Raw genomic sequence first — 72,089 nt, 5'->3', positions numbered from 1 at the left:
ATAATTGTGTTCCTATAATGTATGTAATTTATCTGAGAAATAATAAAAATGTTAAAAAATTTTTTTTTAAAATTATTATTATTATTGATGTCTCTAACACACAGAGTCAAATGGCAAAGCTACCTCTGTAATAACAAACATAATCTAATTCATTTTCTTGCCTCTAGAAAACTGAACAACAATGTTAGTTCGAATAAAAAAAAAATCAGCTAACGCCTATGTTGTTCCCATATAGCTAACTTTTGGAGTTCAATCTCCATAGCCAATCATAGAGATAGCTGGGCCAGGGCTATCACTGATTCAGCGGTATGCAGTGAAGGAGGCAGCAAGCTAGTGCCGCCATCTCGTGGTCTCTAACCCTAACACAATATTTTTTTAATGTCTGAAAATAGTGTGGGTTCGACGGTCGATTTTTTTGAGTTTACGGGACGAAAAACCCGAGTTTCCGTGAGAAAAAACCCGCTAGCCCGTACCAGAGATCGACTAACTCGGGAGCCGGCCGGAAAAAGGCTTAGAAAAATTTCATCTAGTCGGCGACTAGATTTGAACCACCAAATCCTTTCTTAAAAAAATAGAAAAAAAAAATTATTTTTCCTGACACCTCCAAGGAGTACGAAGTCTCATCGCAGGAGGACACGATGAAGTCATTGTAGAATTTATTTATTTAGGATTTATTTAGAAACGCTTGAATTTTAATGATAATAATAATCCATTATACACACCTTGAAACCCACAACCCATACAGATTGGCTTTCAAACTATCATTTTGAAGATAACATCGTTAGCCTTATACTTAAATATATACTGTATATATTGCCTCCATCTCGTACCCTAACACTCGTATTATGGTCTATATTGTCTGTAATGGTCTATATTGAACATCATTACTGTACACCCACAGATACGAGACCCTTCGACACTGCTGCGCATGTCAAAAGAAGGTGAATCCATTCCGATAGTAGGGTAATCAATGCATTTCGTGGGATGAGTATTTATTATTGTAAGTCGGAAAATAGCTTTTCTTTTATCAAAATTCTAGTTCTTAAAGTGGTAACTATTTTGCTTGTACAACAGTTGGAAAAAGTACGTATGAAACACATGATTTCACGTGTTGGTGGCCAATTCATGCATCCTTCATTTCTTTCTCTCCTTCAGCATGAATTGAGTCTTCTTGGCACAAAGCCAAGTTCGGTTCTACGAAGTGTGGGCGACTGAGTAGGCAGAGATGCTGAGTTGTTTGATAGTCAATGATTTCTCACAAATTTATTTCATGCCTACCAAAATATCAAGTATTTCTGGCCTTTTTTAAACAAAATAATGGAAATAAATACCGAACATGGTTTAACGAAATAAATACAGTATATATAAACAATTAAACAATACGTTCAGTTACTCCAAGATTTATCTCAGTCACGGAGACATAGTCAGGGGAAACAATATTAAAATTGCAAAAAACACAGATTTGCACAAAACAATAAATGAAAAAGATTAGACTGAAAGCCTGAAGTTCTATGAGGGAGCGCCCTCTATGGGTGTTGTTGGCTAGCCTTAGCTGTTTGGCAGAAGGCCTAAGAATTAACCTTTCCCAAATTTTAGGAGCAACCATATTTATGAAGATTAGGTCGATTTTTTAAATCTCCTGGTGATTCAAAAGAAAAAATCATTCAAATTTAATTTTTTGTGATGAATCATAATAGTTTTTTTCTATTTGATTCTGTGCAAGGTATCCAAGCATATTCAGCAAGCCCTGACTGACCATACTTATGGAGACAGATGTATTATTATTATTATTATTATTATTATTATTATTATTATTATTATTATTATTATTATTATTAAATTTTAAGTTTAAAAAATACACAGAAAACCACTGCAATCACTCAGATTGAAACAATACGATTCCTTGAAATTTACTTCGATGCAGATATGAACTGGAATAGCCACATAAACCATCTACACAACAAACTCCAACAATAAGTGGCAAACTCTACAGCTTAAAAGACATAGTTCCCACACGCCTAAAAACCCTAGTATACAAAGCAGTATGCCAAAATATACTAAGATACGCTATAACAATGTATGTTTTCTGTGCACCCTACAAACTATATAGATTAATGTTGTTACAGTACAAAATCATAAAACTGATCTTTTGGGAACAAAGAAACAACACCGACTTTATATACACTGCATAATGTTAGAAAACAAAATACTGACAGCAAAACATTTATGTCACTATGCAGCTTTGCTAAAACATTATTTCGCTGCCAACTACAAGACAGTCAGAAATACATACCGTATAACAAGACCTCAGACAACTAATTATATCACATTTAAATATAATAATCACTACGGAAAGGCCACGCGAAACTTCTACATCTTAGACATGATAAATAAATTACCTTTTGAATACAGAAATCTTACAACAAGCTACAATAGCCTGAAAAGAGCTCTAAGGACATACTATGAACAAGAAACATGCACTCAAAATACCATACAAACTTTATTATTATTATTATTATTATTACGGGCGACTCCAAGGAGTCCTTGGACTCATCAAGGGAGGCCCTGAACATCATGTCCATCAAAACTATTCGACGTTAACACAGTATCTATCATACTTTGCCTTAAAATCATTCACTATCATAGCACCCATAACAGACTCTGGCAGCTTATTCCACTCATTCACCACTCTAAAAGTAAAAACCCAGCTCTAACACCTGTGCTAACCACACTCTTGCCCAGCTTCCATAGGTGTCCCCTAGTTCTCCAACCACCAGCCCTGTTCTCAAAAATATCATCTGAATTAATCCTAAGAAACCCTTCAGCAATTTGAATGTCTCAATCATATCTTCCTTTTTCCGCCTATCAACCAATTTCTGCAACCCACAAATCTTCAACCTGTTTTTATAAGGTTCATTCCATAGACCTTCTACCATTTTGGACATTCGCCTCTGGATCCTTTCAACTTCCTTCCCATCAAGAACAAAACTAGGTGACCAGATCTGGGCAGATTAATCAAGATGGGGTCTTATCACGGCTCGATAAAGAGGAACAATAACTTGCTTATATCTCCTCGTCAAAATATCCTGCAGCATCCAAGTGATTTGATGAGCTGATTTAGCCACTTTTGCGATGTACCCCCCTAAACTTCAACTCCTTATCCACCAACACTCCCAAATCCCTGGCCTCATCAATCTCCTGGAGTACAGTTCCACCAATGTGATATACTTCTGCTAACAACCTAAAATGCATAACCTTACATTTTGTCACATTAAATTGACATCCATTCTCCTTAGCCCATACCTCCAATCTATCCAAATAACCTGCGAAATTTTGATATCTTCTGCATTCGTTATTGCACTACCCAACTTAGCATCATCAGTGAACAAATGAACAGTTCCTCTCAGATCCTTCTTTATATCATTAATGAACAAATTATGCAGCAGTGGTCCAAGAACAGAACCCTGTGGCACACCACTAGTCACAGGCAGTCTTTTGGACCCTACTCCTGAATAAACCACTCTCTGATATCTCTCCATCAACCACCCTCCTATCCATCTCACCCATCCTATATCCTTTCCCATTTGTTGCAGTTTACGGATTAGAATTCCATGTGGTATTTTGTCAAAGGCCTTAGCAAGTTCCAGTAGAATCACTGTGTTATCAGCCGTCACTGTGTTATAAAATCTGAGCAAGTTACTGAGCCATGATCTACCCTTCACAAAAGCATGCTGTCCTCCGTACATGTAACTCATTTTCATCAATCCATTCCTATATTTTACCCTTGACTACTTTCTCCAAGACCTTGACAACGACTCCTGATATGCTGATCCAAGACTACTTTTGCAAATTACTGTTACAGTAATTTGCAACAGTAGTCTTGGATCATCCTTTATGCAGTGGAACTATTTTCCCCTCTTTCCACCCCTTCGCGACTAAACCAGACCCGAGACTCAGATTAAACAAAATGGTCAAGGGCTCTGACAATTCTTTAGCCGCTTCACGTAATACCCGTGCTGATATACCATCCAATCCCACAGATGTATTCACATTAAGGTTCTGTAATAGACTATTCACCTCCACTTCATTCACCACAATTCCCATATAAACTAATGGTTCCTTCATTCCTTCCACGTCACCACCTGGATGATATACTCTTGCAAAGTGCTCACTCAGTAACTCCACTATGTCAACTGATTCAGTGACCTCCCTGCCATCGGCGTTCCTTAAAATCATTCTGCCGTGTACAGTTTTTCTTTTACTTGCAGAATATCGAAAAAACTGTTTGGGATTCTCTTTAGCTGGCATGGCTAATTGACTTTCATAATCCGCTTTTTTGTTTCTCACCACACTCATTACCCTTCTGGCCTGTGCTTTATACCATTCATGTGCCTGCAGGTCAACTTTCTCCTTAAATTCCCTCCACAATTGTTTCTTTTTTTGCAACTCAAGTTTAGTGATGTTATTCATCCATTTAACCCCTACAGTCCGCCATAACCTCCTGAAAATGTTCCTTGACCACTTCCATGCCCTATCAGCATCCAACCCTTGCAGTTTTGCATGCCATGGCACTGAACCAAGCAATCTCCTAAGCTTGTCATACTTGCCAGCGCGGTAATTTCACATATACCCTATCTTAAATGAAAATTTCACACATTTAGCCACCTCCCAGGTCAAGACCCTATGATCACTCTCAGGATAGGTGGCAACACAATATATTCGTTCAGGCTTCCAGTTCAGCGACGCATCAAGACATTCCAAGTTGTCATGTGTGTGTGTGTGTGTGTGTGTGTGTGTGTGTGTGTGTGTGTGTGTGTGTGTGTGTGTGTGTGTGTGTGTGTGTGTGTGTGTGTGTGTGTGTGTGTGTGTGTGTGTGTGTGTGTGTGTGTGTGTGTGTGTGTGTGCGCGTTTCTCAATCATCAATTTCGTAGCTTCCCAACACAGCAAACAAACCAATAAATAATAACCAACTGGTGTCATCCTCAGATAAGCTTACAAATAAGCTTCGGGGATGAAAGCTGAGAAATTATATCTCATCCAAGACAAAACAAACAAATAAACAAACAAAAAAAATATGTATTATATGTAACCAAATTAATGTAAAGTACATATCACATGAAAACCAATGTATGTAATGTATGTATTATATGTAAAAAAATGTACGTAATGTAAGTATCATATGTAATCAAATGTATGTAATAACTGTAACAAATGTATTTTATATATGTAATATAATAAAAACAAAAATGTAAAAAAATTATCATTATTATTATTATTTGTTGTTAATTTTGAAATATAAATGTAATAGATAAAATGTAGAAAAAAAAAACTAGTTTATATATTTATACATATTTAATCCATAACCAATATTGTCAAAATGAAAGAGATTACTCTTAGCATATTATATTAATCATTGTACATATGTATGCGAGAAAAAAAACGTAAAATTCAGTGTTATTATTAATAAAATATATTATTAATATTATTTTCAATTTAAAAATAGCATTGTGAAAAAGTGAAATGAATCCATTCAGCATTCCCTGGTGACCAAAAAAGAAACTATGAATATAATTTGAGAATTAATTGAACTGCAGATAAAAATATAAATGTAAATGATAAATTGCTGAAAAAATTATGTATATTTATCTAAAAACAATTATTCCACAACCATTATCGTTAATATGAAAAATATCTCTCTCTCTTAACACATGAAATGAATAATTGTAAATATGTATGGAAAAATGCAAAATACATTGTTAGTTATTATTATTTATGCATTTAAATAAGATATTCACTTAACATTAAATGTTGAATATTTGTAGTGAACAAAAATGTAATAGTAATACTTCAATTGTATATTTATAAATGTTTTGTATATATGAAGAGGATAATAAACTTTGTCAAAAAAAAATTATTATTATTATTATTATTATTATTATTATTATTATTATTATTATTATTATTATTATTATTATTATTATTATTATTATTATTATTATTATTAAGTAAGCCGCTTCCTGATCCTAAAATTACAGATAACTTTGATTCATTTAAACTCGTGGTGAAAGACTTGCTAAATACACACATGGAACAAATCAACAAAAAATTTCAGGAGTATGAACGTTACATACAGTTCAATAACGAGACCTCTGAAGAAATGTTATGAACCGTGCGAGAAATAAAGACAAAATTAACGGTAGCGATAGAAACGCAAGAAACACTCCAGCGCGAAAATCAAGAATTGCGGAAAAAAGTAAACACACTAAGTGTCAAATGGAACACATGCTACAAAAAGAAAGAAAAAAAGAACTTCAAATTGAGGGAATAACAAAAGAAAATACAGAAGACTTGAGCAACATAATGAAACTGATCGGCAGCAAAAATTGGAATTCAAATTGCAACCACAGATATCACCTATATCAACCGAGGTCTACAAAAAAATAAAGTGAGACTGCCATCAATCATCGCTCGTTTTACCAACAGAAGTCTGAAAGACTCCATTCTTGCAGCAAGCAAGAAAACAAGGCAGACAACAACGATCCTAACTGATACGAAACTCCCAACACCAATCTATATAACAGAACACTGGACTCCATACTTCAAAAATCTTTTATATCAAGCAAGGAAGACAAAAACAGAGAAAAACTACAAGTTCCTGTGGATTAAGATTTCACAGATATTTATGAGAAAGAATGAAACACTCGAGTATACATAATTACAAGTGAATCCGACTTACACAGTCTACCAATATAAAACACTAACTTTTCACATCCTTAAGAATAAGATTAGAAATCACTTAAAAACTATATAATGGAGATCTCAAACATAGGCGGACATATCCAGTCAGACAACATAAACTTCAAGGTCGTTGACTCTTTGAAGAAATGGTCAGACAACATTTCCACCAATACCAACTTCACTATCACACACACAAAGATAAGAATTATAAAAAAAAAAAAAAAAAAAAAAAAACACTGACTTACATTGATAACACAGCCTCAATTATACCATGATAAACATAGATGTGCTAATACTGACCGAAGTTACAATAAATGACACAGACATTTACGCATACAACATAAATAATTACCAAACCTACAACTTATGTAGACCAAAGAAAAGAGGAAGTGGCATATTTACCAAAGAAAAATACAATGTGACTGAAAAACAAACTCATTTCGAACATGCGGAAACACTAATTTTGGAAATCACAAATAATCACAATTGTATCAAATACACAATAAACACAATATACAGACCCTCAGATAATAATCCACTCAGCTTTCTTCACGAGTTAGAAATATGGCTAAGCGGCATCGAACCCCGTACAACACACAGGCTCATCCTGATAGGAGACATTAACATAAATACTCTTGACCACGCTTCTTCAACCACTAACACATATCTTGATATACTAAGTCAGTACAACATAAACCCTACCATTAACTCCCCAACAAGAGAAGAAATACTCAATAACTCACTAACACAATCATGCATTGATCATATCAACATACGGGCTCCCATCCATACATATGCATCAATAGTAATTAACGTCAAAATTGCCGATCACTACTTTGTCCCAACTTCGTTTTATTACGTTACGTACCCCTCTCCCACAACCACAAAAAGTCGACAAAACTCCAGCATACTAAACAGCATTATCTATAACCATGTAAAAAATACAGACTGGAATTCCCTACTTAAAATAAACAATCCTGTAACATTATACGAGAATTTTCAACTAAAGTTCACAGAACTATACAAAAAAAGCAACAAAGCCTACACAAACTAGACGACAAACAGACAACAATCCATGGATAAATGGCGACATACTAAATAGTATTACTGTAAAAGAAAATCTATGCAAAAAACTTAAAAAGTCCCTCAGTAACACACATTTACAAACGTTATACAGAAACACAAGAAATCAACTAACAACAAAACTCCGTAGGGCAAAAAGACGCTGCTACTTCCAAAAATTCATGTAATATAACGACAACATTAAGCAAACATGGGCTACACTCAACGAATTAGTAACTCGAAAAAAGAAAACTTCAGCACAAGATTTTATTGCAAAAAGCTTCGGTCAGGACACAAACCAAGAGGAACTAGCAGACTCATTCAACTATGCTTTCACAAACAATATCAGACAACTCAAAAAAGACAAACTACCAACGATCAACAAAAAACTACCAACACAAAGTCAACAACAAACGATGTATTTTCCACCCGTAACAAAACAGGAACTGAAAGAAGCAATTCTACAACTAAAACCAAAAACCACTCCATGAATAGACAAAAGAAGACTCACAGACCTTATAACACACTTTGAACAAATAAATCCAATACTTTTGAAACTCGTGAACATAATATCCGACACAGGCATTATTCCACAACAACTAAAAACTGCAGTAATTACGCCAATATACAGACATGGCAAAAGAAAAGATACTCAGAACTACAGACCAATAGCTACTCTACCAGTCATCTCAAAAATTCTAGAAAAAATAACGCACACCAGACTATAGAACTATTCACAGAAGTACAACAACATCTCACAAAACCAATACGGCTTTGAGAAAATAAAAAGCACAATTACTTTATTAGAAGACATCGCCAACACAATAAACAAAGCTCTCGACAAAAACAAGTACGCCGTCCTTATACTGCTAGACCTAACCAAAGCATTTGATACACTTGAATATGATATACTACTCACCAAACTATAATCAATAGGTATAAGAGGAACACTACATACATGGTTCAAGAACTACCTCTCAAGCAGAACACAAGTAACAAAAATAGGTGCATGTCACAGTCGGAGTATACAAATAAAACACGGTGTACCTCAAGGTGCCATATTATCATCCACTCTATTCAACATATACATTAACGATGTTCATAACATATCCATAAGAAGTTAAATATTTCAGTACGCAGATGACAATGCACTACTAGCAATCCACACAGACATCAACACGGCTCTCTGCAAAGCACAACTAGAGCTAAACGAAATCACAACGTACTTCCACCAAAACGCAGTTCTAATCAACGGCACCAAAACACAGATGTTGATAATACACAACCCAAGAATACGCCCCGCACCACTATCGATACACTGCCACACATACCCCTGCATTAACAACAAAAATATCTGCCAATGTTCCGAAATCAAACGTGTAACACATGCGAAATATCTCGGTCTCTATATAGATTCCCACCTTAAATGGACAAAACATATAGAATAGCTACACACCAAACTCCAGATCATCTCAGCAAAACTCTTCCAAGTTAAAGACATTATTCCATCCAACATAAAAAAAAACTCCTATATCATGGTATCTGCGAATCTCTACTCAGATATGAAATAACAGTCTATGCAAACACATCTATGCTTACACGCAACAACCAATATCCAACAAGCACATGGCAATACACAGAATTCTGAACATTAAAAACCTGATACACTACATGATATTAACGAGGAATTACTTCAACATCACCTATCGAAACAACAGAGACACATATCGTATAACACGGCCAACAACAACTCTCTACATCCCTACACCCTTCAACAATTCATACGGTTCTTTTGTGAGATTACATCAGATACCCACGCAACTCAACAACCTACCAAGAAATTTAAAACACATAGATAACTAAAGAACATTAAAACACGAACTCTGGAAAATATACAACAAAGTAAATAAATACCATTAACACTAATAATACACATCACAAATCACCAGCATCCAGTGCCAACATCCCACGCATATACAGTAGCAACAACATAAATAATGAAGCCTGAATCCCACTCTCTTCACAAAAGCTAATCCAAGATTCGAAATAGGTGGGATTAACTCGCCTCATTCAACCACACGTAATCCTTATAACCAAAGAAGAAGATTATGTAATAAAACAGTTAGTAAAGTATAGAACAGTAAAGAAAATACTGAAGATACTGATTATTATGTGATAATATCATTAATATAATACTCATGTAACATGAAAAATAATGTAATAAATTATTCTTATAATTAAAAAATTATATAAAAAAAAAAATTATTATACAAAAAATTCTGAATAATCTTCATTGTTAACATTAGAAGAACATGTGTTGTAAATACATAATATAGAGGCAAAAAATACTATAAAAAAATTTAGTTGAAATCAATGTAGAAAATGCAGCACTTAGAGCTGAATTCTGTAAAATTATAAGTTGCGATGTCACTCAAGATATCTATTGTATGTGTAAATATTTTAGCAATCAATAAATTATTATTACTATTATTATTATTATACAAAAAAATTCTGTATAATCTTTATTGTTAATATTAGAAGAACATATGTTGTAAATACATGATATAGAGGCAAAAAAGTATTATTAAAAATTTTAATTGAAATCCAAAGTAGAAAATGCAGCACTTAGTGCTGAATTCTGTAAAATTATAAGTTGCAATGTCACTCAAGATGTTTAGCTCAACAAGTGCCGCCATCTCGTGGTCCCTGACCCTAACACTCATATTTAATGTCTGAAATTATGTGGGTTCTACGGTCGATTTCCTTGAGTTTACGGGAGAAAAAACCCGCTTGCCCGTGCCACAGATCGACTAACTCGAGAACCGGTCGAAAAAACGCTTAGAAAAATTTCTTCTAGTCGCTGACTAGATTCGAAACCAAAGTCTTCCTTCGTGCGGTCAAGCGCCATGGTGTGTAAACGCCACATCCACTGAGCTACACAGGCTCTGATGTTTATTGTATATGTAAATATTTTGGCAATCAATAAATTATTTTAAAAAATCACGGTCAACTCCAAGGAGTCCTTAGACTCATCGAGGGAGGTCCTAAACATCATATCAAGAAAAAAAAATATGTGACACCTCCAGGAAGTCCAAAGGGTCATCGAGGAAGACTGTGCCAACAGCATCAAACGATTGATCCCTTCCAACTACTAACTGCGCTCAAACTTGCTTAATAAAGTTAAGCAAGTTTGAGCGCGGCTAGTAGTTTAAAGGGAACCAATCGTTCGATGCTGTTGCACACTCTCCCTCGATGAGTCTTTGGACTCCCAGGAGGTGTTAAATAATAATAATAATAATATTTCCGCATTTCGATTCAATACCGTTCGTTGAAACTAGGGGGGGGGTCCAATGGGGACACCCGTATTTTGTATCATATAATCAGGGCTGACAAATAACCTCGACCACTCACACAAAGGAAATGTTCATCAAACAATGATACAGCAACACTAATCAGTTTATGGAACTTCTTATTGAGATATACAGTAGTCCCCACTTATCCACGGGTTCGTTTTCCAAGATCCATCTCGTATAGCGTTCTAAATAGCCGTTCTGAGCAGCGCTATGAATTCTCACTCTGTTCTGCCTGGGACGTGAATTTAAATTTGAAAGAAATTTAAATTGACTGATTTCTTGATGTGAAGACAGTTAGTCATCTTTTACAAAGATGACTAACTGTCTTCTTTGTAAAAAGTGTATTTATTATGTTTATTATTATTATTTTTTAATTTAGTTTGCATAAGTTTTTGTACTGGTGTATATAGTACAGGGTGGACACGCTGTACTATATACGCTACCCGCCCGTTTAATAGCTGTGTCGATTATCAATCAACTGTCGCGGTATCGCAGTGCTTGTGTTCAAGTAACCTTTAGTTTACTTAATAATGGTCACAAAGCGCAAGAGTAGTGATGCTAGCAATTCATATAGTGGAGTTACTGAGCGAGCACTTTGCAAAAGTATATCATCCAGGTGGTGACATTGAAAAAATGAAGGAACCATTAGTTTATACGGGAATTGTGATGAATGAATTGGAAGTGAATAGTCTATTACAGAATCTTAATGTGAATACATCTGTGGGATTGGATGGTATACCGGCACGGGTCTTGTGTGAAGGGGCTAAGGAATTATCAGTGCCCTTGACCATGTTGTTTCATCTGAGTCTCGGGTCTGGTTTAGTCCCGAAGGTGTGGAAAGAGGGGAAAATAGTTTCACTCATGATCTACCCTTCACTTTTTGTGAAGGGTAGATCATGCCTCAGTAACTTGCTCAAGTTTTATAACACGGTGACAGCTCAACTGGATAAGGGTAATGGGTTTACAGTGATACTGCTAGACCTGGCAAACGCATTTGACAGGATACTGCATGGAATTATAATCCGTAAACTACAACATATGGGAATGGATATAGGGCAGGTGAGATGGATAGGAGGGTGGTTGATTGAGAGATATCAGAGAGTGGTTTATTCTGGAGTAGAGTCCAAAAGACTGCCTGTGACTAGTGGTGTGCCACAGGGTTCTGTTATTGGACCACTGCTGCATAATTTGTTCATTAACGATATAAAGAAGGATCTGAGACGAACTATTCGTTTGTTCACTGATGATGCTAAGTTGGGTAGGGCAATTGCGAATGCAGAAGATATCAAAATTTCGCAGGTTATTTGGATAGATTGAAGTTCTGGGCTCGGGAGAATGGATGTCAATTTAATGTGATAAAATATAAGGTTATGTCACATTTTGGGGAGAAAAGATTAGCAGCAGTATACCACATTGGTGGAACTGTACTCCAGAAGATTGATGAGGCCAGGGACTTGGAAGTCTTGGTGGATAGGGAGATGAAGTTTTGGGGACACATCGCAAAAGTGGCTAAATCAGCTCATCAAATCACTTGGTTGCTGAAAAATACTTTAACAAGCAGAGACAAACAAGTTATTGTACCTCTATACCGAGCCTTAATAACACCTCATCTCGACTACTGTGCCCAGATTTGGTCACCTCGGTTCCTTCTTGATGGGGAGAAGGTGGAGAGGATCCAGAGGCGAGTGACTAAGATGATAGCGGGTCTATGGAATGAACTATATGAGAACAGGTTGAAGATTTGTGGGTTGCAGAAATTGGTTGATAGGCGGAAGAGGGGAGATATGGTCGAGACATTCAAATTGCTGAAGGGTTTCTATAGTATTAATTCAGAGGATATTTTGGAGAACAGGGTTGGTGGTTGGAGAACTAGGGGACACCTATGGAAGCTGGGCAAGAGTGTGGTTAGCACGGGTGTTAGAGCTGGGTTCTTTACTTTTAGAGTGGTAAATGAGCGGAATAAGTTGCCAGAGTCTGTTCTGGGTGCTAGGACAGTGAGCGAGTTCAAGACAAGGTATGATAGATACTGTGAGAATGTCGTATAGTTGTTAAAATTCTGTCCACTGTTTTGACATGTTTAGAGCCTTCCTCGATGAGTCTAAGGACTCCATGGAGTCGCCCGTAATAATAATAATAATAATAATAATAATAATAATAATAATAATAATAATAATAATAATAATAATTCGAATATGCAAAGAGAAGCCGTAAAGTGCTTCCTTTAAGTGAAACGTTCTCGACTTCATAGGGAAAGAAAAAAAATGGTATACTGAGTTGCTAAGATTCCATTCTTATTCACATAACTTTTATTACAGTATATTGCTATAATTGTTCTATTTTATTATTAGTTATTGTTGTTAATCTTTTACTGTGCCTAATTTATAAATTAAATTTTATCATAGGCATGCGTGATGTATGAATACGAAAAATCATAGTATATATATATATATATATATATATATATACCAGCGACGATCCAGCGCAATTATCCCATCCCTGTAATGGTTCTCGGTAAGATCTGCAAAATACCCCCTACAGCTGCAGTCACCTCTTGATTCGAGAAAAACACTGACCAGCGAGGAAGAGTTTTAGTTTTGGGAAGAGATAGCAGTCAGAGGGAGCCAAACCTGGGGAACAGGGTGGATGTTCGAACAGTTCATAATATAGATCTCTTAATTTCTACATTGCAAAAACACCTTTATGGGCAGGTGAATTGTTCTGATGAAAGATGATTTTTTCTTCTGCAAACCAGGTCTTTTCTTACGAATGTTTTTCGTCTAGTCTGGTAAAAAGATCGGAATAATATTTCCCCGTTATTATTTTACCCTTTTCAAGATAATTAATAAACAAAATGCGTTTAGCATCCCAAAACACCGATGCCATGACCTTACCTGCTGATGGAACCGACTGTCTCCTTTGGCGCTGAACAACCGGATTCTGTCCACCATTTTGACTGCTGTTTGGATTCTGATGTGTAATGGTGAATCCAAGTCTCATCCATAGTAATAAATCGACGCACAAAATCAATTTCATTCTTGTTAAAACTCTCCAAGCACTGTTCGAAGATTTTTCATGCGAGTGCGTTCTTGATCTGCTGTGAGCAAGCATGGCACCCATCTTGCGCAAAGCTTTTTCATTTACAAATCTTCATGCAAAATATACCCTACACGTTTTTTTGAAATGTCTATAGTCTTAGCAATTTCACGCGCTTTGACTTGCCGGTCATCCAATACCATATCGTGCACTTGATCAATGATTTCTGGTGTTGTTACACTTTTTGGACGTCCTTCACGTAAATCATCTTCAAGGCTGGCATGGCCACGTTAAACTCGGCAGCCCATTTCTTAATTGTCAAAAACGAAAGAGAAGAGTGCCCATAAACTTTTGTGAACTTCGAATGAATTTATTTTGGCGTTAAACCTTCTTTTTCAAAGAATTTTATAACTTCACGATACACAATTTTATCTATTTCAAGAGATTCAGACAACACGTTTGCCTTAGACAGCTGTATAAAACAAACTACTTGATAAAATGACTTGCAATTTCACATGGATGCTTATGACAGATGTACCAACGTAGAAAGAAATCTCTTACCGATAGTACTGCCATCTATGGTCGAGGCCGAGAACGTTTCAGACCACCCACGTATATATACGTGTGTGGTCTGAAACGTTAGCGTGTTAGCATTTGCAGTTTGACCACTTGGTCAGTGATATTTTACAGGTGGAGATGGAACTGAGAAGTGTTCATAAGGATAAAAGTCATGATCAAGATATCTTCTCCTAGAGAGTCAGTTATACTATGGTGTAGTGTTCTATCTGCAACAAAAGTTAGAAAAAGAACAAAATAATCCACACATGACATCTAGTATTCAGCACAGAAAGTCCAATTTAAACCAGTAAAACATGGAAAAAGCTTAGGAAAGGATAACCATAGCAAATAAATGCCCACATGACCAGAACATTTAAGTACCATTAATAGTAGATCCCTGAATCAGAAGCCTTGTGCAGAGCATATGTTGTATTATCATTAATAGAATGCTAAACAGAATAGTAAAATACCATGTTTAATTCATTTTTGTTTTCTAGAAAAGGAAATTGAATCACTAGCTTAAGCGAGACTGAAATTATAGATAACACAATTATTTGTTAATTCTATAGGGTTATGGACACGACTACAAAATTTTACTAAATGCAAACAAGGCTCTCCTATCGATGTGTCCACACGCATGCGTACAAACTGACAAATTGCTATTATTTCAAGATAACTGCTGTGGCAGTAGAGCTGAAGTACACAGTCATGTTTTAAATTAGAATTTGCAAAATACGTGAGTGTCTTTAAAGTGAATGTGCAATAGGAATCTAGTAAGTGAAAGTCCTATAAAACGATGAAAGATCAGTGAGGTTGCTAATGCCAATGCAAAAATAAAAAAAATTCGAATTAACATGTTATATTGAATATTATTGAGTATTAGTTAAGAATGTCAGTCATTCAAGACTATCACACTGATTAAATGTATTGATATATTAAACTCCAATGGACAGTCTCTCCCTATCAAGTCAACCCTACCTTCCTGTGGTAGGAAGGTAGGGTTGACTTGATAGGGAGATCTTATTGGCGGTCTGATTCCACATGGCATGTTTGGTCCCTTCTCCATGAAATGTTGATACTCTTCAAGGCCATGCCATAAATATTTAGTCCTCCATTTCAAGAGTTAATGCACTGGCCCAAACCTGTCAGTAATGACTGATGAGGCTTACTGATCAACTCTCATACACTGACAAATCGAGCCTGTAAAGGGAGTCCAGGGATGTACTGTCGAGGTCAGTTTATAGAAAGATGATTGGTCTCTCTCTATATATATAGATGTCATGTCTAAGTATTTATTTTCTCTCACTGCGCATACCCACTCTCTCTCCTTACATCTAACCATGAACAAACGAATGATGACCAAACAAATGACAGTGACACTTCAACAAAAAGGAATCTATTTATGAACTAATTCCAATAAAAAATACACAACGCAACCAATCATTACATAAAAACCATGCCAGAATCTCCTTATTAAAAATTTAGTTTCACGTCAGCTTCACTAATATTCGGGGCATTAATGCTAACATGAATGACATTCAGCATCACTTGCAGGCATCCAGATCTGATCTCCTACTCTTTACAGAATTACAAATAGCGCCTACATTCACTACTGTCCATCTCCAATGTCAAATTACATATTTCATAATTCCTTTCACCACAAGAATGCCAAGAATACCCGTCCTGTATCGTATTTACAATCTATTAGTACAGCTGGTACTTATTCCGACGTGTGGAAGCAATCATATATCCAGCCTATTCCCAAATGGGAGAAGTCTACCTTCAAACTACTGAAAAATTGGCATCAACTCTGTTCGCTTTAAAACTTTTTTCCCCACCTAGAGATCCACCAATTGAGCCGTGACCACCAGTATGGATTCTGCTATTCAAGATTCACAGCTGAACTCTTAGCTTACAACACCCACTACTGTACATGCGCAATGGTAAGGTTCAGAGAAAAGTGCTCTCGTTCTTGAGATTTCCAGAGCTTTTTATCTTGTCTGTCATTCGAAGCCTGTTAAACAAACTACCATCTTTTAATCTGCTTGCTACTTTCTGTAATTGGGTTGTTAACTCCCTTTCTTGTCGTTCACTGCTGTCATGAAGTCTTACACTCTCTTCAAGCTTCACAACCAATGCAAGAATACCTGAGGACTCTGTCGCATCACCTATCTGCTTTCTCATATGCATAAACGATCTACTCTAAACAAAACATGTCACATTAATGGTTTCCACCTCAGCATTCAAAAATCTAGGCATTATTTCGTTCATAATTTTATTTTGCACCCAACCAACTCTAAGCCAAACTATATACAAATCCCAAATCTGCCCATGCGTAAAACACTGCTCACATATTTGGGGTGTAGCACCTAAAATTTCTATAATTCTTGAGGCTGACCAGAGGAGAGCAATTCGGTTCACAGACCACATTCCCATACAGATTCACTTCAACCTCCATCATACAGACGCAATATTTAATCTTTATGTATATTCTACAGGTACTTCTATGTCCGTTTCTACACTGAACTCGCAACAATCATGCTTTTACTTTCTGTTGCAACTGTCAATACAAGATCAGAAGCAGCTTCCCAGCACCCCTTTATCATGCAAATGCCAGCTCTCGTAATTTGCTTTACTTCTTCCATTTTTATTTCATCTAACTCTCCTTAGGAACAGCCTACCGTAAGAAGTATTTCCAAACAATTACAACCTGCAAAAACAACAACAAAAGTCAATAAACTCCTGTCTCAATCTTTACCTGAACGCCAGTTATACCACTGATGTGCTTATAACTGATGGATTTACACTTTTTGGACGTTACAATTAAATCCTTTAATTGTAATGTCCAAATATTTAAAGAGACGGAGTAAACACGATAAGCACTATGATAAGCTCTACTGCTGGCGCAAATTGCATATAAACAACAGTGGAACTGCGCGACGGACAGTGCCGCATTACACTAATAGCTAGCATCTCACTATGACGTGCATATGCTTGCGCGCGTAGCAAATACTAGCAATATGACACTGTGGTAAACACAATGGTGCTAGCTTCCCTCGCCCTCCTAAGTGCTACAAGATGGAGTTTTATTATTTTTTATACAAAATAAGAGAATTGCATAGGATTGTTGATGATAAAATTACAAGCAAATATAAAAAAATTATTAAATATATTTATATTTATCGAGAAAAATTGGGGGTGCTGCAGTGCCTATGCACGAGCCGCCCCTGATTGTATGTATATCTATTTGGAAGGAGAAAAAGTTTACCTAAACATTAACAGATCTTGTTTAATCATTTCTCCTTATCCAAAATTCTATTGGGAACTTTGAAGTCTGTCAATCCTTTTCTTTGATTCTTTACTCTTTCTGTTGAACTTGGTTTAGCATACTTCGTCTATATTTCTGAAACTGCAAGTAGTGCATGTATTTTAAAATCCAGCCTTGTGATTTTAATTTCGGGACTGCATGGTATATTTTCCGATGATTTTTTGATGTATTTGCTTTAGTTATGTACTCATAATGGAAAGAAAGTTATTTCTGCCATTCTAAAAATATAACTGGATTTTTAAAAGGAATATGGCGGATTTTTTCGATTCCAATTGGTTGGGAATACAGTTTAAAAGATTAAGACTATAAGGTGAATATATCAATTTCATTATTATTGCAATGTTCTATACCTCTAGATTGTTGTTATTGTTTTTCTAGAGTAAAAACTCATATTTTCAGTAGAGAAACCCTCCCAACTCTACAGTGGGCCTCCGGACTCATCTTCAATCAAGAAGTCTTTATAAAACTTCCTTACATTTTTTGTAACCATGGAACCATGTCTTTCCAGTCGAATGTCGCTTAATTTGTTTACCCTTCTAATTTTGTATTTGGTGGAATATCATAAGGAATGGTAATAAGAGGTTGAGTTCGTGGAACTAGAGAATCAGTCAATGATTCAAATAGGACAGTAATTGGCTAATTAGCATCAAAGATAGTCTGTATAAAGAAACAAAGTCTGTATAAAGAAGCACTGCTTGGTTGAAACAGTAGCCGAATAAAATGAAGCTAAGAGGTCAGTGCAGTATATGTGTGTTTTGTGTTCTATAGCTTCTTTTACCAGATAATACAAAAATTTCGACTTTCGGGGATGGAAACTTTTAACTCGTCTAAACTTGAAAAACCACACATACAGTTCGCTTTCTAGACAAGATTCGAATCCCAAGCTTTTCATAGGGAAAATATCGGAACGTCCTTGAGGCCAGACTAACAGTTCTAGAGAAGTAAGATGATCATTAAATTCCAAGAGTTCATTCATCAGAAGAGCCATCAATTCTGAATCAATTGTTCAAGTTGTATCACTGACAGTGTTAGCAGTGTGAAAGAAGTTAATTAACGTTTCCAAATAGCGTAAATTTGTGAGCAAAGGATATTATGTGTTGAGTAGAACATATTGTAATATGGGATGCTCAACATACATTGCTTGAAACGAAGTCAATGAGCACACAGATGTAACACTTTGTGTTTATAGCCGATATAAATTGGAGGAATCTGATCTTCCCAAATCAGTGCAACTGTGTCTGAGTGAAATGGTTGTGAGAAGAGAACTGACAGAGTTTGAAAGTCTTTTTGATTAGGATCAATGCAATCAGGGCAGAATCTACCGACGGTTCAATGAATCAACACGGGCATTTGCACGGGACGAAATGGGTTTTTTTCCCTGCTGTCCACGTCCAAGACCGGCTAACTTGGCTATGGCTGAGGAAGATCCTTAAGCTCTTCGCGTCATCGACGGGAATCGAACCTGGGACACACCTTTCCTAGTGGTTGCGAAGCGCAAAGCCACTAGGTTAACCTTGCGGACATAGTCTTGGAGTAATCTTCAACGATATTTTAAATGCGGACGCTGTCTTTTCCCAAGCGGCGAGCATAGTCTTTAAAAATTAAAGCTTATTAAAACTTATTTACATTCTACAATGGTTGGAACTTGATTGGAAGATCTTGTTATGATTTCAGTTAATCATGAAATCGGTCACTGGCCTTATTTGTGTTTCGTTTTAAATAGCAGGTTTACATTTTAACAGTGAAAATATAAACGAACTTATGTTAAGACATGACATATGTTCTAAAATTCTAAAATATATATATATATATATATTTACCATAGTTACGTGTGTGATTTAACAGTTCTTCATTCTACATGACGTGATGAGCATTACTTACATGTAAGTTAATAGTAATACATTATTTTCTTTTAACTGTGTTCGACGAGTACAATCGTCATATGAAAAATAAATTACCGTTTATGACAAAAATTAAAATTTTAGTAAAAATTAAAAAAATATATTTCTCTTATTATTATAAAGGAATCTAATGATCAATGATTTTAACGTGTATGCGAAGCAAAAAAAAAAAAAAAACATTGCACGCAATACAAATAATTTCTTGTGCGAAATTATTTGAATTGAGTGCAATAAAATGCGAACAGCGCCTAATTTTCCCCAGAAAATAATGAAAACTCTACGAAAAACTTTTTAAAAAACATCGGAAAGCACTCGTAATTTTTAGTGTTCTTTTAGCAAGTGGAATCAGATTTTTTTATAAACCATAATCATACCGCAAATTGGTATACTTTTTTCTATGTTTGTGGATTTTTCATGGTTTATAAAAAATAGCATTTTTTACGTTGTGTTGTTAATGAATTTTGTAACAATAAAATTATTGATTTTTCAATAAATTAATATTTACAAAACTGGAACACGTGCATTCATCAACTGGAATGGAACACTTGCATTCATCAATGCTCCATCAGGAAACACTTGCATTTACTTTTCGTTTGACTAGTATACTCGTCTTCACTTGATTTTAATTACCTATGCAGATACATATTTTCAGAACAAAATTCCACAGTTAAAGGGTTAATTGTCTTTCTGTTTCTTTTAAAAAAAATTTAGTTTATGATCATTTTTCATTAACTCATGAATTTTCATTAGGTAATGGGCCTATTTAGAATTTACGATCAGACATGAAGGCTAGCTTAATATCATTGCTTTTAAGACGTCATTAAAACAGTTTTTTTTTTTGAGCAAAGGAGCAGTAAATTATGCTATTGCACAGGGCGTCAGAATTCCTAGGGTCAGCCCTGATTAGGATGGCTTATTGCAGGCCGATCTGTTCAGCAAATTGCTGACAAATTGGACCATCCCAGGTCTACAATCACTGATATCACACTTAGATGGAAGTGCAGGGATTCAGTTGCAAGTGCTACCTGCAGTGGCAACCTACCACACTCATCTGACGTGATTCTAGAGTGCTACTAAGGATAATATGTAAATCTATTATTAGTAGGCCGAGATGTTGAATGCGTAGTTCCGGGCATCAACTGGAAAACGAATCTGCAAAAATAAATAAATAATAATAATAAAATCCCCACTGAACTGAGGCTCACAACATGGGTTTCCATGTTAGGACAACGATATGCAAGCCCCCACATCAATCGAATCGCTATGCACCATCGTCTTCAGTGGTGCAGAGCATGTACAGTAGGACGTCGATGCTTGGCAAGCTGTGTAATGGAACAATGAATCACATCAAATCCTCTATCGAGCAGATGGACGGGTGTGGGTATGGTGGATGCCCGTCCAATGTCTCTTACTAGAGGGTGTAATCCCAGCCATGGAATTCAGAGATTGGGTTGTGATGGTATGATCCTGTTTTTCCTGGTTTGGACTCAGATCTCTCGGTGCAATGAACACTGCAATGTTTCTTACTTTGTGGCGTTTCTACGGAACTGACCATTGTCTCTTTCAGAAGACAATGGTCAGTTACAAACTACCTGTAACTTTTTAGTTTGTGGACATGAGTGGGACAATTGACTGGTCTTCACAGAGCTCTGATCTCAACGCTATTGAACATCTATGGGATGAACTGGAGCCTCGCGTGAAATCAAGTGATGTTCTCCTTGCAACAGTCCAGGACATTGTCACGTGCCTACAGGAAGAAGGGTCCAAAATTCCCATTGAACGTTATCGTACGCTTGTGGAAAGTAGGGCTCGTAGGATTGCTCGGAGCAGTCATTGCAATGAAAGGTCATTCATCTTATTAATGTGGGCGCCATTGCTGTCTGTTGTTCACACTATAGTGTCTGTTAACTTCTTTCAAAGCAATATATTTATTTGTTGAAATTTTCATTTCACATTACTTTTTCACATCATATACTATACTGGTAGAATTGCAACTACCAATAACTGCAACTGGAAGAAGGATTTAAAGTTCAGACGACAAACTGACAGGTTTATAATATATTGTATTCGAGAAGTGTTGTAATAATATGGGCAATGTAGTTAGGAGAAGGTATATACTATATTATTCGCTGTCAAAGGCTATGAGCATATCTATATGGGTTATTTTTGTGTAATTTTGGTCACATGAATTTCTCTGAGCTCAGATTGAAAGGAAAAGGGGTGAAGATGAATAATGAGGATAATAACTGAATTACAGAATTTTTTTAATTAGGAGAATAACTCGAGGGAAGTGTTTTATAGAGTATGGAAATATCAATAAAAAAGGTGGTAGGATTAATATAATAATTTAGCACTATCTAACTTTTGAAGACTGAGAGGGGAGTTCAATCTCCACTGGAGGCCAATTAGAGATAGCTGGCCAAGACTGTGACTAACACTAACATGGATCTGGTGAAGGGAGGCGGATGGCAAGTACCGCCATCTCGTGGTCCCTAATCCTGACACCATATATTTATTATATAAGATAGTGTGGTTTCTAAGACATGGGCAAGCAGATGTCAGAGATCGACTAACTCGGGTACTGTTCCAAGAAAGACTTAGAAAAAATGTTTCTGTACTCGGTGACTGTATTTGAACCTAGGTCTTCCTTTGGTCGATCAAGTGCTGTGGAGTGCAAACGCTACTTCTACTGAGCAACACAGGCTAATTATAAATAATTATAATTATAAATGTTATTCTCTGAGAACTTCCAGGAGTCAAGGAATCTTTAACGAGGCCATACGTATTCCAGACCAGCTAGTTTACTGCTCTTAAACTATGCTAGAACTCGCTATTTCAGAAGGCAAACTGTTCCACTCACTCGCCTCTATAATAGAGACAAATCTATTATAGAGGCTCTAACCACTTTCTTAACAGTACATAAATGTAATATCCCAGATGCCTCCTTATTTTCTGCACTTTTTCATATAATCAAAAACATTTATCAGTTGATAGCTGATAATGGTTTTGGAAGTTAATAGACCTCTATCATACTACTTCTCTTTCTTCTGTTTACCAGTGTTTGCAATTCACATACTCAATCTGTCTTCATAATTTACATTCCATAATCCAGATGTCATCTTTAATATTCTCCTTTACACCCTTTAGATAGCTTATTACTCCCCTTTAGAATCCAGGAGATCCAATCTCTGGGCTCAAAGGGGAAGTGAGGAGGCACAAACCCCATTATTTACAAAGAAAACTCTGGTTTGGCCATGGGTAATCCGTTATCGCTCACATTGGCAAATCTATATTTGGAATCTTTTGAATAAAAAGCTACCTCCTCGCCATACTGAAGATAGAAATAATGTAAAAGGCAACATATCCCTACCATATTTCAGTTCCGTTTTGCCAAAATTGGCCAAAATTCTTAAAAAATACAACAACCGGACTTCTTTCACTTCGTCTGTCTCCTGTCTTGGGCTGTAGTCACATCCAAGTTCTTCATCCTCAAGTCCTCCTCCACCATCTCCCTTTGGACGCCAGCACTTCCTCCTCCCCTGCACATCTATTTGCATGACCTTTCTTCCCACATACTCCTCCTCCCTCCTCATCACATGCCCAAACCATCTCAACCTTCCCTCCTGTATCTTTGCTCCTAAGTTCGTAACTTTCACGGTTCCCTTTACATAATCATTTCTCAGACGATCCTTTCCGGTCACACACCACATTCACCTAAGCATTGTCATCTCTGCTACCTCCATCCTGCTGATGTTATTTTTCCTCAAACAAGGAACCAGGCAAGAAGCCAAATTGCTCCTTTGCAATCTCCACCTCCTTCCTCAGTCTTCCATAAAGAACCCTCTCTAGGATTTTCATTGTGTGGGAAATTAATTTTATTCCATCTGTAATTCTTACAGTCTTGTGTATCCCCTTTACTCTTGTAGATGGGGACAAGAGTACTTTCCCTCCATTCCTCGGGTATATTTTCCTGTTGACAAACTTTTATTAACAGGTCCCACAGCAGGTTAATTTCCTCTTCCCCCAGCGCCTTCCGTGCCTCCACTGGAATCCTGTCAGGACCCATTGATTTTCCATCCTTCGTCCTCTTTATGGCCTCCTTCACTTTCATCTCTACTAATGTTCTGCACCATCCCTTCATAAGGCTCCCCATCTTTTCTGTGAGTCCTTGCATTTTCTTCATTCAAACGCCCTTCAAAGTATATTCTCCATCTGTTTCTTATATCCACATCCCTCCTTAATACCCTTCCTCCAGAGTCTTTGATCTGCCTCATATGAACGATTTCCTTTGATGCCTTATTTCTACATTTTGCTAATCGATAATTCTTTCTCTGTCCTTCCTTTGTTTCTAATTGATCATAAAGGTCTTGAAATTGCATGGCCTTCGCTTGTGCAACAATTGTCTTGGCTTCTCGCTTTTTCTCTCTGTGTACTCCTCTCTGTGTACTCCTCTCTGTCCTCTTCCACTCTTGACTCGCCCCATTTTTGCTTTGCCTTCCTCTTAGCCGTCACTGCTTCTTGTACATTATTCTTCCACCACCAACCCTTCTTCTCTCTAATGTTTCCGGATGTCTCACCAAGCACCTCAATTGAACAGCTTAGAATTGCTTTTGAATTATGTCTCTACCAATCTTGTACACTTTCTAGTACATCCGAAATCCTCTCTAACACTTCCCTAAAACGGTTACTCACACTCTCTTCTTTTAAGCAAAACCACTTAATTGTCTTCCTCCCATGGCTTTCAAAGGGTCTTATCTTCGACTTTATTTTAAAGTCTGCGCACAGCAGCCAGTGTTTCTGCACCACTTGATCTGTTTGGATTACCTTACAGTTTGTTAGTGTCTTAAGCTATTTTCTTCTAGTCAAAATATAGTCAATCTGTGAACTGTTGTTGACACTTCTAGATGTTATCAAATGCTCTTCCCTCTTACAGAAAAAGGAATCCCCAATTGCCAGATCAAACGCTACTGCGAAGTCCAAAATCCTCTCTCTCCCTCCTGGTTCATCATTTCCCCTCCATGGCTGCCATGCACCCCTTTCATAGTCCCTATTCTGTCTCCCTATGTGTCCGTTTAAGTCTCCTCCGAGAATCACCATCTCGTTTTCTTCCATATCCCTCATTTCTTCATCTAGCACGTTCCAGAATTCATCTTTCTCTTCTGTTGTACAGCCAACTTGTAGAGCATATACACATAAGATGACCAGCTGCTCTTTTCCAAAACCCAGTTTCATTTGAATGATCCTGTTGTTCCTCCTACCACTTCCAGTACTTGGTCCTTCATTCTGCTGCATACCACAATTCCACATCATTTCTTCCCTCGTTATTCGCAATGCATAATAGGAAAGGTCACAACCCAGACTGGTTTGGACCTTTATAATACACCCAAGGTAAAAAATTTCAACATTTTTTTCTTACCCAGAGATTTTTTTTTAATACGGTCAAGCATCTTTTGTCTACTTGTATATGATATATATATATATATATATATATATATATATATATATATATATATATATATATATATATATATATATATATATATATATATATATATATATATATATGATTTCTGCATCACTTCAACCTTGCTATCTCTCCCTGGTCTGCTGGCTCCCACTGATGAGACCAGAATAAAGGTCGAAACCGGTCTGGGTAATGACCTCTTCCTATTATGCATTGCATTATACACGCCAGAAAGGGGGTGTGCTTTTCATTATGGGATACACACTAAGGCAAGTTTTATTATTATTATTATTATTATTATTATTATTATTATTATTATTATTATTATTATTATTATTATTATTGTTGTTGTTCGTAACACCTCCAAGGAGTCTGTTGACTAACCGCAGGAGGACACCTACAACTCTCTGTCTTCACTACTACACCGAACCTCTATATCAACGCCATCTACTGCCCACCACAATCAGTTTTTTGTCTGTAAATTGCGTGTGTTCTGAAGGGTCAATTTTTCTGTGTGTGGGATGAAAAACCAGAGGTTCTGGTAGAAAAACCCTGCTATTTTTTATTCGTGTGGGGTTTCCCTGTTCCTCGACCGTCCCTTAGGACTGGTTGAGCACTCTTAATGAGGGATTAAGTACTATGGCTGTAGCCTGTGTGTTCATGGAGCCGGTTTGCCTGCTTGTTGGATGAAAACCCCCCAGATAAACTGGAGGGAAAAATCCTGCTGTCCACACCCAAGACAGGCTAATTAGGCTATGGCTGAGAAAGATTCTCAAGCTCCTCACGTCGAATCTATTCGCTTCCCATCGAATTCGATTCCCATTCGACACTAGGTTCGATTCCCATTGATCCTAGTACACTCCTTTCCCAGGCATATTGTTGCGAGGCGCATAGCCACTAGGCTAACCGCGCGGACACTAAGCCAAATGATATGAAGTCATTAGTCTCTATATATAAGTAGCTCAGATGTAAATATATTTCACATGCAAAACTTTGTTTTGCTTACTCGGAAAAAGGATTAAAACCAAGTATAAAATTTCTTGGTATCTTTAACGTATAATTTACCCAAGGTAAAAAACTTTCTACACACACATACACACACACACACACACACACACAATTTTTAATAAGCGCTCAAACTTTTACTTTCAGTTACAGCGACTGGAAATATTTAAGTTATTTAATTTATTTTGTTAATTAATTTTTTTTATTTTATTGTATTTATTAACTTTATTTATTTTTGTCCACGCTATCGATCAGTAATCAGTTAGTGTATTCATAGACTTAGAGGGCGTTTCAGCCCGTCTCTTTAGTTCGGTAACCCCGTTTGGAAAGAATAGAAAGTTGCGGTTGTATTCTAAGTAGGTTTGTATTATTATTAAGAAAAAAAATGTATTGATATTTTCTTAGTTATTTCAGGAATAAATGCTGTTTATAGAATTTGGTTTGGCGGTGAAGTCACTAAAAATAAACATAGGCTAGTAATATGTCATATATTAAATAGGCTTAGTATATACCACACGTGGACATCTTTCAGTTGGCTGAACAAGTGATTTGAGAAGTTTCTTTATGTGGTATTCTGTTAGCCCAACAATAATCGATTCGAGAGGAGTCTTAAGATAAATATCTTGATCGATATTTTTATTAATTTTGAATAAAAGTATTCTATATTAGAATACATTTGAGTGATAAGACTGGATACGCGTACTTTGAATTCAATATTCCACGGTGTGTGTATACATAGTTAAACTAATTTGGCATATTTAATATATAGCTTTATTAATTTTCCATATTTAATACCAGTCCTGTATTTTTGCCAACAGAGAAAAAAATTTATTGCTAATGAGAAGATTGTGCAAGAGGAAATGTGTGCAGTTTGTAGATGTATGGACAAAAGGACTTGTACATGCCTGATGGACTACATTTTAGTGTTTTTGGAATTAGTTGTTTGGAAAAAGTGTTACTGACAGTCTGGAAGTGCAGAATCAGGGATTTTGTGACTGGCCACTCCTGGAATAAAGAGTATGAATGCATGATGACTGAACAGCTGGATGCAGTTTCTAGGTTTTGAATCTGTATGGGCTAGTAATGATATTATGCAAGGGTAACTGTGGGTCCAAGGGTACTGAAATGTGTGTATACAAATGTTGAGGTATCAGAAATAAAGGGAGTTTTTGGCATTGGCTCGATTTGCTTAAAAATTATTGGCATTGACAAGAATAAGGCGGAGGTGGGGTATTATTTAATGACAGATGAAAAAATTCAACCACAAAAATAGAATTTGGAGGATTGTAGATCTGAGGGGGAAATGGTTCATGTAAGGTGTCTGGTGTGAGAAACAGCCAACAGGATAAAATATATTGTTGGTTGTTGCTATCTTGTGGGTCCACATGAAGATGCAGATGCCATGCAAATTTGCCCCTTGAGTGCAGGTTGAGCAGTTATTGTATGTTGTTATTGTAATTGACAAGGAAGCCTCGAAAGTTCTGATAAACACCTAGAGCAAAAATGATATTAAAGCAACTGATATAACCATAAGAAAGAACATATGAGGATATAAGAATGCAAGTTACCTTCATAATTCTGCCACTAATATGTGCTTTCTTGTGGTTATATCTGTTTTTTAATATTTTTGTTCTAGGTGTTGATCAGAACTTTCCATACCCCACCACCCTCATAGATTGGAAGGAGCATATGATAAGATAGAAATGGAATTTATATGGTTAGAAACAGTGAATCTGCAGAGGACCAGGTTTTGAGAGTGTTGAATCTTCTAATTGTATCAGATTGGTAACTATAGAGCAAGTCTACCTCTTATTGAGGGGGTGGGGTGGAGTGACCATGTAATCTTATTCTGGAAGGTTGCTCAGTATATGGGATTCTGTCAAGAAAGAGTTTATGTGGAACTACAAAGCTGGAATTATGACAAATTTTGGTGGCAGCTTGGAGCAGTGCCAGAATGAATGCCAGTAGTGTATAGGAAGAGGTCAGAGATTGTTTGAGAGGCAATATCAGACTGCATACCCAGGGTCAGGAGGATAAACTGAATAGGGATTAAGTTGAAAAGTAACAATATAAACCAGGATTTGCCAAAAAGAAAACATTGTGGAAAGATTATAAACAAAAAAGGTAAGAGTGATTATGGAATGTTAGCTTTACGTGGTGCAGATGGTAGAAAAATGACATGAAATAGTTCAGTTACTAAGCGATCACTTTCGAAGGGTATATCTATCATCCATTTGAGACTTGGCAGTTACTTATGTGGGAATTGAGGTAAATGAACTGAAGGTACTCAACATATTGAAAAATATCAATGTGAACACATCAGTGGAACTGGACGGTATGTAAGCTCGTGTGCTACAAGAAGGTGCAAGAGAACTGGCAGTACCTCTAAGTTTCAGGTCTGACAAGGTTAACAAGTAAAGAGGGTAATAGTTCTATTGCATAAAGGTGGTTCTGTTACTGAAGTAGCATATTACAACCCAATTAATACCTCAGTGGTGGTTAAAATATTGGAAAAGTTGGTAGGTAAAATTCAGGAATGGGTGGAGGGCAGCATGGCTTTGTAAAAAGATTTTTTAATCCTGTTGAGGTCACAGCTGATCTGACAGATACAAACAAATTGTTTAATATAAATATTCTTATATATATATCCATCATCATCAAATTCCTGCCATGTACCCTCAAGGGGTGTACAGGATATTATAGTACTACATGAAAAAATTACATCATTACTAACTTCCTATCTACAATTTTCCTCCAAATCAGTCTGTTACTTGTCAAGACTCCAACATTATCAGATCTTATATTTCTATTGTCTAAGGCACTTTGTACCGTATCAATCCACCTATATCTTGGTCTTCCTCTGGGTCGTTTTCCTGCCAACCTGGCAGAGAACACTTGTTTTGCTAATCTTTTCTCTCCCATTCTATTTAAATGATCATACCACCTGAGATTAGCTCTGCTAACGCATTCCTGGATGCTGACAATGCCAGGTTCTTTCCTAATATCCTCATTTTTAATATGATATTGCCATTGATGCCATCTGTTCACGCCTCTAATCTTTCTCAGGACTCATATCTGCAGTCTCTAGTCTTTGGTCAAGTGTTTTACTTCTGACCCAGCTCTCAGATCCATAAGTTAAAATGGTTTGAACACTGTCTTGGATACAGCTAATTTAGTGTTCCGACTAATTTCTCTCTTATTACATATGAATTTATTCAATTGACTTCCCACCATACCAGCTTTGCTGATTCCGTTGTCTATTTCTATATTTAATTTACCATCTTCAGTAAAAATCGTGCCTAAGTAGCTGAAATGTTTTACTTGTTCCACAGGTTCTCCATTCACAACACAGTTGACGTTTTCTGCCTATTTTCATTGTCTTTGTCTTTTTATTGCTGACCTTCATACCATATCTATTACAACAGTTATTCAATTTAGTCAGAGAATCTTGCAGACTTGTAGTGGATTTATTTAGAAGTATAATATCATCCGCATAAAGCAAAGAGCTGACATTAACATCTCCAATTTTGATATCAGGTTTAATACCACATTCCTTCATAATGTGATCCATATAGATAATGAATAACAGAGGGGATAATGTACATCCTTGTCTCACACCATATTTAACATTAAACCATCTTCCTGTACTTCCTTCAATTCTAACTGCTGACTTACAACTCAAATAAAGACTAAGTATTGCTTGATGTAATGCCCCATTGACACCATATAACTGCAGCGTATTGAATAGCTTCTTTCTTGGCACCTTGTCATATGCCTTTTCCAAATCGACAAAACTTAAATACAGATCTTTGTTATATTCCAATGCTTTCTTGACTATTTGTCGTAAAGTGAAGATCTGATCCTGACAGCCTATTTGGCCTGAATCCAGCTTGTTCTTCACCAAGCTTTTCTTCCACAATTCTTCTCAACCGTTTCTCAAGTATACTTGCATAGATCTTGCCAGGAACACTCAGTAGGGAAATACCTCTGTAATTCTCACATTCAGTTTTATTTCCCTTTTTATATATGGGTACTATGAGAGCTCTACTCCAATCATCGGGAATTCGTCCTTCTGTCCAGGCTTTCTGAACTATGCAGTGCAGCCACTAGGACTCTTATACCACCATACTTCAGCATTTCTGGTCGAATATCATCTACTCCTGCTGCCTTTCCACATTTCAAACATTTGATGGCTTTTTCTACTTCAAGTATGGATATGTATTCCTCACTGCATGCCTGGTTAGTGTTTTTTACCACTGTGCTGTCATCACTGCTTGTTTCATTTAGCAGTTTTTCAAAGTAATTACTCCATACTTCAAGGATATCTTTTTCTCCTGTTTTCATGTCACCTCATCTCTAACTCCTTTTACAGCACTCTTTCCTCCATTCCTAAGCCTCTTCAACAACCTCCAGAATATTTTGCCACCTTCTTGATATTTATTTTCTATATTCTTGCCAAAGTCCTCCCATGTCTTTTGTTTAGCTAGTTTTACACAGTGTTTAGCATTCTTGCATTTGTCTCTATATTCTCTAAGAGCACAAGCAGACTTATTTGACAGGAACTTTTGATATGCTTTCTTCTTTTCCTTCACTGCCTCTTTATATATTTGCATACACTGGATATATATATCACGTGTATGTAAATATCACACACCTTTACATGTTATGTAAAGGTGTGTGATATTTGATAGTAAATGATATCTGAGAGATACTGTGAACTCTGATGTCAGTATAGTATTGGTTTAATTTTTTTTCAGCTGGTACTGTACTTTTTATTTATTTTTTACGAGTTTCCTCATGTCTTCCACTATTCCACGAGATTAAAAATACAGTATCTATTCATTTGACAGTGCAATGATTTAGCAAGAGAATGCATCACCCAATAAGTGATCATATTTTCATTTCTTTTAAGGATCAGAATTTTCAGGTTGTCATATATAGCATGTATGGCATATACTCTCGAACACCATCTCGTACTTTATTTCATCTGGGGTTCGCCTCTTTCTCCTCCATCCCTTAGGATTGGTTGAGCCCTCCTAATGAGTGATTAAAGATCCGTTTGCTGTTCTGGGATGCTTTCTGTATGAGACTGGCTAACTCACCTTTAGTTGAAAGAGACCAGATAAAGGTTCCTCATGTCTTGGATGGAAATCGAACCTGGGTCTTTCCGACCAAAGGGTTTCACCTATACCAACTGAATTACAGAGGCTCTATGTATGTCTACCAAATAAAGATTGCATCATATGCAACATATTTAGCAAAAAGATTCACTTTTGTTTTTAAATATGGCTTTGAACCACTTTGCATTTTTCTGCCATATTGTCAATATTATTGTTTTGACTGTGCCTATATTATCTTGAATTACTTTTCCTAATGTAGGTCCCTCTTCCATATTTCTTGTATTCATGAAATCGATGAATTTCTTCAATTGCATATTTATCATCAAAAAATTTTACATATTGGATAATTTGTTTACTGATCTGAAGGCCAGATACAATCTTTTAAATTTCTGGCTATGAATAATTAATGTAGCATTTAATATGTAATTCAGGAGCATTTTTCATATCAAAATAGCTGTCATTTGATCAGGTTTTTATAAATATACTAGTCTTTTTCCTTAGTCACTGATCATGTTCATGAAATGCCAAATTATTTGCAGGCTAGAACAGTATACATTTAGTGTTTTCAATATATGGCACTTAAAATTTTACTTAAGTCATTCCAATTTTGGAAGATCCTTTTCTAATAATTTCCATTTCTTGAAATAATTTTTGTTGTAATGAATTCTCTTGAAATAAGAACTTGGATTTAAATGTTTCCAGCCCTTAAATCTTTGAGTTGCTAAACAGAACATGCCAGATACAAATAAGAGATACAGAAAACAATATATTGCATATTTGTTTTTGCAGTATAATAACCCATTTTTCTCTTTTCAACACCTTCATTCTTATTTTGATAATTTATTGAAATATTAGGCACTAGTGAGAGGATACATACTTAACAAACTTGTGTATGTATGGACTGTTGAATTCTAATCTTTTTTTTTTTTTTTTATATATACGTATATTAAAATTTCACTTAGTTGGATGCACCAACTGAAAATTCTCTTATGTTCCTTATCAGTAGTATTGTTGTAGAATTTTCTTCTAATTGTATTTTAAGACTGTAAGCTAGTATGATGTTTGTTTGCTTTTTATGCATTCTTTCTACACAATATTAATTTTTTTCTTCAGTGATATGTCAAAAATTAATTGAACTTTTGTTTTGTCTCAATTGTAAAAGTTACAGCAGAAATGTGGTGCATTTGAACATGTACTAAAGTGGTGGCCTAATTGTTTCCTTCAAGGTTATGTTGTCTGAATGGCATGTGCAGTGTGCATTAGTTTTAAGGATGGATGTACACTCCATTCACCCTCAAAAAAAATTCCATTTGGTGACTCCACCCCCCTCCCAACATTCATTCCAGTGCGTGTATAGACAGCCATTTCAGCAGCCGGCTGCCTTAGGTGGTGCCAGAATAGCATGGCATAGAATTGTCAGTCTATGACTTGATAATGTATAATGTTAAGCTGCAGCTCCCTTTCTCATTTTCCAGAACCACTCATATGAAACAAATGACATGCAACTCAAGAATATTAATGTTCTAATAAATTTTCAATGCTCAGTTGACAAAAAAGAAAAAAAAAATGCAAGAACATTTGAACAAAATTTGATTCTGGAAAGGTCATCTCATGAAGAAAACACAGCATATTTGAAAAATACATTTACTGGTAGTTTGATGTTTGGTATTTTTGAACCTATAGCTATACTTTTACTGTTTTATGCTGAAAATGTATAGGTACGAGCTTCTATGCAATAAAAATGCATTTCCCATAGAGAAATACATTTTTAATGCTTTTTTGAAACAGATTTGAAAATATCTGAAATATCTTTGGATTTTATTTTATTTTATTTTTTGTTTGAATAGGCAGTTTTAAGTTGTTGGTAAATGAATTTATTGAAAATGAAATTATGGTTGTTCATATTTTTAGTTGAATGGATAGATGTAACTTCTAAATTATATTTTTTTTAAAAAAATAATTTATGAACATATAAATGCAAAGTATGCTATGCACGTTTTTATTGAAAATTGTTGCCCCAGTCCAGGACTGCCCAGATCAATCCAATTTCTGCTCAGAAAATAAATGGCAGCACTTTGCCATTTTTCTCATTCACTTTAGTCCTCGTAGGAGATTAGTGTAATCTTCTGGTATCACAAAGGTGGAGACCGGTTGCTAACAGATTTTGAAATAGTTTGGAAGATTGTCTACTCCCTTTGAAATAAAAAGACAATTTTTAATAGGTTATATAATAGATGTGATATGTCAGCTTTGATAAGCATTAACACATTTAATACAGTATATTCAGATTATTTAATTTCAGCTGCCATAATGCATTTGTTTAACCAGTGCACTATCCAAATACAACAATCAGAAGTTTAATTAGTTATTACAACTGAATCAACTAAGGCTACAAGGCTATGTATTTTGAATGTGTTAATTGAGTGGACTTACCAGCCAGTTTGCCTGTTTTATGATGAAAAAAGTCAGTTTATCCTGCTGCCCTTGTATGAGAAGACCAGCTGACTTGCCTTCGATTTTTTTCTGAAGGGCAAATGCTCTGACATCTTTACATTATGCTGTATTGGTGCTCACTGTTAATTAGATGTAGGAATTCCATACTGGTTTGAGGACATTTTATATAGGGTTTAGTTAGTTGTAACAAATATTGCTTAACAGATTTCTTTTATCCAATGCATAGTGTTTTGTACCTTTTGAATTACCTACAAAAAGTGTTAGTTACATTTTTTGTAGGTAGCCTCTCATGGTCAAGTAACTTGAGCAATACAAGCACTATGTGGAGGTGTTTAGAAACCTGATAAGGTATTGGAAGTTTATTTTTCATTTGGTTAGACTATAATAAATTTAGTTTAATCCTTTATCCAAGTGTAAGCAAACAAAGTTTGCATCTGAAAATATCTTCAGGACTGAGGTAAGGTAGTGCAACACCAGACAACTCTGAGCAAAGGTGGACCAAGCTCTCATCACTCTGTCTCAGTATCTCCCATAATGCAAAACACATCTCCTTGCAGACATGTATATTGCTATGCATTAAGGGAAGGGCCACTGCCCAGACCAGTGTCAAGCTTTATTGAGGCCTTGTCAGTGGGAGGCAGACCCAAACGTGGAGATACTAAGGCAGAAGCAATAGGGGAGGTCATATTTACCTATAGGAGTTGCCCATGGGTGTACCACCTTATTATTGAATTACTCTGGATTTAGAGAAAGATGTTGGAAGTTTATTTTTCACTTGGTTAGACTATAATAAATTTAGTTTAATCCTTTATCCAAGTGTAAGCAAACAAAGTTTGCACCTGAAAATATCTTCAGGACTGAGGTAAGGTAGTGAAACACCAGGCAACTCTGAGCAAAGCTGGACCAAGCTCTATCACTTCTTGTCTCACTATTGCTTCTGCCTTAGTATCTCCATGTTTGGGTTTGCCTCCCACTGACGAGACCTCAATAAAGGTTGAAACCAGTCTGGGTAGTGGCACTTCCCTTAATGCATAGCAGTATACATCTCCCCAAGGAGATGTGCTTTGCATTATGGGAGATACTGAGACAAGGAGTGATGAGAGCTTGGTCCACCTTTGCTAGGAGTGACCTGGTGTTGCACTACCTTACCTCAGTCCTGAAGATATTTTCAGGAACAAACTTTGTTTGCTTGCACTGGAATAAAGGATTAAACTAAATTTATTACCTGATAAGGTAGTTTCTGCTCTGCTATGTCTCTAAATTATGTTTGTTCTTATGGCCTTTTTCTTTCCCCCTAAATGAAAAACTTGCCACCTCCGTATGAGACTGGGTAACTTGCCTTCACTTAAAAAGCCCTGATAAAGATTCTTCGTGTCCTAGACAGATTCTAACCCGGGTCTTTCTAGCCATTGTCAATACTGATTTAGCTATGGAAGTTGTGATAATTACATGTTGGGTTATACATTCATATTTGCAGAAATACCCAAGTTTGCAAACATCTAAAACATGCATATGTGACCATTTCTAATGACTGGACACTTAAAAAAATATGTAGTTGAAAATGAGTAGACAGTGGTAGCCACTGTAACATCATTAGTTTATGAAATGCAAATTGGAATTTGCAGTATTCCTATGTTTTACAAATATATCTTGCTGAATTTATTTAATTTTTTTTTAAATAGCACGATGGGTGATAACTGGGATGATCCTTGTCCGGTTGTTCAGGAACAACCTGAAATAAAACTGTTTGCTAAATGGAGTACCAGTGATGTTGAAGTCAGTGACATCAGTTTAACTGTAAGTTTCTTTTCTTTCATGTTAAATAACACTCATATATTGAAATAAAAGGATATTAAAAATCCATTTCTTTCATTGCCAAATAGTTGAAACTTTTTTAGAAAGAATAATCATCTGCCATCCCTAAGTACATTGCAAATATCCATGCATATAGTGGGCATCAAGGTGCACACAGCTTGTTTGAGAGTGGGTTTTCTGGATTTTCTCAACCACCACTACCTTCAATGGTTCTCCCTGTGTAAACAACCTAGGCATCTTATCAACATCCATGCTTCTAATTCATTTCTGAACTACAGCTGTTCTTGTAGGAAGTTACAATGTGCACTGCACTTTGCTTTTATAGACTGCCAAGTGACTGATAAAAGGTTTATTTTATTAAACGTGCTATGTGAGGTCATAGCACATTTAATGCTGTGACCTCACAAACAAACCACAGTATAACATCACAACCAGCAGCACTTGCTTGTGAGGTCATAGCATTAAACGTGCCACTATGACCAACTTTAACATTATTTAATTAGAATGCTCCTGGTTATGTAAGCTGAATTATATTCGAATCGCATATCTGTGTCGCAGTTCTTGCTATCTTGAAAATAATTTTTATATTATATAAATCAAGTGGATATTAAATCTGCCATTATTTCAAAGCTGAATACAGAAACTATAAAAGTTTCATAACAAATCAGAAATGAGATTTTGTTCCACTGTGTTAAATTAAAAAGAAAAAAAAATGACATATCATTCTTCAAAATAATTTTAAAGTTGGTTTGTCATTTTGGACACATTTTTAAGCTTTAAGCTGTATTCCCATTGGCATAGGAGTGACTTATATATTATATAAGAGATTGGTTTTGGTCAACAGATAGCAGGATTTTCTCAACTGCCACTACCTTCAACAGTTCTCCCTATATGGCCAATCTGGACATCTTGTCAACATCTGTGCTTCTAATTCATTTCTGAACTATAACTGTCCTTGTAGGAAATAAACAATGTGCACTGCACTTTGTTTTAAGTGCAGTGGTTAGTTGCCAAGAGTGCCAATGGCAAGATATTTTATCAGGTATCAAAACTGTCACACTAAAAGGCTTCTTTAGCTATGAATTTTCCTAGAGTAATTAAAGCCTGGCTACATTGCTGTGTATTCCACACTCAGTTGATCTAATCTTGCAACTATGGAATGAGTCATTCAGAATGAGTAATAATCTCAGCCATGCAATGTATTGTTATTAATGGCTGAAGAAAATGGTAGGTTGGATACTGGCTAACAGCTTGCCAGCTTAAACTTTTCAATCAGTAAATAGGACATGCAGAATGTCATTCATTATATAAAAAGCAAGGGGCAAAAAAAGTTGCAACTACAAATTTTGATTAAGTTGTGATTAATTTAATGACAAGGCCTACTGAATTTCTCAAGGAAAGAAAAAAATTTTCAAAACTGTTATTTGAAATCATGTTTTTCATTTACAATTAACTATTATTTTGTGTGCAGATTTTAAAATATCACAAAAGTTTTACAATATTTTCAACAAAATGTAAGAACCTGAATATATTTTGTTCATTACTCTGATTAGAAGAATAAAAGATATAAAATATTGCCAGCAATAAATCAATATATTGTTAAGATTGATCTTATATTTCAAAATAAATGTAATTTATTTTATTTTCACTCATTAAATTTTATATCTGTTGTGAAGAACGAAATAAATATGTGAATATTTATTAAATATGAAGTATAATGCATTTGTCCTTGAAATATTCTAAGGTGGTTCCTGTATTTGCACTATTGGAAATTAATGGTGAGATGGTTGTTGGAAGTTTTTCCACTTGGTTATTCTATAACTTAAAGATACCAAGAAATATATACTTGGTTTAATCCTTTATCCAAGTGTAGGCAAACAAGTTTGTGCCTGAACTATTTCCAGGACTGGGGCAACTCGTATATACAATGGTACCTTGGTTTGCAAGCATAATTCGTTCAAGAAACGTGCTTGTAATCCAAAGCACTCGTATATCAAAGCGAATTTCCTCATAAAAAATAATGGAAACTGATGATTTGTTGCGAAACTCAAAAATATTCATATAAAAATGATTAATACAAAATACATATACCTTCATATAACATGTATACTTTTTTATATTTTTATTATTTAAATGCAATATACATAAAATAATCGAATTTATTAATTACATTACAATTACATATTACAGTAATTGTATTGGGTAGGACAACTTTCATTGTCACTAATGGAATCACTGCTGTCTGACTCTTTTTCTTTTTGTGCGACTTTAACAAGGAACCTATCCAATGACACTTGCTTTTGCCTCCTTTTGAGGATTTCACGGAAATATGACATTGCATTGTCATTAAACAGATTCATCGCTCGCACTGCCACAGCCTTACTTGGGTGGTGCTTTCTACAAAATTTTGCACTGTTTCCCACATTTTACACACCTCCCTAATCTCATTTGAAGAGAGGGATGCCTCCATCTTTTTCTCCTCCTCAGGCAAGATCTCCTCCATAACCTCTTGCTGCTTAAAGTTATCAAACCATCCCCTGCTCGCCTTGAAGCCTTCTTCGTTTTCTGTAGACATACCTGGCAGTTTACTTACGAGGTTGGCGTACAAGGCCTTTCCCTTCTCACAGAGATCAAGTTCTCGGTCACAGTATCACCTGCTAGTTTCTTCTCATTTATCCACACCAAAGCATTTTTTCTACATCTTCCAGAATACGTTGCCGTTGCTTTGATATGCTCGTGACTCCTTTTGCTACATCTAGCCCCCTTAGTTCTTCTTTAATACTGTGCAAATCGTTGATGTAGACTTCTTATAAAATCTTGTGATGGCGGCCACTTGCATACCTTGTTCGTGCTTCCCAATGATTTCCTTCTTAACTTCCACCGTAATCATCTCCTTCTTCTTACCGCCTTCCTTTTCAACCCTTTTCTTCATTGGGGCCATTGGCGTAGTACAGTTAATAAAGAACAGTTCTTACATTTGGACACAAAATAAAAAAATGCTTTATGCACGCGCACACACACACACACACACACACACACACACACACACACACACACACACACGTGATCACAACGCTAGCACGAATGAGGTATGCCGACTGAGACTGAGCATGTGAGACGATTGCCCAGAATCCTGAGTGGCTTGTGATCACGTGACGCTCGACAGGCAAAGCGTTTAGGTAATACTCGTATTGCAAAACCTCGCTCGTTTATCAAGTTAAAATTTATTAAACATTTTTGCTAGTCGCAAAACACTCGTAGATCAAGTTACTCGCAATCCAAGGTACCACTGTAGAAGCTTTTAACTTCACTTCACTTGCCTTAGTATCCCATAATGCAAAGTGCATATCCTTATGGTTATGTATGATGCTATGCATTATGGGAAGGATCACTACCCAGACCGTTTTTGATCTTTATTGAGGTCTCATCAGTAGGAGTTGCCTAAAGGTGTCACACCTTATTATTAAAATACTCTAGATTAGAGATTGTTGTTGGAAGTTTTTTCACTTGGTTATACTATAACTTAAAGATACCAAGAAATTTGTATATATATATTCGTGTATTCGTACAGGAAACTCGTATGTGAAAATATGACGTCTGCATCACTTCAACCTTGGTATCACCTCTTGGTCTGGCTCTCACTGACGAGACCTCGAAGGTCGAAACCAGTCTGGGTAGTGACCCTTCCCATAAAGCATAGCATTATACTACCCATAAGGATATGCACTTTGCATTATGGGATACTAAGGCAAGTGACGGGAAGTTATAAGGTTCTATATACGAGTTGCCCTGGTCCTGAAAATAGTTCAGGCACAAACTTGCTTGCCTACACTTGGATAAAGGATTAAACCAAGTATATAATTTCTTTGTATCTTTAAGTTATAATAGTGATATATATGGCAGGCTCAGTGGACATTTTGTGGAACCATTGTATGTTTTAAGAAATCAGATGGCAAATAATACATTTTCATATGAATGAAATATTCTGTATCTCAGGGCATCAGTTACAGTGGTATGCTTTCTAACCAGTTTCGCCTGGGAGATTAATGGTCAGGTGTACGATGGGCTCATTAGACATTTCATAAGAACCATTGCATGTTCCAAGATGCTAGATACAGTACTATAGTATATTTTCATAGGAAACATTTGCATATCTCTAGGCACTAGTGAAAGTAGTGCACCAGTATATATAAGGCATCAAATTTTCTCTGTAGCATAGTACTATTCTCCTTTTATGAAGGTGTGCTGAAATGTTCTAATTTTTGAATTTTTTTCAAACCTGACATATCTTCTTATATATCATAAAAGAAAAGGAACAAATTATTATAATTTGATAAAACATGGGGGTTAAAGGGTTTTAAGATATTTTTTTTTTTTATCAGTTGCTTTAATATCATATTTGTTCTAGATGTTTATCAGAACTTTTCAGCTTCTCTCGTAATTCTTAGCTTTACTGAAAGTAATAGTGGAATGGCATCTAGGGAAGGGAAGAAACTGGTGAGTGATGTTAAAAATTCAGCAGAAAATTGAAATTATAAAACAGATCAAAGAGAGAATGTCCATATTGAGGATTTTGAGCAAGAAAGGAGTCTTTAAGTTGTTTTTTAATCCACACGGAATCGTCAGAGATGCTAAATAAACGGAGAACACAAAACCAATGACAGAGATTGTTGATGAAGTGGTGTGGGAATGGTATCGGCGGCAACATGTAAGGAACACTCCTATTGACTAATTAGAGAAAAGGGAATATACTTCCACAAGAAAATTAACATATGCTCAAATTGCATGTGTAGTGAGGGTTGTACAGATTTAAATAGTGTCATCATGGAATCATGCACATAATAACTTGTGGAGAGAAGCAAACTGTCTGAATTTGAGGCTGCAGAAGACTGAAAGCTTTCCAATCAATTGTTCATGATAAGTGCATAATACAGATAAAATCGGCTTGTTTTGTTGGATGTTACCCACATCAATTATGGGGCATGGTATAAAACACTCGTCAGCCTGGTGTAAACAAATTAAAGAGGGGGCTACTATTTTGTGTTGTGCTAATACTGCTGCTGCAATCCATAGATACATATCCCCATCCCCCTTGTGATTTCAAAAGGCTGTCATCCAAGCACTTTCAGGAGTATCTTCCCCATCATCTGTAGAGGCCAGAAAAATGCATGGATAATTGATATTCCTTGAATGATTCGTGAATTATTTTGTATCTGAATAATCAGGCAAAACAAAAACTTGATTTCAGAATCCATTCCTGTGGTCATTAGTTAACAAAAGCTACTCTTGCCAGCAGGGATATTTCTGCCATCTCTCTATCAACCAATGGATCAAGGAATAATTAGCTTTTGTACAGGAAGAATCATTCAAGAAACTTGGATTTTGAACATAGTTTCTCAAATGATTCCAGCAATTTCATGGCAAATGGTAATAATGGTGGGAAAATGGGCAATAACAAGCTCATGAAAGAATGTAAGTCTTCACACTAAAGCATGCATGGAATGGAATTTGGCCATGTTTCATTCAGAAGATGAAAAGGATTTATTTTGAGGGTTTTAAAGAAAGATTTCTGAAAGGGGAAAAAAAAAAAAAAAAAACAATTGTTCACTGACCTGAAGAAGGTAAGTGCTCTGGAGATCTGTTAATATTGCCCAAGAACTGGATAAATGGACAATTGAATACAAAATGATCATTACACAATGCACAAACTCTTACTGATGAAGAGTTAATTGAATTTGTGACTAACATCACCTGAAAGAAGGTAACAACAAAGATGACGAGGATGAAGCTGTGCCGAAGACACAGATTTAACATTTAACTTGGAAACATCACAAAACCATTTGGAGAAATTCACGTCTTTTTTATGAGAAACAAGTCTTTAATCCTCGAGATGATGACTGCAGAAATTGCATTTATGTTTTATCCAAGCCAAAAGGTCCCAGAGGAAGCAGTTAATACTTATGGAACTTTTCTCAAAACCAAACAATTCCAGAACTACTCAAGATTTTCTAGCAAGATTTGGTACTCCTAATTGTCTGTGGTATACTACAAAACTTTTTTTTTAGTCAATAAAATTTATAAAACTTTAGCTGTTGCTTTTTTTATTTGATAGTGTTTAAATTAATTATTCTTTTAAATGTTCATAATGCTTATTCAGTTCTACACAACTCATGGACGAGAAATAATTTTGAGTTGCCAATTTCACATTCTTTTATATATTTAAATACAAGCAATGTGAATTGAGTTTAAACAGGAAAAAAAAAAGCAAGACTGATTACGATACTATTTTTAATTTATAAAATTAATCTTAAAAAGGAGCTTTTATCGAAATTACAATTTCAATAAAATATGTCACTGGCATCCTTCTGACAACACTGGCACTAACCATAGTGTTCCCTCCTCTGCATGTCGATATATCTTAGCCCGAACGGTAAAATGTTTGTTATAACACAGTTTCTCATGATATTACATGTGAGAGTTTAATTATTTTAAATTATTTTATTTGGTAAGGAAGGAAGGATAAAATATGGATTTGTCTGCCAAGTAACTTATTTGCACATTAACTTATCATCTTGTAAAATGTGCTGTGATATATTCTGTCAGAGGCTTTTGCATGATCTAGTAATATCATTTTATAGTGATTTTCCTGGGAGTGCTTAAGGGTCAAAGCTGTATAACTGAGAGGAGACCTCCACATAGCCTTTAAAGGAATGCGGAGAACCGACCAGGGCTTCTGACCTAATGTCCAATTGTTCAATCCTCACCTTCTCATGGTGCACCCTGTTGAGTATCTACTTGGATACTGAACGAATGAGGATGGGCTGGCAATTTGGGATTTAGCCGACCAAATTGTATTCTTATTGGTTAAACCAAAATAAAAAATGATGGTTCAATATGACAAAATTTCATGCCGGCTGGGGCGTCGCCTGGTTAAACAAGGCCCCCATTGTTTTCGCCAGAGAACCAGGGCAAACAGCGAAAAGTCAGCTACTGGAACAAATCTGAAAACAAACCCCAACTCAACATCACCAGAGTTAAAGATTGGTACTATCAACGTAAGAAGCCTGAATGGCAAAGAAATGGAGCTAGCTGAGGAATTAGATAAGTACCAGATCGACATAATAGGGGTGACTGACACAAAAAAGACCAAAACTGGTGAGATCTTTCTGAGCAATAAATACAAAATGTTATATTGAGGCAATGACAATCAAGGAAAAGGAGTAGCCATAGTATTCAACACAAAATACGAGGCTAATCTTCTTGAATGGCAGTCAGTCTCAAGTAGAGTAATGTGGGCATATGTGAGAATGGGGAACTGGACAATGAGACTTATTTGTGCCTATGGTCCCAAAGAAGGTTCTACTAAGATAGAAGTGGAGGAATTTTTTGATGCTTTAGAAAAAGCAACTGACACAATGAAAAAGGAAAAGTTGATCCTTGTTGGGGATCTAAATAGCAGAGTAGGAAATGATTGTTAGACATACAAAAATATTTTGGGAAAATTTGGAGAAAAGAGCAAAGCTAATAATAATGGCAAATATCTGTTGGATTTCTGCTCAGGACATGGACTGGTTATTACTAACACCATGTTCCAACATAAAAATGTGCACAAATTCACATGGAGAGAAGAGGCTAGGAATAAGAAAAGTCTCATTGACTATGTTATTGTTGATAGTGATGTTTTCTCCCTGGTGCAGGACACCAGAGTGTACAGAGGATTTGAAATTGGAAGCGATCACTATTTAGTCTTGAGTAGGATAAAATTGAATTTCATATTGAAAAGAATAACATGTAAGAAAGTTTTAAAGCAAATAAAAGTTGAGCAGCTCTCAGATGTGAACTGTAGACTAAAATACACAAAGATTATTGAAGAAAAATTGAAAGAGTTTGAGAACAGGAATCAAACCTTGGAGATTCAGTGGCAAACTCTGAAGAAAACATTGATTGATTCTGCCAGAGAGGCATGTGGTGAGGTTGTCTGCAAGGATAAAAAAATCAGAACTCCCTAGTGGTCACAGGAAGTTAAAGAAGCAGTGAAGGAAAAGAAGAAAGCATATCAAAAGTTCCTGTCAAATAAGTCAGCTTGTGCTCTTAGAGAATATAGAGACAAATGTAAGAATGCTAAACGCTGTGTAAAACTAGCTAAACAAAAGTCATGGGAGGACTTTGGCAAGAATATAGAAAATAAATATCAAGAAGGTGGCAAAATATTCTGGAGGTTTTTGAAGAAGCTTAGAAATGGAGGAAAGAGTGCTGTAAAAGGAGTTAGAGATGATAAAGGTGACATGAAAACAGGAGAAAAAGATATCCTTGAAGTATGGAGTAATTACTTTGAAAAACTGCTAAATGAAACAAGCAGTGATGACAGCACAGCGGTAAAAAACACTAACCAGGCATGCAGTGAGGAATACATATCCATACTTGAAGTAGAAAAAGCCATCAAAGGCTTGAAATGTGGAAAGGCAGCAGGAGTAGATGATATTCAACCAGAAATGCTGAAGTATGGTGGTATAAGAGTCCTACAGTGGCTGCACTGCACAGTTCAGAAAGCCTGGACAGAGGGATGAATTCCCGATGATTGGAGTAGAGCTCTCATAGTTCCCATATATATAAAAAGGGAAATAAAACTGAATGTGAGAATTACAGAGGTATTTCCCTACTGAGTGTTCCTGGCAAAATCTATTCAAGTATACTTGAGAAACGGTTGAGAAGAATTGTGGAAGAAAAGCTTGGTGAAGAAGCTGGATTCAGGCCAAATAGAGGCTGTCAGGATCAGATCTTCACTTTACGACAAATAGTCGAGAAAGCATGGGAATATAACAAAGGTCTGTATTTAAGTTTTGTTGATTTGGAAAAGGCATATGACAAGGTGCCAAGAGAGAAGCTATTCAATATGCTGCAGTTATATGGTGTCAATGGGGCATTATATCAAGCAATACTTAGTCTTTATTTGAGTTGCAAGTCAGCAGTTAGAATTGAAGGAAGTACAGGAAAATGGTTTAATGTTAAATTTGGTGTGAGACAAGGATGTACATTATCCCCTTTGTTATTCATTATCTATATCGATCACATTATGAAGGAAAGTGGTATTAAACATGATATCAAAATTGGAGATATTAATGTCAGCTCTTTGCTTTATGCGGATGATGTTATACTTCTAAATAAATCCGCTACAAGTCTGCAAGATTCTCTGACTAAATTAAATAGCTGTTGTAATAGATATGGTATGAAGGTCGGCAATAAAAAGACAAAGACAATGAAAATAGGCAGAATCATTGAAAATGTCAACTGTGTTGTGAATGGAGAACCTGTGGAACAAGTAAAACATTTCAGCTACTTAGGCACGATTTTTACTGAAAATGGTAAATTAAATATAGAAATAGACAACAGAATCAGCAAAGCTGGTATGGTGGGAAGTCAATTGAATAAATTCATATGGAATAAGAGAGAAATTAGTCAGAACACTAAATTAGCTGTATACAAGACAGTGTTCAAACCAGTTTTAACTTATGGATCTGAGAGCTGGGTCAGAAGTAAAACACTTGATCTAAGACTAGAGACCGCAGATATGAGAGTCCTGAGAAAGATTATAGGCGTGAACAGATGGCATCAATGGCAATATCATATTAAAAACGAGGATATTAGGAAAAAACTTGACATTGTTGGCATTCAAGAATGTGTTAGCAGAGCTAATCTCAGGTGGTTTGGTCACTTAAACAGAATGGGCGAGGAAAGATTAGCAAAACAAGTGTTCTCTGCCAGGTTGGCAGCAAAACGACCCAGAGGAAGACCAAGATATAGGTGGATTGATACAGTACAAAGTGCCTTAGACGATAGGAATATAAGATCTGATAATGTTGGAGTCTTGACAAGTAACAGACTGATTTGGAGGAAAATTGTAGATAGGATGTTAGTAATGATGTAGTTTTTTTTTTTTTTTTCATGTAGTACTATCATATTCTGTACACCCATTGAGGGTACATGTCAGGAATTTGATGATGATGATGAGTGATTGTCCTGATTCATTTTGTTGATCAAAAAAAAAAAAATTCCCAAATCTTAGTTGCAAATAAATATCTGTTGGGCCGAAGATGGAATATAGATATATCTTTTTTGAAAACATGTGCATGGTGTATACATGGTCTGTTTAATATTATTGACATTACTATGAAGAATTAAGTCTGTTTGTTTTAACAATTCTCCTTTTTTTTTACTATATGTAACAATTGTATATATGTATTTCTATATATTTTTTAAGGATTATATCGCTGTCAAAGAAAAATATGCTAGGTATCTGCCTCATTCTGCTGGTCGCTATGCTACCAAGAGGTTTCGTAAAGCTCAGTGCCCTATTGTTGAACGTCTTACAAATTCCATGATGATGCATGGACGAAATAACGGCAAAAAATTGATGGCAGTGAGGATTGTGAAGCATGCTTTTGAAATTATTCATTTGTTAACAGGAGAAGTGAGTAGTTCTTATTCTGTTACTATGTGTATAACATTTACCTTTTTTTAGAAAAAATGTAATGGAAACTTGTACCTTTTAACTAGTTTCTATGCATAATTTACTAATTGTATGTTTTAATAGGGACACGGACATACTGATTACTTTTTTTTTTTAGCTTATACAGCCAACTCTTACTATAAAAAAAACACTGCTATAACAAACCCACTCACTGTAACAAACTGAGAAAGTCCTAACCATAACTGCATCGATACAATTCTATGTTTAAAAAAATTGCTATTACAACTCTATGGTCCCCAAAAGTTTGTTATAGGGAGGATTAACTGTCATTTTTCGGTGTATATTACCATTGCAAAGCAAAACTGCAAATGATGCATATCTTATGGATACAAAGACTGTCATTATGGGTGATTTCAACTATAGAGATATAGAAAGGATGGGAAAGCATGTAAGATGAGAGAAAATGAATTTATAGAAATTACTCTTGTCTTGTCTTACTAAGTTACTTACTTAGTATTGTCTAATAAATGATTTGACCATTATGCTTCCAGTTAGTGAAGGTAATCATGTATTTAGTGTGGGAATTGAGAAAAATATACATAAGAGTTTTGACTAAGGGAAGTGATTGTAAATAAACTGAGAAGGCAGCTTGAGACGGTGTCTTGGCATGAGAAACTTCTTAAGGTAGAGAGGAATCACAGACACACATAGCTGAGTCACTTTAGGAAAGTATATGTACCAGCAAGATCATTAGCACTCAGGATGCCTGAAACCAGTTGGAAGAAAGAGATTAACGAGTTAAAAGTATTAAAGCTGTTACAAGGGCTTGTCTCAAATATAACAATCAGGCGGGATGTGCAATTCCTAATGAAAGGAGAATAACATAATCCATTATATAAGGGTGTCGCTAAGACTGATGTAACAATTACCTAGTATCTGTTGTGTGTTCATCAGGATTTTTGAAACACTTGTCAAGAATTGCATCCAAGGTTAAGTAGACAATGCTGGGATGCTTTATAGAGGACAGCATGGTTTGTTCTTACTTGAGCAATTTCCTCACATTCAATAATGATGACAGTTGGATAAGGGGTTTGGATATACCGTGATACTTCTGAGTTTTTCCAAGACGTTTGTATTACAACCTCCACTCTTAAGGTTGTTATGCAAACTACTCAGGAATGGGTTTGCAGAGTAAACTTATAAGAGATTGGAGAGTGACTGACCAGCAAGTATTAGAAAACTATGCATTGTGGTGTAGTTTATGAGGAGGGGACAATGTCATATAATATGTATATTAATGATATTTAGGATGGTCTACTGAATGAAATCCAGTTATAAGGAATGCAGCTGATGCACAATCCCTGATTTGAACAGAATCGTTATGCAGGCAAATGACTTATCATTTCAGTGCTGCCGCATGTAATGATATGTGTTTTGGATAGGACATTACAAGCAGAGTGATAATATGAATTTGTTGAAAGTAAGCAATGAAGTTAGACTTTGTTACTATGGCAAACGGTAAGTTAAATGATGCTGGTTAACTTATTGCATTGGATAACAGCATTGTTAAAGAGAACACTATCCTGCAGGAATAAACAAGTTATTCTGCTAGTTTACAATGTTTTGATTAAACCTAATCTGTATTACTGTATATGCAAATCTGGTCACTTGGGTTCCAAGGAGATGAGGAGAGAGTTGGAAAGATTTTACAGCTCAAAATGATAATTGGCCTATGGAATTGGGACAACGCAATCTTCCAAGTTGAAGAAATAAATGGAGAAAGAGAATCTTACAGTGTTATAGACAAGCGGTGCAATGGATGGTGGAGAAGCATCTGAGGCCCAGTTTTTGTGGTATGGGAGCATATGGAATGGGCTACTTTCTACATTTGTCAGTAAATGTGTTCAAGGATGATAGTTATTATTTAAACGTGAATATGGGGGGAACCAATCAGTAATTGCTGACATCTGTCACTCATTGCATTTTTGTATGTTTGTATATAGTAATTCATTATTATGTAATAAATAGTTAATTAGTATAAAATCCCAGATACAAACTTGTGTTTTTGTACTCCAAGCACTGACTCTTAACTTATTCATAAACATAAAGGATATACTTTCTTTTTATGTACATTTAATAATTCGACATTAAATTCTGTATTATAAGCATGTTCTTTATCCTTCTAAAACACTTTTTGTCCAAGATTCTATTGTTCCATTTTCAAATTAAGGCCAACAAAAAAATATATTTTTTTTTTCCATGTCTACATTGTTTCATTTCTAGAACAAAAGATTTTATTGCACACAGTCAAGTCATTTCCTCAAACCATTGTACATGTTATTTATTAGTTTATTGTGAATTCATTCTTATTTATTACAGAATCCCTTACAAGTCCTGGTAAATGCTATTATCAATAGTGGTCCACGAGAAGATTCAACACGAATAGGACGAGCAGGTACTGTTCGTCGACAAGCAGTTGATGTTTCTCCATTACGACGTGTAAACCAAGCTATTTGGTTGCTCTGTACTGGTGCTCGTGAAGCTGCTTTCAGAAACATCAAGACCATTGCTGAATGCCTGGCAGATGAACTAATTAATGCTGCTAAGGTATGTATGTGTGTGTGTGTTTATATATGTGTGTGTGTGTGTGTGTGTGTACACACAAACACATTTTATATCTGATTGAGACATCAGGAAATGTACATAATCTGTTTTACATCTCATGACTAGTTATTCTCACAGGGAAGACGAACACTGTAGTGGGAGATATAATTGAATGGATTATTTTCAAGATTAAATGACTATACATATAAAGTTATCTAAGGAAATAAATTTAATGTAAGCTGCTAATATTTTGTGAAGAGTATCTCATCAGAGTGAACGCACACAGAGAATATGAGTTACATGAAGCAAGAAGAAACTGAACAAAGTTTTAAAAGTGCTTCTGTTCTGCCACTCTCCTGACAATCACTTAGTACTATTTGAAATCTTTGGGAAGTGGGAACATAATCGTTAAATTGTAAACAAACAATTTAGCAAGACTTTGTAAACAAGCATAGCCAAAAAGCAAAGGAGAGCAAAGCTCATTATATGATGTAAAAGTGTATGGCATAGCAGGTTTAACAAGAAAACTACTAAATTTAACACTAACATTAAATTAACTAATTGCATTATATTCACATACTGTGAATAGAAATGTATTTATGACATGCCAAACAAATCAATAAGGGAATACTTGTAGGCAGAGCTCTGGAAATGCAGCTTAATCCTTCTAGTCAGGAGAAAAGTTTACTTGTCTGAGGTACTGATCTGCTTTGTATAAATATTGTTATAGGGTTATGTTAAAAAAAAGTTGACAAAACAGTGATATATCCTTTCTCACTATGCATTACACACACACACACACACACACACACACACAGTTATACAGAAATATGCTCTCTTTTAAGGTGGTTTTAAAATGTATGCCACAACGCACCTCATCACAACTCAGTTTGTGTTTTCTTTCATTTGTTGTTCATAATGACTGGTGAATTTATATAAATTATACATGAACAGTAATTTAACAGAAAAGACAAAATTCACATAAACAAGAAAGTAGGTAACAGTCGGTGTGGAGCTAGGTTTATTTTTCACACTTGACTCATGCACCTGATTGAGTCTGACTTGTCTTAACAATATAATTGCATTTTTTAAAATATCAGTATTTAAAAAAAATCTGTATTATGTAAAATTTTCACATTTAATTACACTAAGCTGATTCATGATATAAGCTTAGAAAAATACTCTGTTACAATTGCACTTTTACTTAAGAAGTAAAGGTGTTCAAAGAATAAGATATTTTAAAATTAAGCTTAAAAAGTTTAAGCTTAATTTTAACTTCAAATTAATGATTTCAGATCTAAAAGTTTTATTTCCAACTCTCTGGAAATAAAATATCTCTAATGAATTTGTTAGCAGTCACCCATGGTCAAAATTCATTCACTGTAGTTGTGCAGTGAATGAATTTGTTAAGGGAAAAAAGTGTAAATTATGCACACAAAAAAAAAATTCACTCGCTTCTTGTCTCTGACTGCCTGTGGCAAGTAGGCAGTGGATTTCTTGAGCCCTGCATTTGTATGTGCATATGTCTAGAAAGTTCTGATAAACACCTAAAACAAATGATATTAAAGCAACTGATATAACCACAAAAAAGAACATACTAATAGCAGTTATGAAGATAACTTGTGTTCTTATATTCTGTTGTTTCTTGTGGTTATATCACTTGCTTTAACATCATTATTGTTCTAGGTGTTTATCAGACCCTGTCTCTCTCTTTGTGTATGTGTATGTTCTTACAGATGCATAATAAAATTTTTAATGCAGGTTTCGAGTTCAGAATCACTCCCAGAATTTTGAAATTATTAATTTGGTGATTTTTAATTTACTGTAATAGCTTATTGATCTCGAAGAAAGAAGCTGCTCTGTGATGAGTATCACAATCTGTCAATCCTCTGATTATTAGTGATTAAATTTCTATTTTCTGAGAGTCAGCTGTTTATTTTGTAATCAAATGAAATCTTATGTTAAAAAATTGTTAACTCATTTTGTTAAACGAATAAGATATTCTTTGAACAAAATATAGGTGTACTGCAGTATTTAATTAGATTCTGTCAATTTTAATTTGTGTTTATAATTAGCAGTTTATTTTGTTGATGAAATTATGTAAGAAAAGTATAATTAAGTACAAAAAAATGCACACAAAAAGTACATTTTGTTTTAATCAAATGATTATTTGAAATAACTGCAACTTTAATTTAAATGCATATACAATATGAAAAACATTTTCTCATGCCCTTGAAGTGTGTGAGATCGACTGCTTTCAAGTAAAGTTGTAATGTTGCTGTGAGAAATGAAATTCTTGGAGCTTGAAAGTGGATATTTAGGAAGAAAATAATTGATAACTTTTAAATGTTTATGTTATGACTGACTATAAAACATGAATAGTCTTTTATATGATAAGAAAAAAAAAGTTCTGGGTCTTAAAGGAGTTAAAAGGAGAGAAGAACGATCGGCTTATGTTATGACTTGGAGAAAATCGGCAACTAAAATATTGCAACTGTTTCAGTGATTCTTTAAAAGAGTGCTGTAGCTTTCAAATTGAGAATTTCAGATCCAGAAGTTTTATTTCCAACTCTCTGGAAATAAAATATCTCTAATGAATTTGTTAGCAGTCACCCATGGTCAAAATTCATTCACTGTAGTTGTGCAGTGAATGAATTTTTTAAGGGAAAAAAGTGTAAATTATGCACACAAAAAAAAAAAATTCACTCTCTTCTTGTCTCTGACTGCCTCTGGCAAGTAGGCAGTGGATTTCTTGAGCCCTGCATGTGTATGTGTGTATGTCTAGAAAGTTCTGATAAACACCTAAAACAAATGATATTAAAGCAACTGGTATAACCACAAAAAAGAACATACTAATAGCAGTTATGAAGATAACTTGTGTTCTTATATTCTGTTGTTTCTTGTGGTTATATCACTTGCTTTAACATCATTATTGTTCTAGGTGTTTATCAGACCCTGTCTCTCTCTTTGTGTATGTGTATGTTCTTACAGATGCATAATAAAATTTTTAATGCAGGTTTCGAGTTCAGAATCACTCCCAGAATTTTGAAATTATTAATTTGGTGATTTTTAATTTACTGTGATAGCTTATTGATCTCGAAGAAAGAAGCTGCTCTGTGATGAGTATCACAATCTGTCAATCCTCTGATTATTAGTGATTAAATTTCAATTTTCTGAGAGTCAGCTGTTTCTTTTGTAATCAAATGAAATCTTATGTTAAAAAATTGTTAACCCATTTTGTTCAACGAATAAGATATTCTTTGAACAAAATACAGGTGTACTGCAGTATTTAATTAGATTCTGTCAATTTTAATTTGTGTTTATAATTAGCAGTTTATTTTGTTGATGAAATTATGTAAGAAAAGTATAATTAAGTACAAAAAATGCACACAAAAAGTACATTTTTTTAATCAAATGATTATTTGAAATAACTGCAACTTTAATTTAAATGCATATACAATATGAAAAACATTTTCTCCATGCCCTTGAAGTGTGTGAGATAGATTGCTTTCAAGTAAAGCTGTAATGTTGCTGTGAGAAATGAAATTCTTGGAGCTTGAAAGTGGATATTTAGGAAGAAAATAATTGATAACTTTTAAATGTTTATGTTATGACTGACTATAAAACATGAATAGTCTTTTATATGATAAGAAAAAAAAAGTTCTGGGTCTTAAAGGAGTTAAAAGGAGAGAAGAACGATCGGCTTACGTTATGACTTGGAGAAAATCGGCAACTAAAATATTGCAACTGTTTCAGTGATTCTTTAAAAGAGTGCTGTAGCTTTCAAATTGAGAATTTCAGATCCAGAAGTTTTATTTACAACTCTCTGGAAATAAAATGTCTCTAATGAATTTGTTAGCAGTTGCCCATGATCGACAATTACAATGAATGAGATTTTTTAAGAAATAAAAGTGTAAATTATGCAAAAAAAAAAAAAACTATTTGGATAAGTCCAAAAATTCACTTGCCACTTGTCTCTGACTCTGTAGCAAGTAGGCAGTGGATTTCTTGAGTCCTGCATGTGTGTGTGCATGCGAGAGGGTCTGGAAAGTTCTGATAAACACTTAGAACAAAAATGATTAAAGCAACTGATATAACCACGTAAAAGAACATACTAATAGAGTTATGAAGATAACTTATATTCTCATCCTCATATAACTCGATTTAATTTAAATGCATATACGATATAAAAAACATTTTCTCACACTTGAAGTGTGTGTGATCGACTGCTTTCAAGTAAAGCTCCATAATTATAAGAAGGATTGATGGCTCATTTTATTGCTCTAATATATACCAATAGAGTTATGAAGATAACTTATGTTCTTTCTTGTGGTTATATCAGTTGCTTTAGTATCATTTTTCTAGGTGTTCAGAACATTCCAGACCCCTGCCCCTTGTGTGTGTTTATTATTATTACAGGTACATAATAAAATTTTTAATGCAGATTTAGAGTTCAGAATCACTCTTTCCTGGGTTTTTGAAATTACTAATTTATTGATTTTTAGTGTACTATAATAGTTTATTGATCTTGAAGAAAGGAGCTGCTCTGTGATGAATATCACAATCTGTCAATCCTCTGATTATTAGTGATTACATTTATATTTTCTGAGAGTCAGCTGTTTATTTTGTAATCAAACGAAATTTTACTTTGAAAAATTAACTCATTTCATTTAATATTTTCTTAGGGATCATCCAACAGTTATGCCATAAAGAAGAAGGATGAGTTAGAGCGTGTCGCCAAGTCTAACCGTTAAATAGTATTGTTGCTTTGTACTGAAAATGTATTAATAAAGGGATGAACATCTGAATTCTTTTTAAGCTATTTTTGAAGTAATTAGTGAACTTTACTATAATCAATTTGGATGTTTGTTAGCTCTACTTTGCTCTCAGCATCATTAATATTGTAGGGTTAAGCTACGTTTTGCTTAAATCTTTCTGGAATGTACACTATCTTACAAGAGAACAGGAAGACAACTAATACACTGTTAACAAAAAAAAATTATGGATGGATGGATATTATTTTCCCATAACCAGTTACTGAAATTGCAGTAGCATTAATTTTTATTAAAAACACAGAAAAGTTAAAATGCACGTACTGTTTGTTACCAAGCAAATGCATAGAAAAATCCCCTAAAAGCCATCATTGCTCGAATCACACCATTCTAAGTATAACATTACGTTATGATTGTTGATAGGAATTGCACGGCCAAGATGACTCTATATGACTGTCAGCCTTTGGATTTTCTGGAATTAATTGATAGGCTGTAACAAATTAGATGTCATACAGTTTATTATAAACTGGTCATACAATTTATTATAAACTGGCTTAAGATAAGCAGTGATTGTTTACATTATAAAGTGAACTTCACTTGTCACAGTGCTCATTTCCAAACATATTTTATTACAATAATATATACATAAATACTCTTATCCCTTCATTAATTTAATGAGAAAGCTCTTCAACACCACTCAGGCTGTGGGTAGTATCATCAGATTGTGCATCTTCAATAAATAAAGATTCAGAACTGTCATTTACCATGAAACACATTTTCCACCAGCTCATCTATCATTCCATCAAGAGCCCAGAATTTTTCTTCTTCAATAATGTGGGTTATGCAACTTCTCCCATGTGCACTCAGTAATTTTTTTGAAATCCTTCCGTGACCAGTCTTTCAACGTGTGAAATTTTGGAAGTTGTATTTTTATCTGCATCACGCCCCGTAATTTGTGCCCAGATGAGTTCTGCGGGTGTTCAGTTCACAGTGGTATGGTGGAAGAGAAATAACTGTGTGTCCTTTCTGTTTGCCAATACTGTCAATGCAATATTTTTGAAACTGACTCTTGACATTTGCCACCAAGTTCAATAGTTCTGTTTTCACCATATCAGAAGTAAAACCGAATCCTTTTTTTTCTTCAGGTTTGATAATAAAATGACCACTTCTGAATGTCTTTTTTGCATGTACCCTGAGATGTCACATTTTCCAGTTGGACAGAATGGTAAGGCACATTGTTCATTACAATAATGCTGTTAGGCTCAGTGTTTGGCAAAAACATGTTCATAGTGATTTCCATCCATTTCCTTATGATAATTGCCTTGTGATTTCTGTGCTTGTAAAATTTCAGGGGCCCCCTTGTACAAATCAGTCTTTGCTGCCACCGTGCCATTTATGGCGATGCCATAAAATTATATCTTCCCATTCAAGTAATGCCAATGATCGATTGCTTTCTTGTGGTGTAAAGAAATCCAAGGTCCTTTAACAACTAGTAAGTTGTTAATGAAATGTGAGGGAGATCTTTATCATTGTTTACAGCAGTCATTACTTTATATATCATAGGAATTTCGTTCTTTTGGAAGAAATGCACTCACTGAGCGTGTGTGTAGTCCTACGGCCCTAGGCCTCTTCTTCCTTGGCATATACGCAGTTGCCTTGTCGAGGTCAGTTCCTTCTTCATGCAGTATACTGCCATCTTGCTTACACCTATCAGTTCTGCTGTTTGCTTCATGATATTATCCACTGTTTTATCAGGATTTTTCATCTGTAAACTAACAGTATGATGCACTTTTCAGAGGTTTGCCTTCAGGATGCATTACTAATTTAGGACTACTGCGAGTGGGAATGCAAGAGCCAACACCACCAGTCATCTCTGCCATGTTTAGGGGTAAAGTCGGTGGTCGTTGAAGACCACACAATTTTCCAAAAATAAGTTCCCTGTAACAATGGTATGAAACAATTCTAGCATCAGCAATTAAGGAAGTAGTAACATAATTATATACAAAGTACCACATGATGTGGTAGCGTAAACAATTTAAGGAACTATTTTATGCAGCATAACCCTATAATATGAATGGTAAGAAAAGCCAGAAATGTAGCTTATTCTGCTGCTTCCAAGATAACCTGAAAAAGAGTTTAGCAATATTTGGTTTTGCTAGAGTGAGCTTAGTATATTGCCATAGTATAAGTGTTTCTGTAGTGCAATTGAAAGAACAATGGGGGTATTGCAACTTTGTTTGGAAAAGACCTGATTTTGGTTTCATTGGGATGAAAGCAACGTGAATTACCTGATCTATGCAGTTATAAGTAGTTTCTCTCGAACTGGTTTTTCATCCTGCATACAGCAAATCAGCCAAGACAACATGCACAATTTACAGATAAATATTGGTGGTGGGCAGTAGATAATGGGTGTTGATCATAGTAATGTCATGTTCATGGCAGTAGTATTGCTATGTGTAACTAGCTACAGATTAAGTAGGGGAGATAGCGAGTTATGCATAGCGGAATAGCATGCCCTCATAGTGAGTCCTTAGATTCCTTGGAGGCGTCGTGTGGTAATATATTTTGTGGAGAAAGAATCTCAGTGGTTATCAACATATTAGAATTTGTCATATGATTTCACAGAAATAATTATGGAAATAAATAACACTGTAGTTATCCAAATTATCAATTCCTGATGCATTTATGTTATTGCTAGCTTCCTGTCATATCAATCTGTTCAGTTTAATTTTCGAGTGAACTAATGCAGTTAATAGTTGACATCAAAATAACCCAATTTTGAAGTTATTCACTACTAACTGCATTAGTTTCCTTGGAACCTGACCTTCCTCTCAATCTTTTTCTTGGCAATAAACACGTTTTGTAAACTACTTCACAATTAGGCTACTTGTATATCAGAGGCTGAAGACTCCACAATTTGTACTACATTTCCTTTCTAGCGAGTTACACTTCCATCCATTATGAGGGATCACTACACAGACAACTTTATTGAGATCTCATTAGTGAGAGTTATACTCATGCAATACTGAGAGCTAAATATTTATGTATAATATTTAACTCTGTGTATTATATATTATATATATATAGTATTGGACAAAATAATGTGAACACCATTGTTATATGGGTTAATGTTATTAGTGTATGCTACATTAAAAACATTTAAGCCGGCAAAGGTTGGTCGATTGGTAGGGGCCTCTGCTACTAATGGCTCAGTTAAGTAAGTTTGAGCGCAGTTAGTGGTTAGAAGGGGTACCAATCGTTCGATGCTGTTGGCACACTCTCCCTCGATGAGTCTTTAGACTCCCTGGAGGTGTCAAATAATAATAATAATAAAAAACAAACAATATGAATGATTATATAGAGAAACCTGTGGAGAATTCATGACTAAATTTAACATGCGTGAACCACAGTAGTAGGTTTTTTATTACGTAAATATTTCGTCCTAGGTATCTTAGGACATCATCAGTACAGTATGGCAATACTAGGAATGACAAAAGAAAGAGGCACGTACGTACAAAGGAATCCAAATTGCGTGCAGTGGCACCTTGCGGCCTGAACTTGAATTAAATTAAAATTAATTACAGTTAAGATATTATTTTACACAATTTTGTATGACAATTTCCCATACTTTAAGGATATCAAGAACATCATTGCAGTTTAGATTTGGTCTGTGGAGTAAGGCTTCAGCACTTTCTTTATATAAACGTTCATATTTATATGAAGATCTGTGTAGAAGTTTTGTCTTTTCCTAATGGATCTTGTGGTTTGGATTTTCAACTCCGTGTTTGAGCGAGGCCTGATTTATGCGGTTTGATGAGGTAGATATGGTCTTGGTGTTCCGAAATGCGTTTAAAAACTGATCTGCCTGTCTGTCCAAAATAAGAGAGTTTACAGGAGCATGGAACCTCGTATACACCAGGTAGTAGCATAGGTGAAAGTTTATCTTTAGGTGAGGGTAACCAGTTTTGGATCTGGTTGATGGGTTTGTAGGTGGCAGCAAGATTGTATTTCTTCATAATTTTGGAGATGCCTTTGGTATAAGGTATGGGAATCCTATGGGGTTCTTGTCTAGGTTGAAGTGCAGAGAAATTGCTGATTTTTTGAGTAGTTTTGAGATTGTAACCATTTAAAGTGGCTGTGTTTTTGGTTATTTCCAATTCTTGTTTTAGAGAATCCTTGGAGGAGCATAATCTGTGTGCGCTGGTTACCAATGATTTAATGATGCCAAATTTTTGAGAGGGATGATGAGCTTGAGGTATTGTGAATGTAGTGGCCTGCACGGGGAAATGACGGCGCAGAAGACGGACTTACTAGGCAAAGTTCAACTGAAACGGAGTAAGCTACATGGCTGTATCTCTTTTCTTAAAAAAGTGCAGACGCAATAAATTTATTCCAATGTTCGCTAAGCTAAAGGAAGGTATTAAATCACCAAGCACCCATAAAATCTATCAAAAAGCAAGCCATTCACTACTTCTGAATCAGTTACGAGATTCCAAACATTAATTAGCAACAAATAATTTAAAAATTATAGAACTAGAAGCAGATTTGTCAAACACGCTAAATCAAGGATTCCTACCAGTGATTATTAGTGTCTCAAAAAACTCGGGGATCAAAGCTTTTGATGAAAGCAATATTAACCTACAGAAAAAATACCTGAACCTGTTAAGTCGATCTAAGAAAAATATCAATAAATTTCCGACCGAAAAATGGGTGGTAAACTTATCTAACTGCCCACTAACAGAAGATGAATTAAATGTTCTAGCAAGAGGCCATAAGTTTGCCATTCCCCCTAAACGTCTCCCATATCTAGATTTCATACACAACATTGAAAGAAACATCAAGCACCTCCCCAGTATTGAAGCCAACAAACTTCGTTTTGAAATAGCAAAAATAATTTCTGATGCCAAACCTTCAGTTTTACACATTCCACAATCGAATTGAAAGCTCTTACCTCCTTAAAATATAATAAAAACATAATCATCACCAGAGCCGACAAAGGAAATACTACAGTGGTTCTTGATACTGTTTCATATGACTGAAAAATGAATCTACTACTCCGAGACCGAAATACTTATGCAAAACTGGACTATGATCCCACAAAAAGACAGCTCAAGAAACTGAACAAGCTACTCGATGAAACAATATCGTTAGATGAAGAAACTTCAAAAAAACTCGAAACATACCATGCTAGCCCTCCGAGAATACTGTTTACCCAGCTTCACAAAAACAACGTCCCACTGAGACCCGTCGTTGATTCGATTAGCAGCCCGACTTACAAGTTATCAAAATTTTTTATCAAACCTACTTCCCCATGTAGGCCATTCAACCTCTTCAATACACAGATTTTCACACCAAAATAAAAGACATTCAACTGCTGACAACACATGCTAATTAGCTTCGACATTGTCTCTCTCTCCACCAATATCCCCCATAAAGAAACTGTAGACCTATAAAATCAAAAATTTCCATCGGACATTGTTGAACTTTTAAAATTTGTTATCACTTTTGGTTACTTCACATGGAAAGGAAAAATCTACAAGCAAGAGGAGGGAAGACCACTGGGGTCTCCCTTGTCATCCAACTTGGCAGATCTGTTTATATAGAACATCTAGAAGAAAAAATCCTCTCATTCAAAACCAAATCAAAACTCTGGCTTCGATATGTTGATATTTTCACAGTCTAGAGTCAGTCCGAACAAGAGCTACTTCAGTTTTTAGAAAAAATCAACCTCCTTCATCCTCGCATCAGATTTACATTAGAAAGAGAAACCCCACAGGGCATCCCCTTTCTGGATTTACACATCCAAAGAAAAGAAGACGGTTCCATCTCCACCTCTGTCTATCGCAAGCCGACATTTTCAGGTCACTACATTCACAATACTTCAGCTCATCATCCCTCTCATTAAATCATTGGTAACCAGAGCGCACAAATTATGCTCCTCCAAGGATTCTCTAAAACAAGAAGTGGAATAGTCAAAAACACAGCCACTCTAAATGGTTACAATCTCAAAACAACTCAAAAAATCATCAGCAATTTCTCCGCACTTCAACCTAGTCAAGAACAACCCCATAGGATTCCCATACCTTATATCAAAGGCATCTCCGAACGGCTCTCGAAAATTATGAAGAAATGCAATCTTGCTGCCACCTACAAACCCATCAACCAGATCCAAAACTTTACCCTCACGTGAGGACAAACTTTCACCTATGCTACTACCTGGTGTATATGAGGTCCATGCTCCTGTAAACTCTTATTTTGGACAGACAAGCAGATCTGTTTTTAAACACATTTCAGAACACCAAGACCATATCCACCTCATCAAACCTCATAAATCAGGCCTCGCTCAACATTGAGTTGAAAATCCAAACCACAAGATCCATTGGAAAAAGGCAAAACTTCTACATCGATCTTCATATAAATAAATATGAACGTTTATATAAAGAAAGTGCTGAAGCCCTACTCCACAGACCAAATCTAAACTGCAATGATGTTCTTGCCATCCCTAAAGTATGGGAAATTGTGTAAATATCTTAACTGTAATTAATTTTAATTTAAGTTCAGGCCGCAACGCACCACTGCACGCAATTTTGATTCTTTGTACATAGGCGCCCTTTCTTTTATCATTCCTAGTATTGCCATATTGTACTGATGATGTCCTAAGATACTTAGGACAATATCTTTACGCAATGAAAAACCTACTACTGCGGTTCACGTGTGTTAAATTTAGTCAAACAATATGAATATTGTTGTTGTTTTTTTTCTTTATGTTCTCTAGGTTGTATGCCAGTAGTATAGTTACTACTGGCAACTTATACTAGGTAGTATAAGTTGTTCAACAGTGATTAGTCTGAACTGTCGGTGAAATGGGTGACTTGTCTGACTTCCAAAGAGGACAAATCATGGAAGTCTGTTTAGTAGGAGTGTCTAACCAGAATAGCCCAATTGGTCAGTGTATCAAGAGCAACAGTCTCCACGGTTATGACTGTACAATAGCATGCAAGACTTTATCAGCGAAGAATAGTGGCCAAAACTGAATGACAGGGACCATTGAACACTAACCAGGATTGTGTCCAAACAACACAATACTGCAACAAAAGTGACAGCTGAACTCAATATTCACCATGAATATTTCTACAAAAACATTCAGCAGAGAACTTTGCAAAACCACATCTATGGACAATCTGCAGTTTGTTAAATTTTTAATCACAGAATCTAACATAAAATTGTGAAAAAGATGGTGTTCAGGAATGTAAAATCTGGACAGCTGATACTGGAAATAAGAGTAATATTGTTTGATGAATTAGCATTTACTTTATTCCTGACAACAGGTCAGATTTATGTTTAGAGAACCCCCCAAGGAAATGTACAATTCAGACTGTCTGGTTCCATCTGGCAGACATGAGGGTTGATCTGAGATGAATTAGAACCATATCTTTTATTTGGCTGACCCCATCATATCCTTAAATGGTTGAGTTACTACCAGTACACTGGACATTCTGGCTGATCAGGAGCATCCTATGGCCCAAATGTTTCCCACAATGATGCCATATTTCAAGATAATGCACCCATACACAGCCAGAACAGTTCAATCTTGGTTTGAGGAGCACCGAAAAGAACTTCAACACCTGCCCTGGCCAGCTCAACCACCTAACTTGAATATCGTTGAACAACTGTGGGCAATTTTGGAGAGCAGATTCCCTCCTCCAACATCTCTCAAGCAATTGGAAAATATTCTGATCAGTAAATGGTACAACATTCCACTGGAGATTATTAAAAAGTTGTATGAATCTATTCTGAGATGGTTAGTACTGTTATTAAAGGCAAATAGTGGTCTCACACCTTATTAATAAAGACATCAGGTGTTCACATTATTCCAACCCCTATATTATATTATATATATATATATATATACAGGGTGTTCGGGATAAATTTGACATATTTATAATTAATTATATTTTTCCGTAAGTTACATGTATTAACACACACTTCTCTTCATTTAAAAGTTTGGACCCTTCTTCATTCATATACAAGATGTCAGAAAGGATGGATAGCTGGAACCCACCTGAATCATGGAAGAGAATAACTTGTATCATGATGATTCGTGCCCGCCATCAAAATAAGGATATTACGACTGCTGCCCAATGCTCCCTGAATACAGTAAAAACAATCAGGCATGAACTAGAGACTTGCAATGGTGACTACGAGGATGTAGCAAGAAGAAAGATCCCTAGCAGACGATCTGATTGCGTTCGTACAGCAGAATTCCTCGCAAATCTGCAGGAACAGGTGTTGAAGAACCCTGGCATTGGAATTCGGGCTTTGTTCGTGGAGTTGCTAACTGTAGTCAAGCCCTGGATAACAAGGGTAGCCAATGGTAGGCCGTATGCATGGCAGCAGGATTCGGCCCCTTGCCACACCTCTGGGAAAAGTCAAAAATGGTTGTCTGAAAATTTCTACGACTTCACCAGTCCAAATGTTTGGCCTCCAAACTCCCCAGACCTTAACCCCATGGATTATTTTGTATGGGGCGCAGTTGAAAAAGACACCAATCGCACTTCCAGTAATACAAAAGCCCAGTTAATGGATAAAATTAAAACAGTTTTTGCGGCCCTTCCCAGGGAGACTGTAGCATCAGCTTGTTCGAGGTTCCGAAGCAGAATTGAAGCTGTGATCGATGCTAATGGTGGTTATTTTGAGTAAATCTTGTTGATAGTATTGTAATTAACTCTGCCTGTAATTTTTTTTTGTCAATTCATTAAATTTAATAGATACAAAGAAGATTTTCTTTTTCCTTACGAAACTGTCAAATTTATCCCGAACACCCTGTATATGAGTTATAGGAAGTTTTTTTTTTTTTTTTTTTTTGGGTAGAAAATAATTATACTTGATAAGAAATTAATGTATATTGTTTTTATCCTTTACTGAAGTGCTGAGCAAACAAAAGGTGGCGTCAAGTATTTTCATGAATTTGTCTCAGTATAAATATGATACATACACTATTTTTCTACTTTGATATGGAAAATAGGATTTCTGCATGCAAGGTTTGTTGGATACTGAGGCAATTTGATGTGTAGTTCGCAGTCTCTAATGAGTAGCCTAGTTGTAAAGATGCTTCACATGTAAACTTTTCTTGATCATATTTGGATAAATGATAAAAACAAGATTAATTTTTTTAAAAAAAAGAGATTATAGTGTGAAAAAAAACTACAATATTGAATAAATGATAGCATTCACAAGGAAATATGCTATGTTCTATGTCTAGAAACCAAACATGGAAGTTTTTAGTCACTTCAGGCTTCCAAAAGAGGCCAGTGGTGTATCTCACACCAGACAATGAAATTCATTACTCACCTAAAAACAATTGTAAACTTACTTGCCCACATAGGGTTCAAACCTGCAGTCTGTTGGATGGAGAAAGTGGTATGCCAACAGACTCAGATAATATTAAAGATATACAGTGGAACCTCGGTTGTCGAACTTAATTCGTTCCTGAAGGCTGTTCGAAAACTGAAACCATTTTCCCATAAGAATTAATGTAAAATGGATTAATCCATTCCCGAATCCCAGATGATTGTTTATTTAAACCTTTACAGCAGTACTTCATGCATAAGATCGTATACAAACATAATGAAAATGCACAAAATCTTACATAAAAAGAATAAACACAATAAATGGATAAAATAACGAAAATTTAACTTCACTTTAAACTATACATATGGAGGAGAGTTGATGGCGTAAGTGGAAGGTGGGGAGTCCCCTTCCATAAAAAAAAAAAAAAAATTATTTATTTTTTATTTATTTATTTTTTAAGTATTGTACATATCGTTGATTTCACCATATTGAGCTGCATAGAAAGATTCGAGACACGAACGCCATTTTCATGTTTGGATATGATTTCTTTTTTCATCTCTATTGTGGTTCTAACAACTTTTCTTTTTGCTTTGCTGCTGTCATTATTCTTCTGCGGCCCCATGGTGGCTTAATAATAATTTATGAAAAAACCCAAAGAAAATCGAGAAAACTCACTGCAAATTCGAGCAGGTGTCTGCACTGAATGAAGGCTGATGTTTTCCTGCCTTACAGCTCAGCACATGGTTGCCGTTTGCCTGTTCGGGAACCGAAATTTTGTTTGGAAACGGGCGTTTTTTGTTCGACAACCGAGGTTTCACTGCATAACTGAAATAGTTTTCTATATTTTACCAGTCAAATTTGCATCAGGAAATTATACTGATAAGGTATGTGCATGCAAACACACACAGCAAGGCTAAAATGAAGAAACAGCTCTAAAATGTTCTACCTAGTGGATTTTATTGGACGCCCTTAGCCATTGGATTGAAATACAGATGCATTATCTGTTAAGTGAGATGCATAACTTGACATATAGCCACTGAAAAGAACTGGTGCTGTTAGGTTAGCAGGCAGTGTAATGAAGAAAAAATGCTGTTTTCCCTTGAAGTGTCTTTAAATAATGCAATACATAGACTATTTACATAACCTCTGCACTGAAAAGTAGTAAGAATTGTATCACAACTTGCATTTGTCAGTATTTTTTTTTTTTTTAATCGCTACGCAAGTACCTTCAAATATCATCTTATGTGAAAAATTTTCTACTACCTTGCAAAAATATATTAAATTAAAAACTACCATGAAATTTGCATTTATGTTTTCAGTACTTTTTACCCTTCTATTAATCGTTGTTGGCCCTTTGAGAATTAGTAAGCATATGATTATAATATTCACACAGGGCTGTTTAGAAACATCAGCATAATGTTGTTATCCTGTATGAATAGAACTTAAGATGAATATGTGCATTAAAAAAAAAATTACAAACATATTTGAAATAGGAAATACCTCAAGTATTCTTTAAAAGCTTTATTTTTGACTTAAAACTAGTGTATAGGATCACTTATTTTACTGTAAAAGAAAGAATAACTAAATGCAGGTGACTGCAGAAGTGATTGTCAACTAATGAATGCCTATTTTGCTAAGTTATCGACCTAGTATATGCAACATTGAATTCACTACTACTACTTTGCTGTATGAAGAAGAAGTACTAAAGCTGTTGTACAAACTGTATAAGAATTCTGCACTAGGAACTGATGAGATATCTGCATGAATGCTAAAAGAGTTTTCAGCTGAACTGGCTATTCCTTCAACCAAGCTGTTAAATGAGTCTCAGAACAGGGAAGATTCCACAGGATTGGAAAGAATGGATGATAATCCCATTGCACAAGGGAGGGGGGGAAGAAAGGTGTATCCAACTATCGACCAATCAGTACCTCAGGAGTGATGGTGAAGAAAAGTTGGTTAGGGCTTGCATACAGAAATGGGTTGGCAGAGAATCTGCTTTGCAGTGATTGAATAGCATGGGTTTAATAAGGGGAGATCATGTTTTAGCAGCTTGATCACATTCTATAATGTTATCATAGACAAGATGAATGAATATACCATGATTCTTTTGGATTTTGCTAAGGCTTTTGACAGATGCAACAGCAATACAACATGAAAGACTGTTGCATAAATTGGAGAATATGGGTTTGGATTATAAAATAGTGTGGATAAAGAGAATGGCTGACTGACATATCAAAAAGTGGATATATATTGGGGTTGAGTCTCTAAAATTGAAGGTAACCAGTGGTGTACCACAAGTACCAGTCCTTGGTCCACTGTTATTCAATCTGTACATTAATAACAACAGGAAGGATTTGACAGGCAACATATAGCTATTTGCTGATAAGCAGTACTTGCAGAATTATTTGAATAGGCTGGTATTGTGGGCATTGGAAAATTGATGTTAGTAAATGTAAAGTCATGCACTTTGGCGTGATTAGATATCCAGTGTTGTATTATATTGGTGGGATTATGCTAGAAGAAAGTGATCAGGCTAGGAATCTTGGAGTGTTAATAGATAGGAAGTTAAAGATCATGGGCTGTGTAGCAAGACTGTAAATATAACTCGCAGAATAATTGCAATTTGAAACGAACTTTGACATGAAAGGATAAGGGTGTCATTTTGCCTCTTCACAAGGCCTTGATAAGACCTCACTTGGACTATTGTGCATAGGTGTGGTTTCCATTGGGATTCTGATACAGTGGAGAGAGTGAAAGAAGTGTTAAAAATGATATATAATATTATTATTTGACACCTCCAGGGAGTCCAAAGACTCATCGAGGGAGAGTGTGCCAACAGCATCGAAAGATTGGTCCCCTTCCAACTACTAACCGCGCTCAAACTTACTTAACTGAGCCATTAGTAGCAGAGGCTCTACCAATCGACCAACCTTTGCCGGCTATCTTAATTGTGGAATACTGATTATGAAGACAGATTGAGAATTTGTAGACTGCAGACATTAGCAAACAGGAGAAAGAATGTGATATAAATGAGACTTACAGACTTCTGAGAGGAGTATACAGGATTTGTTGGATTTTTTTTTTTTTTTGTAATGGGTGGGGAAAGGACAAGGAGATCCTTGGAGGCTGAGAATGAATGCTGCTAAGAAGGGGTGAGATTTAGATTTTTCTCTCACAGTAGTGCATGGTTGAAATGGATTCACTGGATGCAGTGTGAATGAATTCAAGAACAAGTATTGATAGCTGGTGTGTGTGGTATGTAGCCTCTCTCGATGAGTCTGACTCCCTGGAGGTATCTCTTAATAATAATTATTATTATTATTGTGGAATTTGCTGTGTGGTGGGCTGGTTAGGAAAGATATGTCAAAACACAAAGTATATGGAGAGAAAAAAAAATGCAACCGGGGTTAAAGCAAATACAACAGACAAAACATACTCTGGACATCATACAAAAATGGCCTACTGTTTTTGTATTGACTACAATTTCTTTGTTAGCCCATTAAAAGTCGTCAAAAATGTTAAAACCCACTTCAATGCAACAAGAAACAAGGTACAATATATATCAGGTTGATTCTCTTTCATCAAAATTCTGATGCACACAGATCTGATATATTACTTACTAGCCATCATACAATGTGAATTAAGTGTGCTTACTATGGTCAGTCCTTTCTTCAAAGATTCTGTTACTGTTTCCATTAATTTGCTTGTTGATTAATTTTTTTTTTTTTTTCCATTTTGCTCTCCTGATGAAGTGTGCAATAATTATGTAAAACTGGTAGAGATTTAAACTCAATCTAAAATAATTGGTTAACAAGCCTTGACATGGAATTTATACTCCACTTAAATGCTTGATAAGATAAATCTTGGATATAGAAATTTTAGAAACTGAGGAAACCAAAGCAATAACATCTTTATATATATATATATGTTAAAGATTCCAAGCTATTTTAAACCTGGTTTTATTCCATTTCCCAAGTAAGCAAACAGACAAATAAGTCAAATTTGCGTCTGCGCATAGTGCAAGTCTAAGTTACCCGTAAGAATAGTGATCAGAGCTTATTCCACATTTACCACAAGTTCCCTAGTACTACTTTACGGGTCACTTAGACTTGCACTACGTGCAGGTGCAAACTTGACTTTTTTGTCTGTTTGCTTACTTGGGAAATGGAGTAAAACCAGGTTTAAAATAGCTTGGCATCTTTACCATATATTGTACCCAAGGTAAAAAACTTCCTACATATATATATATAGAGAGAGAGAGCTTACAATCTGAGAATGTTTCCATGTCTTTCATAAAAAGACAGCTGACAGCTACCTTCTGCACAAAATCCAACTGTGGTACTGAAGATAGAACAAAAATATGCAGGATGTGAAAAAAGCCAATTTGTGTTTTAAATATGTTCTTGGAATAAAAATATAATAAATTCAGGTATTTTGCAAAAAAAAAAAAAAAAAATTTTTTTTCAGTGTACTTCTAAAGTTTCTTAATGCACACTAAGTATTCTAATTTGCATACTACAGAAGGTGGCATTTTTTAAACCTCTGCTACTAATGGCTCAGTTAAGTAAGTTTGAGTGCAGTTAGTAGTTGGAAGGGGACCAATCATTCGATACTGTTGGCACACTCTCCCTCGATGAGTCTTTGGACTCCCTGGAGGTGTCAAATAATAATATTCCTATCCATAAAAAAATTCTAACCCTACAATACAATATGCTAGTACTGTGGGATCAGAATATGGATAAAATAAGTTCTGGACTAAGGAGAATGGATGTCAATTTAATGTGACAAAATGTAAGGTTATGCATTTCAGAGTGAAAAGATTAGCAGCAGTATACCCACATTGGTGGAACTGTACTCCAAGAGATTGATGAGGCCAGGGACTTGGGAGTGTTGGTGGATAGGGAGATGAAGTTTAGGGGGCACGTTGCGAAAGTAGCTAAATCAGCTCATCAACTCACTTGGTTGTTGAAAAATACCTTGACGAGCAGAGACAAGCAAGTTATTGTACCTCTGTACCGAGCCCTGATAAGACCTCATCTCGACTACTGTGCCCAGATTTGGTCACCTCGGTTCCTTCTTAATGGGGAGGAGGTGGAGAGGATCCAGAGGCGAGTGACTAAGATGATAGCAGGTCTATGGAATGAACCATATGAGAACAGGTTGAAGATTTGTGGGTTGCAGAAACTAGTTGATAGGCGGAAAAGGGGAGATATGATTGAGATTCAAATTGCTAAAAGGATTCTATAGGATTAATTCAGAGGATATTTTTGAGATCAGGACTGGTGGTGGGAGAACTAGGGGACACCCATGGAAGCTGGGCAAGAGCGTGGTTAGCAGGGGTGTTAGAGCTGGGTTCTTTACTTTTAGAGTGGTAAATGAGTGGAATAAGCTGCCAGAGTCTGTTGTGGGTGCCATGACAGTGAGCGAGTTCAAGGCAAGGTATGATAGATACTGTGAGAATGTTGAACAGTTGTGTGAACATGATGTTTAGGGCCTCCCTCGATCAGTCTAAGGACCCCCTGGAGTAGCCCGTAGTAATAATAATAATAATACCTTTTATTCACTGTAACAAGTAGGAAGGCTGTTTTATCCCTATTTAACTTTTGCAGACTGAGGGATCAGTTCAGTCTTCACTAGTAGCTAATCTTGCTCAAGATTAGCTACTAGTTTTTTCACTAGTAGCTAATCTTGCTCAAGATTATCACTAATTAAACATATCATTCGGTGAAGGGAGGTGGATAGTCTTGTGGTCCGTAGTGGAGTATATCATTATAAATTAAAGAGGCCAAGAACTCATAATCCTTTATCCAAGTGTAAGAAAACAATTTACATGTGAAGTCACTTCATGACTGGGCTACTTATATATATAGATAGATAGATATAGAGGCTAATGACTTCACATCAATTGCCTTAGTATCCCACATTAAGGATATGTATAATGCTATTATGGTCATTAAAGGTCGAAACCCAGACTGGTTTTGACCTTTATTCAGGTCTCATCAGTGGGAGCCAGACTCAGAAGTGTTACCAAGGTTGAAGTAATGCACAAATTATATTTCCATATAGAAGTAGTCAAAAAGGTGTCACAACTTATTACTAAAATACTCTGGATTAGAGATAGATGACAGTTTTTTCACTTGGTTTTACTATAAATTAAAGATGCCAAGAAATTATATTCTTGGTTTCATCCTTTATTCAAGTGTAAGCAAACAAAGTTTGCATGTGAAGTCACTTCATGACTGGGCTACTTGTATATAGAGACAAATGACCACAACATTTTGGAGTATATATTTGAAGTAGCATAGTTCTACAGTTAATTTTGAGTTTGTGACAAAAACCAGTTTCTGGGGGAGAAGGGGGACCTGCCTGCCAAAGATTGGCTAACTCAGGAACCAGTTAAAGAAAGAGAATAAGTTTCTGTAGTTGGCAACTAGAATTGAACTGAGAATTGCTTTCTTGGTTGGCCCTAAGGGTGCAAATGCCACTTCCATAGGGCTACACAGATCTCGATCAGAATATAGAAAAAATTTAGTTATTCTAAAACCAAAATATTCATACTGCAAATTTTAGTTAAAAAACATATGCTACCCGTTAAAATCAAATATACTAAGCTGTTCAGACAAATAAGCAATCATGTTATTGTTTAAACTGAATCTAATTTTGGTACTTATTTACTTATTTGATTAGTGGTAGAAAATCCTCTTTTGGATTCTATACTGGATGGTACCGTTGTACTGAGATAGTTGTAAACAAGTTGCAGGTTTACTTCCTTATCTTCAAAACATCTTCCTTTTTAACTATGTTCTCTCAAGTTTACATTTTTAATACTTTTATTATTTGACTCAAGTTTATCTTTAAATGACCATCTCATTAGAGTCAGGCAATTTATTATTATTATTATTATTATTATTATTATTCCTGATACCTCCAAGGAGTCCGAAGACTCATTGCGGGAGGACATCTACAACTGTCTCTACACCTAACCGCTACTACGAATCATCTCCATCTACAGCCCACCTCCAACACCACCACAACTAGTAATTTTTGTCTGTAAATTGCGTGTTCTGAAGGGCCGATTTGTATGTATGCGGGATGAAAAACCCGAGTTTCCGGGAGAAAAAACCCTGCTACCTCCATATGAGATCGGCTAACTCACCTTCGAATTGAAATCGACCAGATAAAGATTCCTCCCGTCGCGACGAGAATCGAACTTAGGCCTATTCCAATCGAAGGGCGCAATGTACCGTCGTTCTTCCAATTGCGCTACGGAGGCTTTATGTTGCGAAGAATATTGGAATAGTGATGTTCTGTTCCATATTGGTCTTCTTTTTCCCTCTTTTACCTTGCAGCGTCGAGGGTTGTCTATTCGTTTAACTGCAACTGTATATGAGGATAAGGTGGTTAGCCCTATGCCTCCCAGTGCATCCTATACCTGTAGAATCATTGAGAACTCAATGGTTTCTCAACTTCAGGGTTTTTCTCCCCAGATAAACTGGGGAGAAAAACCCTGAAGTCCATACCCAAGAGCGGCTAACTTGGCATGTCTGAGAAAGATCCTAAGCTCCTCATGTCAGCAACAGGAGTCGAATTGCATAGCCACTTGACTAACTGCGCAGACTTTCCATATTGGTCTTCTAAGGTAAATTCAGTTCCTTTTTTGGAAGGAGAAAAATATTTTATTAAGCAAAGTATAATTTTCATTACAGTTTCTTTACTGAGTCTGGAAAATAATTTGCTATCATCATCATGTGGCCTGCTTTGCAGATACTGAAAAACTTGATATAAATTTGTATGCCTATGTGAAATATGGAGTTTCATTGCTATATGCAATTTCTCTAGCTATTTCAGAATCTTGATTTCAAGAGTTTGCATCATATACTTTATAGCAGCATATAAAGTTAATATGCTTCTTTATATATTTTACAGCAGCATATATACTTTGTTTATTCACTTGTACGAATGAATGTATGAAGGTGGAAGGCAATTGCAAACATCCATGCCTAGGTGGGATTCAGACCTGCAGCCTCTTGGCTGGGGAGCAGATATTCTAACCACTTGAGTTCTTTATATAAAGGCAGGTATTAGTATACAGGGTTTCCACATTGGACCTCCCTAGTTTCAATGTGGAAACCTTGATGTAAAAAATCTTGGTGATTTTGATTTTACATGGACCATGGTGTCAAAATCACCAAGAATTTGTAAAATAAAATCTGGATGAAACTTGTAGTCTCTGGAACATTTGAACATATTTCTGCAATTCGATTTTTTACTGTTCTATGAAACTAGGGAGGTCCAGTGTGGACACCCTGTCAGGTTCATTCTCACAGAAATTAATACTTGAATCTAAATCAATTAGAGCTTTAAGTTAAAAGGGAGATGGTAAATCCCGTTTTATTTTATAGCCGGGTACGAAACTCGGATCGAAATCCATCGAATCCATAGAGTTTCATGCCGAAAAAATTATCGGCGAGCCCAAGTGTAAGTGATCACTTGGGTAGTACAACACCAGGACAACTCCAAGCAAAGGTGGAGCAAGCAACATCACTAACCTTAATATTCTCTCATAATGTAAAACACAGCTCCTAAGAGATGTGTGTGTGTGTGTGTGTGTATATACTGTTTTACATTATGAGAAGAGGTCAACACCCAGATCGGTTTCAACCTTTTTTGAGGTCTCATCATTAACTTATGTCGCCGCTAAAATAGCCTTTTGGCTTATTATAGCAATTAGAGCTTTTTTGCACCCAGTATCTCAACTCAAAAAAAAAAAAATCTTTCAATGTGACATTAAAAACTGTCTTAGAATCTAATTACTAGAAAATTTCTTTTTAAAATTATGCTATGATATACTTTTACTAAATAATTATCATATTTGGTTTGGTGAACTTCTAAATATTCTTACCACTTTTCTTTTTCACAAGATGGGTTAAACAATTGTGATTCAGATCATGAGTACGTGTAAGACTATTTTTTTTTGTAATCACACCATTCTCATCACCATTTTTGTGTTCAGATTCTACAAAATCATTAAAATCAGATTTTGCTTTATTATTTCCTTATAAA

At 35.6% G+C, this 72,089-nt stretch overlaps 1 protein-coding gene across 2 annotated transcripts; it reads left to right on the top strand.

Moving 5' to 3' along the window:
• Window positions 1–26,745: 26,745 nt before the first annotated feature.
• Window positions 26,746–53,711, top strand: LOC150092424 (small ribosomal subunit protein uS7). 2 transcript variants are annotated; one of them, XM_090414881.1, is made up of 5 exons: window positions 26,746–26,798; window positions 35,699–35,813; window positions 46,090–46,299; window positions 48,679–48,906; window positions 53,589–53,711. In XM_090414881.1, exons 2-5 carry the CDS (start codon window positions 35,703–35,705, stop codon window positions 53,655–53,657), a joined length of 618 nt encoding a protein of 205 aa, XP_090271007.1. In that variant the 5' UTR covers window positions 26,746–26,798; window positions 35,699–35,702; the 3' UTR covers window positions 53,658–53,711. The 2 variants fall into 2 exon arrangements, with proteins under 2 accessions (XP_090271007.1, XP_090271008.1); XM_090414882.1 differs by having other exon boundaries at window positions 26,762–26,802.
• The last annotated feature ends 18,378 nt before the right edge of the window (window positions 53,712–72,089 follow it).

This window comes from Typopeltis vanoorti, chromosome 26, assembly GCF_054136105.1.
Source record: "Typopeltis vanoorti isolate ZY-2024b chromosome 26, IOZ_Tvanoo_1.0, whole genome shotgun sequence".
NCBI classification, from domain to species: Eukaryota; Metazoa; Arthropoda; class Arachnida; order Uropygi; family Thelyphonidae; genus Typopeltis; species Typopeltis vanoorti.
The sequence above is the reverse complement of the archived record's forward strand: the minus strand, read 5'-3'. Positions and strand labels throughout refer to the sequence as shown.

Bases quoted from the DNA above. Each gene is read 5' to 3' on its own strand.
- LOC150092424 (XM_090414881.1), top strand. From the start codon at position 35,703: ATGGGTGATAACTGGGATGATCCTTGTCCGGTTGTTCAGGAACAACCT. The intron at 35,814-46,089 runs GTAAGTTTCTTT...ATATTTTTTAAG, and splicing joins TCAGTGACATCAGTTTAACT to GATTATATCGCTGTCAAAGA. The intron at 46,300-48,678 runs GTGAGTAGTTCT...TATTTATTACAG, and splicing joins TTCATTTGTTAACAGGAGAA to AATCCCTTACAAGTCCTGGT.